The 68,138-nt window shown below is 39.2% G+C and overlaps 2 protein-coding genes across 5 annotated transcripts in view; one reads left to right on the forward strand and one right to left on the reverse strand.

The window, feature by feature from the left end:
• The first annotated feature begins 17,152 nt into the window (after positions 1-17,152).
• On the forward strand, positions 17,153-44,055 carry fkbp5 (FKBP prolyl isomerase 5). Of its 3 annotated transcripts, none has more exons than XM_010897963.4 (11): positions 17,153-17,443; positions 31,003-31,162; positions 32,109-32,253; positions 33,301-33,443; positions 34,323-34,437; positions 34,689-34,845; positions 34,998-35,088; positions 35,301-35,384; positions 36,099-36,281; positions 36,904-37,143; positions 39,751-39,790. In XM_010897963.4, the coding sequence occupies exons 2-11, from the start codon at positions 31,031-31,033 to the stop codon at positions 39,760-39,762; spliced, it is 1,302 nt and encodes a 433-aa protein (XP_010896265.1). In that variant the 5' UTR covers positions 17,153-17,443; positions 31,003-31,030; the 3' UTR covers positions 39,763-39,790. The 3 variants fall into 3 exon arrangements, with proteins under 3 accessions (XP_010896265.1, XP_010896263.1, XP_010896264.1); XM_010897961.5 differs by lacking the exon at positions 39,751-39,790 and adding an exon at positions 40,949-44,055 and having other exon boundaries at positions 17,156-17,443; XM_010897962.5 differs by lacking the exon at positions 39,751-39,790 and adding an exon at positions 40,949-44,055 and having other exon boundaries at positions 17,162-17,443; positions 31,003-31,129.
• A 5,814-nt stretch (positions 44,056-49,869) lies between these two features.
• The window catches only part of LOC105026478 (sodium- and chloride-dependent GABA transporter 2), a 24,495-nt gene continuing 6,226 nt past the window's right edge, over positions 49,870-68,138 (reverse strand). The window contains exons 2-15 of one of the 2 annotated variants that reach the window (XM_010897959.4): positions 66,508-66,716; positions 62,150-62,284; positions 59,786-59,926; positions 59,369-59,459; positions 58,325-58,457; positions 58,078-58,212; positions 56,912-57,015; positions 56,578-56,702; positions 56,251-56,363; positions 55,645-55,782; positions 54,489-54,591; positions 53,994-54,094; positions 53,734-53,904; positions 49,870-53,320 (exon numbers count right to left, since the gene is read on the reverse strand). In XM_010897959.4, the coding sequence (XP_010896261.2) occupies positions 53,165-53,320; positions 53,734-53,904; positions 53,994-54,094; positions 54,489-54,591; positions 55,645-55,782; positions 56,251-56,363; positions 56,578-56,702; positions 56,912-57,015; positions 58,078-58,212; positions 58,325-58,457; positions 59,369-59,459; positions 59,786-59,926; positions 62,150-62,284; positions 66,508-66,712 (1,851 nt within the window). In that variant the 5' untranslated portion in view covers positions 66,713-66,716 and the 3' untranslated portion in view covers positions 49,870-53,164. Of the gene's footprint in view, positions 53,321-53,733; positions 53,905-53,993; positions 54,095-54,488; positions 54,592-55,644; positions 55,783-56,250; positions 56,364-56,577; positions 56,703-56,911; positions 57,016-58,077; positions 58,213-58,324; positions 58,458-59,368; positions 59,460-59,785; positions 59,927-62,149; positions 62,285-66,507; positions 66,717-68,138 lie in introns of those variants that run through there. The other variant, XM_020055809.3, reaches the window with a different exon arrangement.

Consider the following 68,138-nt stretch of genomic DNA (forward strand, 5'->3'; position numbering starts at 1 on the left):
TAGGTGTGACAGAGCAGGGAGACATCTAAGAGACATCTAAAACATGCAGGGTTGAGAAACACTGCAAGAACAAGATTCAGCACCCCTCAGATTTTCCTCAGTTTGTTCCGGCACCTATTTTTTCCCAGATCCGGTCTGCTGCATTTGACTTGTCTTTTTCCATCACTGTGTTCGCTTTGCACTGTGAACATTCTACTACAAGAAATCAGAGTTTGTAAAGTTGCCTATTCCTGCAGCTCCTTGTAACCTCAGCGCTGCCTGACAAGATTGTGAAAGTTTTAGCTTTTTGTTGTCCGACTCCTCTATGTGCGGAAGCAAACTCGATACAGAGTTCACTAACTAGGTACACACAGATCACAAGGAGTCTGACCAATTAGGTCTTAGTCAGACACCCAAAAAAATATTGTGTTGATTAAATGTGACTCTTGGAGGCCACCGGTGTAGACACGTGCAAGTGAGGATAAATGTTCGCTCGTCCTCTCAAGCTAAATCAAGGGCTGAGGGGCAGCGTTTAAAAAGAAACTGGACTTGCACTTAAGATGGCAATCAAAACATCCGGTTTCAGTGGGGATTCCCTTGAGGGAATGTGGCAAGGCCGAGTGCTTATAGGGGCCGCCAACCTGCAATTGAAGTCCAGCCAGAACGTTTCCCCTTAATCCCCTCGCACCTTTAGACTGAATCCCAAGTGAAACTCTTTCCCCCTTCACCCTGAGACAATATGTGCATTCACGTGTGCCTCTGCCACTTTGCCCAATTGTCCTAACGCTGAAGGAGTGGCTGTAGTTCATTTCCATGTAAATCCCCATTGATACTGGAGGCAGTTTGCTTCCCATTTTTAGTGCCGGTTTAATTCACAAAAGCAGCCCCCCTCGGCCCCTTCTTTTACCTTGAGTAGATGAGTGAATAACTTTCCTCACAGGGTTTGATATCACCCACAATTTAATGCAAACTGTGTCTAAAACCAATGGCTGAAAAGTGTCAGATTTAATCAGCATGACTACATTTTGTGTAAGACTCTTAACTAATTTGTCAGACTCTTCATAAGGTGCATAGCTAATTAACAAACGTCATAGTGAGTTTACCAACTCACTCCGATCATCACAAGTACACTCATTTGTGAGGATTTCAAACAGCATTCAAGTGCTGAGGCCCAAGGTGATGTATACCTTGTGTTTGTCCAGTTTGCAAACAGCGGCCTCATCACAACAACGTTCTGCTATTTACAGTGGTCACCTGACCAGGAACATTTCTCTACCAACCACAAGGAGATGCTAAAGCACAACGAGACATTGCAGCCCTTTCCAATATCCAGTCAACCGTCCCGAAGAGGCCTGAGACAATTTGGCGGCCTTCTTTTGGATCCCCTGTAAGGTCTGCATACTGCGACCAGGATTTGAACACCTACAATGCCATAGCTGATCTAGCTAAGACTTAGACCACAGCTCCACTCAGGGGTCCGGGATCTCAGTCATAAGGAATACTATTGTTGCATTCCAAGTCTTCCTGTTTCACCAGAATAAAAATTAGTTAACATGCATGTGAAAGAAGAACCCAAGGGCCACAGTTGCAGAGTTTACCACCTTTGTTTAAATCTTCTGGTCACCGACTTTATCAATATACAAATAGATGCCACCTGCATGCCAATAACCTAATTGGAAGCACTGTAAGATAAAAGGCTCTATTGAGAACAACAAAGAAATGTACAGACTTGCAGTTTGCTAAACGTTACTGGCTCTTGGATTAGAACTGCGTGCTATGGACAAATTAAATTACATAGTGCTCTATGGCCAGGCATACTAGAGGTGGGTTTGGCGTCATAAGAAGGATGCATATGGAGAAAATAACCTTATAACTACTGTAAAATACAGTGTCCTCTTTAATGTTACAGGGGTGGTTTGCCTGCACTGGCCCTTGGGCCCTTGTTCAGGCTTAAAGTATCATCAACTCCACCAGTTAACAGAATATTTTTGCCAAATGACTGGTTGCCTCATCCAAGAAGTTGAACATTGTCACAGATTGATCTTCCAGCAAGATGATGACCTCAAGCAGACAGTTAATTCCAGTAAAAAATAGTTGATTGACCAAAACATCAACTTTGCAATGGCTATCTCAGTCTTCTATTCCATCTAAAACCTGTGGTTTGAATCAAAGAGGGCAGCCCAAAAGCACAGACACACATCTCTTAAGGTTCTAGAAAGAATCTGTACAAAGGAATGCTATATCTTACTTTCCCCAGAGTATGGTTTATTCATTTAGTTTACATTTTTTAATGGGTTGAATAAGTTATGTGTGAGCTAAGCCACTTCTTGAATTATATTATCACTAATCACAGACATTTCTGAATGACAGATTGTTGGAAGATAAGATTACAAATGTAAAACAACATTTTGATTGTACAAATGTTTTGGCATAGTCTAGGTGTTTGAAGAGAAATGTTTGCCCCTATGAGAAGTGAAGAATCAGAGGGTGGAATGAGTGAACTAATAGTAGCAGGCAGCCATGCATTAATTATTTGCAGCCATGTGTATTTCCCATTGGCACTGTAGGTTTATAACAAATAAACAATGAGTGAAGGAACATCAGTCAAACTGATAAGTGACAGTGCAGTAATGCACGGTTGAAGGATAACTTTAAAAAGCATTCAAAGCTTATTTAAAGTGCACTTCTGGGTTTTCCAAACACGAGTACACCTGATTACGAGTTCAACCTGTGACAAACAGATATAAATACAGATATGAGTACTGTATGACAAGATCGATACACTTATATTTATATGTTTAACTGTTACTGAAGTTTATTTATTCGCTAAGAACAGGAGTGATTTGATCATTTGAATGCCATGCTTATTTTATTATTTAAAAGTGGAACATTTATTGCATTATTCAAGCTACGAGTGTGTCCTAAATTGATGGGTTTATTGATTGGTTTGGGATTCATGGTCTGAGTTTGTCAGCAACATGTGACAACAGAGGGCATTGCAATCAGGTTGCGGGTGGAATAGTTAGCATAGTCATTGCTTGTATTTCCTAGGTGGACAGTGAAATGATGATTGATACTTGGCTGTTGATGACATTATCTCCCTGGCCTGAGCAGAGGATAAACAAAAAGGCTTTCATTTAAAAAATGTTTTATTTGAAGCCACAAAATAAACAGTTACAATGGAAACACAATGGGTGTTTGATTCCATCATAATTACTTCAGTGCTCGCTCAGCCATTTTTTCATGTAGTACACAGGTATTGAACCAATAACCATGATTGAGATTACTGATGTCACTGACGAATAACATTAAATATGATACAATTAATTCAAGTTAATACATTTCTTGAAGTAATTGTTGCACTGTTCCTCCATAAAAACTATTCTCTCATTTAGAGAAGGGTCAAGCTAGCGTGAGTGCAGTGTAGTTTGGTTACATCGGTCTCCCCCCAATAATGTGATTTGATAGAACTTAAAGAAATTACGATTTTCTAAATAAAAAATGTTCTGTCACAACAACAGTACAACATTGAGAATCCTCAACTGATTGCGGTACATACAATTCACATTTTATGTGTAGGGTGCCTGAAGGGACATACGGCCCTGGAAGCATTAAGTTTGGTGAGTGCCCAATGCCAGAGACAGGGATGACAAGGGATGACCTCTTGGTGTTAGAGTTTCTTAGTTACATTACACCCCTGGTCGTGGTCTCGAACACAACACCGTCACACACACTGTGCTTGGCTTTGCCCAATTCATAAAAAGAATTGGACTTATCAGTTAACTCTGGCCCACAACTCAGAGCAGTAATCTCTGAGACAGAATCTAACCGAATTAATTAGAACCCCGCATAGATCAGCACAATCACTTCCATGTTCGTCAAGTACCGTATCTGACCCCAGAGGCCAAAAGTCCACAACTAAAAAGGATTATGACAGGATATTAAAGTGATGGGGTTATGTAACGAAGACACCTCCCCAACAAAGAGCATTATGTTGCTCAGCTTTATTAGTGTGCATGTACGTGTGCATTTCTAGGCAACTTTTCTCACACCCATTGACTAACACTGTGGTTCAACAGTTTTTGCCATGGTTTTTTTGCCGTACAGTTTTTGCCATGGTTGTATCCTCTCTTCTTCTGTGACACCGTATTCTCTTTTTGCCTGCCAACATGTTTTCAACCACTCAAGGCCCAGTGTTTTTCAATCAGATTAATACAGCACATTCTGTTCTGTTTCACTTCCTGATGACTCTGTGTCCTTGTGTGAACCCACCCTTACCACACACAAACACATCACATTATGTTCCCTGCAAGATTACGCGCACACACTTTTCTATTCTAGTGACATTGAATTCTGTAGAGACTAGAGGAGAATGCTTGTCATTTAGTATTTCTGTGCTAAATTAAATTTTTTAACAAAATACAGCAAATATGACAAAAAATCCTAAATGCCAACAGAAATAGATTGACTGCGCTAAATAAAAGACAAATCGGCCTACAGTAATTTATATATATAAAATAATTTACTGTAGGTCAATTTATCTTTTATTTAATATATATAAATGTATGTATATATATATATATATATATATATATATATATATATATATATATATATATATATATATATATATATATATACATATATACATATTATATTAATTTTAGCTTTTTTGCAACAATATACAGTATTGTGCAAAACTCTTGGGCACCTGAAAGTAATTTATTTGGATAGTTAGTGGTAAATAGTAATATATGTTAATGTATTTATATGTATATATATTATATTTAAAAAAAATAATTACAACATATACTACCTTAGTTCAACTTTCAGGTACTTTTGTACAGTACTGTATATCTTTACCCAAACACTCCAAAACTAAGTGTACATCAGTTCTTTTGAAATAATTCTGTGTAGCATTGTGCAATGTACACATTTGTGCATAGTCACACTGTACTACAATTTCAAATTGGCATCCCAACCAACAATAGGAACAGGACATGAGCAATAAGGCACTTACTTTTATTGACTGACAGCTTAATGACCTGACTCCTTTCACCGGAGGGGTGTAATATGCATCAATTACACAACAGGTTGTGTGCCTCATGGATCATAATTGGTTGATATGACAAGGTTTTAAGCCACAATCTCTGGGTAGTGCCTGTTAACATATTGTACGTACTATTACATTTTAATTATATATACACATATTCTCCATACAGTACCCTTTTCAATACATACTGTCTCAAAACCCAGGAGAGACATTCCTAAACCCAGATCAATAAACATACATCGTCCATGTCCTCCTTTGATTAACTGTACATGTGGTTGCTGTTGACATTATTTGATAGACTAATCCAAATGTCTTCTAATAAGTAGTGATATTTTATGATAGTATTGTTTTTTAGGACCCTAGTCCCCCAAATTAATTATTTTGACAACAAACTGAGAGGCCAAAAAAAAAACAGGCAAGCAGAGTTTTCTGATATGTTACCATTCTCTTAGTCTGAAAATCTAAAAAAAAATGTATGCATGCAATCAAAACCAACACAAACATATCAGTATTCATTAGACAATCCAGAGCAACTAGTTTTTACTTAGCCAGATCAGGGAACTAGCAACCTTGTAGTTGAGGTCCACCCTAGAACCAACCTTATGTCTCTAGTGTGGATTTGTGGCTGCAATTTACATAATACTTTTCCAAACAGTATATACAGAAAGGTTTTACAAAAATGTGCAGTGCTGGGTCAATATGTCAGCCCTTCACATTTCAAACGGAGTAGACAAGAAACTGACTCAAATAATAGTTAACTCTAAATGTAATTGCTGAATATTAGCAGCAGTAGTTCATTGGTTGAAGCCCAGATGATAAACAGTTCCTACATGAGACAATAACCACAACGTCAAAATGGTCTCTAATGTAAAATTCACAAAAAGAAACAATTCAATTTTGGGGCATGATAACCATAGGTGAACATTGTAATTAACATTGACAATGTTCTGGCTGGCTGCATTATACATATTGATTAGCTTGTAAGTGTCAGACAGATTATGTTAAGCTATTGGTTGAAAAGGTGAAAAGTTCAGTGGTGAAAAAAAAAGTAACAAAGAAACTAGCTTTGTTTACAGACACTGTAAAAACAAAAGCACTTTGAAACCAAAAATATTAAATTGTCACCAACTTTAAAGAGACAAAACATAATTCTGAGATGTTTTGAAACATTGTGTAATGCCACTGAATTAAGAACTGGGAAGTACTGTAAAAGCTTTTTATTTTACAGTTTAACATTATAATTTGTAGTATTATTATTGCACAAAATGTTGTTTAGCTTGATTACTATGAAAATTAAGTTATCTTCTTTCTTAAAAAAATGTCAGAACATTGTGTAAAACAATTAGAAAAATGTGCATTACCCATAATCCTCTAAAAACAGAGCCATGTGGCAAGAGCAAAGAGATTTAAATCAGACCTGTTGAATTAACTCAATTTTCTCAATCTTTGGTTATCCTTATAAAGTAAGTTGAATACATTTGTAATTTTCGGGGGCAATATGAGGTTAAAAAATATAGTAAACAACTTGCAATCATATATATTCATTACATGTGGATTTGAATTCAGAAGAGAATCCTTATTACTGTTCTGCTGTGTGTGAACATTTCTGATGCATGTCCAATGATATGCACCAGTCATACTGCTCCAGAAGTCAGGGGTTGAATTCTTGCTTCTGCTGGTCCAACTCACACTTCTTTTCTGTCTCCTCTTCTTGTCTGTCAAAAATGAAGAACTGAAAAAAGCAAGACAGAATTCCACACAGTCAATATAGCTATAAACCATTTGATTGTAGGAAAGTGTACATTAAAAATGTACACTTTCTGTGTATCATTTAGGATGACATGGGGCAGATATAGGCACATAAAGGGAATAATACATCATTTTCAGGGACACCTCTTAGCTTAACAGCACCAGTTTTACAACTTGTGGCCCAAAATCCTGGAATGCATCTTAGGCAAACACCTAGGTATCATATGTCTGGGCAATTGTTTTGTTCTCATGATTAATGGTTTGTCATTGTTAGTTTGACAACTGACAAATCAATTGCACCTGTCATTTCAAAGGCTGGAAGCAATGATTTCTATAACATGATCACGGGCAGGAATTACATACACAGTTCTGGAGTGTTGTGCTCCAACTAACTCCAGCTATGTGTTTCATGAGCACAAATAAATCCGCAGGCAGTTTTTTTAAACCAGAAAAACTGGTTTAAAAGGGGTGATTGGATGTAGGTTGCTGCAATAAATGCAATATAATGAGTAATTAAATATATGCTTATTTTTCTTTCAAGTACGCATTTGCCGCAAAAACAGCCCTAACCCATTGCGGCATGGACTCTGAAGGTGTGCTGTGGTATCTGGCACCAAGACGTTAGCAGCAGATCCTTTAAGTCCTGCATTGCGAGGTGGGGGGCTTCCATGGATCGGACTTGTTTGTCCAGCACATCCCATAGATGCTTGATTGGATTGAGATCTGGGGAATTTGGAGACCAAGTAATTACCTTGAACTCGTTGTTGTGTTCCTCAAACTATTCCTGAACCATATTTTCTTTGTGGAAGGGCACATTATCCTGCTGAAATAGGCAAATGCCATCAGGGAATACCGTTGCCATGAAAGGGTGCACATGGTCTGCAACAATGCTCAGGTAGGTGGTACATGTCAAAATAACATCCACATGAATGGCATGATACAAGGTTCCCAGCAGAACATTGCCCAAAGCATCACACTGCCTCCGCCAGCTTGACTCCTTCCCATAGTGCTTCCTGGTGAAATGTGTTCTCCAGGTAAGCGACACACATGCACCCGGCCATCCACGTGATGTAAATGGAAACGTGATTCATCAAACCAGGCCACCTGCTTCCTTTGCTCCATGGTCCAGTTCTTATGCTCACGTGCCCATTGTAGGAGGTTTTGTCACAGGGGTCATCATGGGCACCCTGACTGGTCTGCGGCTACACAGACCAATACGCAACAAACTGCGATGCACTGTGTGTTCTGACACCTTTCTATCAGTACCAGCATTACGTTTTTCAGCAATTGATCTGTTGGATCAGACCACACGGGCCAGCCTTCGCTCCCAATGTGCATCAATGAGCTTTGGCCGCCCATAATCCTGTCGCCGGTTCACTGATTTTCCTTCCTTGGACTACTTTTGATAGGTACTGACCACTGCAGACTGGGAACACCCCACAAGGGCTGCAGTTCTGGAAATGCTCTGACCCAGGCATCTAGCCATCACAATTTGGCCCAAGTCAAAATCTCTCAGATCCTTATGCTTGCCCTGTTTTCCTGCTTCTAACACAACAACTTTGAGGACAGAATGTTCACTTGCTGCCTAATATATCCCACCCACTGACAGGTGCAATGATATTGAGATTATCAGTGTTATTCACTTCACCTGGTCATAATGTTAATGCTGATCGGTGTATAAGAGCTTGCTGGACATCACATTCAACAAACATGTGCATTAATATGGAACTGCCCCCTCTCCCTTTGCAGCTATAACAGCCACCACACTTCTGGGAAGGCTTTCCACAAGATTTTGGAGTGTTTCTGTGGAAATTTGTACCCATTCAGACAAAACAGGATTTGTGAGGTCAGGCACTGATGTTGGACGTGAATGCCTGGGTTGCAATCGCTGTTCCAATTAATCCCTAAGGCATTCAATGGGTTTGAGGTAAAGGGCTTGGCTTTATGCACAGGGACACAGTCATGCTGGAACAGTAAAGGACCTTCCCAAACTGCTGCCACAACATTAAGATGACCATTCACCGCCCCAAAGGTCAAAACACAGCCCCAGACCATTATACCTCCTCCACCAAACTTTACAGTAAGCACAATGCATTCCGGTAAGTAGCGTTCCAGAGACCAGTGGCAGCATGCTCTACACCACTCCAATGTTGAGGTGAAGCTTGCATACCGCTGCTTGGCCATGGAAACCCATTTTGTGAAGCTCCTGATGCACAGTTCTTGTGCTGATATTGGCAGTTTGGAGTGATGCAACAGATGATAAGTGATTTTTATGTACTACGCGCTTCAGCACTTGGTGGAGTTTGTGTGGTCTGCCACTTTGTGGCTGCGCTGTTGTTGTTCATAGACACTCCACTTCACAATTATCGCACTTACAGTTGACAGGGCAGATCTAGTAGGGCAGAAATTTCACTGACTTGTGGCAAAGGTGGCATCCTATGACAGAGCCACGTTAAAAGTCACTGAGCTCTTGAGTATGACCCTTTGTACTGCCAATGTTTGTCTGTGGACATGGCTGTAATGAATATGACTCAGGAGAGGCAGAAGTGCGGTCCCAATTGCAGAGCAGGTAGAATTTATTTTCAACTCAGCACCCAGGAGCAGGAAAATAATGTGGTCAGATGAATACAGGCAGAAGTCAATACATAGGAAATCCAGAAGAACTGCGGTAGCACAAAAGCAGCAGGCTGAAGTTCTTCTGGATTTCTTCTGAATTTCCTATGTATTGACTTCTGCCTGCTCCTTTTGTGCTTCTGCAGTTCTTCTGGATTTCCTATGTATTGACTTGGTGTGATAGCACACTAAGACTGTGTACCTAACAAAATGGTGATCAGATAATACGATAGAAATACTATTTAGAAGAAGACATTTGAAATCAATAGTTATGTTTGAAAAACACTGTTAGTCATGACTGTAATTTTCTGTTCCTGTCAGTAGTAATGAAATGGACTAACGCTATTTCCTATATAGAGTTTATGAAAGCATTTGTTCAAGGCAAAATAGATGATCAAGTCGTCGAATAATCTTTCCAATATATGAAAGGTATTTAAACATAAAACAAAAACCCCTGAAATAAAAAACGACAAGCCATGCATCGTTAAATAGCTCCTTTGAAACTTGAGTGCATCACAGAGAAAACACATCAGTGTTCCTAAAAACCCACTGAGTGTAACTGAGGTAGTTATTAGTATGTACCCTAATGGTGCAGTTGTGATTGTCAGTTTATTAGCTTTCATATAAAAACAATGAAGTTATAAGTATAGGTAAATGAAGCAAAACATACCTTCTGAGCTTCTTATAATATGAATAAATAAATTTGACAACTAAATTCTGCTCATGGTGTTAGTCCATTATGTAGACTGAACCTATTTACTGATATGTTGTAGCATGAATGTTGAATATAGTAGAAAATATACTGATTGTATGAGGCATGATATGTGTAACATATCACAACAACTTCTCTTCTCAATAAAGAATATTTAATTATCTCTTCATGCAGTATATATTAGGACTGGCATTGCCCAGCCTATTACATGAGTGCTGTATATCTTAGAGTTGCAAAGAAAAAGCAATTTCTCAGAGTGGCCAATAAAAAAAAAGATTAAGATAGGCAAAAGAACAGACACTGGACAGAAAAACTCTGCGTAGAAGGCCAGAATCCTGGAGTCGTTTCTTCACTGTTGATGTTGAGACTGGTGTTTTGCTTGTACTATTTCATGAAGCTGCCAGTTGAGGACCTGTGACTGGTGTCTGTTTCTCAAACTAAACACTCTAATGTATTTGTCCTCTTGCTCAGCTGTGCACCGGGGCCTCCCACTCCTCTTTGCACTGTTCTGTGAAGGGTGTAGCACACATCGTTTTACGAGATCTTCAGTTATCAATTTCTTATATAGAATAGCCTTAATTTCTCACAAGAATAGACTGATGAATTTCTGAAAAAAAGTTATTTGTTTCTTACCATTTTGTGTCTGCAGTTGAACCCACAAATGTTGATGTTGAAGATACTGAACTAGTCTAAAGAAGGCAATTTTTATTGCTTCTTTAATCGGAACAGTTTTCAGCGATACTAACATAATTGCAAAAGGATTTTCTAATGATCAGTTAGCCTTTTAAAATTATAAACTTGGATTAGCAAACACAATGTGCCATTGGAAAACAGGAGTAGACGATTATGGTTGCTGATAATGGGCCTTGGTACGCCTATATACATAATCCGTTGAAAATCAGCTTTTTCTACCTACAATAGTATTTACAACATTAACTATCTACACCGTTTTAATGCAACTCAATGCCACCTATCGGCAGTGAGTTGTACATCGGTTCTATAACTCCATTATGATCTGACATATTAGTCGTTACAAATAAGAGCATACTGACCGGTATGAAGCAGTGTCACCTCCAACCGTCGATGCTGGAACAATGAAAACAAACTTTTGTTTTAAATGGGCTAAATGTTGATGAGCCCATTCCATAACTACGGAACACAGTGTGAACAGCTAAACCAATCAAAACGCCATCTGGGCTATCTATTGCGTAAGATGCATTGTCATATTTCAGAGATTCGTTGATGGCTATCTAGCAAATATGAAACCATAATCGTGCTAGCTACCGTTAGCTGGAAAAATAATGTGCTTACTTTGACCAGTTTTCACACGGCTAAATCAAACTAAAAGGTAATATAATTGCTTCTTCGATTCGCTTAATATGCAAAAGGTTTAGTCAAACAACCACAATACATGTTTGTTTTTCTTAACATTTTGCAGAGAACACCAGGTTGTAACACTATTTTCCAGGAGGAAATGGAATAAAGCGTGTCTGCTCAGACATAATGCTAGCTAACGTGGGCTCATCGTCTGCTCGGACACAACTTAGCTTATTGTCTCGGTCGTAGACTTTAGAGAAACCTTCCAAAATGGATATGCGCTCATACAAATAGAATAAACAAGAATATTGAATTATTATCTACATAGATGATGACAGAGAAACAATTATACTATCTAGTAACCTACACACAGATTTCCTTGTCTATCTAGCCAACTAGCTAAATGAAGTGATGTATCCTACTTGTCAAGTAGAAAGCTATAAGTTGTAATTTCTGCAAACCTCTGACTTTTAATAAATGCCAAGGGCATTGGCTGTTGAAAAAGAGGTAAAGCTCATCACCTGGCTAATACCATCCCTATGGTGTAGCTTGTCTGTGAAGATCTTTGAGGGCCCAGGCAAATCCTGGATTTGAAACCCATTGAACATGTGAGTAGACTTTAAGATTGCGTTTCACCGACGCTCCCCATCCTATTTGACAACGCTCGAGAGGATCTCTAAGGAACAATCCAGCCAAAATCCAGGTGTTCTGTCACGGCTGGGTGTAGTGGAGTGTGTCGAAGAACTTGGAGCCAAACGCAGGGAGGCGATAAACAAAACTGTATTCTCAAAAATAATAATAATACAACAAAGGCACGCTATACACGGCGATAAAACGCTCAACGAACGTGCCTCTCTCCACAATATAAAGACATAGAACAATACCACACAAAGACACCCAGAAACACAGGAACTAATATAGGCAACCTAATGAGGGAATGGACACCAGGTGTGTGCAATAACGAGACATGACAGTGCCGTGGGAGGAGGAGCGGCGTGGCTAGAGGACCGGCGACGACGCGCGCCGAATACCACGTCGGGGGGGATGGCGCGCGTCCTCCACGCGCGTCCTCGTTACAGTACCCCCCCCTCGACGCGCGGCTCCCGCAGCGCGCCCCCGCCGGCCCCGAGGCCGACCCGGAGGACGCCGCGCAGGACGATCAGGGCGCCGACGATGGAAGTCAGTGAGGAGCTCAGGATCAAGAATGTCCACCGCCGGCACCCAGCAACGCTCCTCCGGGCCGTACCCCTCCCACTCCACCAGGTACTGCAGGCCCCTCCCCCGGCGCCTCGAGTCGAGGATGGAACGGACAGAGTACGCCGGGCCCCCCTCGATGTCCAGAGGGGGCGGAGGGACCTCCCGCACCTCAGACTGCTGGAGGGGACCAGCCACCACCGGCCTGAGGAGAGACACATGGAACGAGGCATTAATCCTGTAATCAGGGGGAAGTTGTAATTTATAAGTTACCTCGTTCACTCTCCCCAGGACTTTGAACGGCCCTACAAACCGCGGGCCCAGCTTCCGGCAGGGCAGGCGGAGAGGGAGGTTCCGGGTCGAGAGCCAGACCCGGTCGCCCACAGCGTAGACCGGGGTGTCGTTACCCCGGCGCGCCGGATGTGTCGATGGGCCACGGAACAGGTGTCCTCGGCGCGCCGGAACCAGTCGTCCACCGCCGGAACCCCAGACTCGGGCTGGCTCTGCCAGGGTACCAAGACCGGCTGGTACCCCAGGACACACTGAAAGGGAGTCAAGGACGTGGAGGAGTGGCGGAGTGAATTCTGAGCATACTCTGCCCAGGGCAGGAACTCCGCCCACTCCCCCGGCCGGTCCTGGCAATAGGACCGCAGGAACCTCCCCAGGTCTTGGTTCACACGCTCCACCTGCCCATTAGCTTTGGGGTGGAACCCGGAGGTGAGGCTGACCGAGACCCCCAACCGGCCCATAAAGGCCTTCCAGACCCGAGACGTGAACTGAGGGCCCCGGTCAGAAACAATGTCCTCCGGCACCCCGTAGTGCCGGAAGACATGGGTGAATAGAGCCTCTGCGGTCTGCAGAGCCGTAGGGAGACCAGGGAGGGGAAGGAACCGGCAGGCCTTTGAAAACCGATCCACAACAACTAAGCCATGGCGACGACGCGCGCCGAATACCACGTCGGGGGGGATGGCGCGCGTCCTCCACGCGCGTCCTCGTTACATGTTCAAAGCTGGTAGAGGCATAAAAAGAACACTCAAAGCTACGAGATCAACCAAAAGTACTGGATTAAGGGTCTGAATACTTTAAAGGTTTTAATTTTCAATTTACAATTTACGTGTGTAGATTTATGACAAAAAATGTAATCATGTAATCATCAATGCTATAAAATCAATAACACAACAAAATGTGGATAGGGTGACATGGTCTGAATACTATCTCTAGGCATTGTAAATGTCAACCATCTACACAGCATGCATGCTGGTTAGGCTGGCATCCTGATTAAGTGTGACAAGAAGCAGTACGTTTTGGCGAGTCATGTAAAAAACGGGTACATTGTATTTTAAAAGGGAATAAATCAATGTCTTTATCATTTGGGAAAGATTTAGTCCATTTGTAATTCTTCTACATAATAATTATATAAGTTTATTCAAGGTTAGCGCATAGCAAAAGGTTTTGAATGAATTGTAAATTCAAGTATGAATACATGTACATAATCACAAGAACTGAGGGGAACTTACCCAACACAGAGAACAGTGACATCTACTGATCCAAATTCCAACTTGGGATGAATGCGGTACATGATGTAATATATCATAAACCAATATAATACAGTTGTCATGCTCATTGAGAACTCCAGAAACTGGAGAGTTTGGTAAGAAGGTATGTGGGTCAATGTTGTGATGTGAATCTTTGTGGCTCAGTATTGGAGAAATTATATATACATATTACAACACAGTTTCCAAAAAAGCTGTGTAAAATGCTAATAAAAACGGAATGCAATTACGTGCAAATCATTTATCCCTATATTTAATTGAAAATAGTACAAAGACAGCATATCAAATGATAAAACTGAGAGATTGAATAGTTTTTGGATACAATACATGCACATTTAAAATTTGATGCCAGCAACACATTTAAAGAAAACTGGGACAGGACATGTTTTCCACTGTGTGGCATCATGTCTTTTTTTAACAATACTCTGTAAGCGTTTCGGACCCGAGTTGACCAATTGCTGTAGTTTTGAAAATTAAATGTTTTCCTATTCTTGCTTGATATAGGATTTCAGCTGCTCAGCAGTTCAGGGTCTGCTTTGTCATATTTTCTGTTTCATAACGTGCCAAACGTTTTCAATGGGTGACAGCCCTGGACTGCAGGCATGCCAGTTTAGCATCCAGACTCTTTTACTACGGAGCCTTGCTGTTGTAAAACATGCAGAATATGGTTTGGCATTGTCTTGTTGAAATAAGCAAGGTATTCCCATAAAATATGTTGTCTGGATGGCAGACCTGTATATATTGTTCGGGGTTAATGGTACCTTCACAGATGTTGCAACCTGGTCTCATTGTAATACGTAAACTATTTTATGAAAATCTTTGACTGATGAATTCATAAGGTATATTACATTAAGTGAAGTAATGTCATAGTAATAATCCTGAAAAATAGTGATTGGCAGGTTGTGTTTTGAACCCACATCCTCCAACTCCACAGGTGGGTGCACTACCCACTGCACCAAATTGGGACGTCCTGCTGGGGGTGGTGAATAGTGGTATTACCAAGGTTGCTACAATATGTTACAAGTGACGTTTCTTTCTAACCCTAACCTTTACCCTAACCTTAGTCCCAGTGCTGTGATACCTAACCTTAACCCAAACCCAACCTTAACCCCAGTGCTGTGATACCTAACCCTAAGCAAACCTTAACCTAACCTTTTTCATTTTATAACCTTACCTTAAACCTTAAATACCATAAATTCATAATATATGATACATTTTTGTAGCATTCATAACATATGATATTTTTGTCTAGGATTCGTAACATATGTTATGTTTTAGCCTATGTATTATAGGTTTTGGTAGCGCATTGCAATGTAACCTAACGTAATGTAGATTTACATATAATTGTTTACGTATTCCAATGAGACCAGGTCACCCCACTAATGCACCTCCAGACCATTTTAGGTGTTGGCTTTTGAACTGTGCACTGATAACAAGCCAGATGGTCCCTCTCCTCTTTAGCCCGGGGGATGAGGTGTCCATGATTCCCAAAAATAATTTCTAATTTTGATTCGTCAGACCACAGGACAGTTTTCCACGTTGTCTCAGTCCATCTTAAATGAGCTTGGGCCCAGAGAAGGTGTTTTCTGGATCTTGTTTATATATAGTTTCTTTGCATGCTAGTTTTAATTTGCATTTGTGGATGCAACAACAAACAGTGTTCACAGACAATGGTTTTCGGAAGTGTTCCTGAGCCCCAGCAGTGATGTCCACTACAGAATCGTGTCTGTTTGGAGCCCTGTTGGTGGTTGCTGATATTGTTTTTTATATTACAATCTATAGCACTTCCCTTTGTGTTGTACACAAGGACTGATACAGATTCTGCAATGGGGAGTGGGTTGATTGGGCTTTTCGCAGTCTCCAGGCAGGTTTCTGAATGGAGGAAGTGTTTCTTGCAATGTTTTCTCCAATAAAATATTTGTAAATGTGGAACTTGCAGCTTTGGCTTTTGTTGAGACAAAATAGTATAATATACAAGTCTGTGAATATCCTTGATTGACCCAGCCAAATCCTGTAGTTGAACACCAGTGAACATCTGTGGGGAGACCTGACAATTACTGATTACAGACAGTTCCAATCCAATCAGATAGTTTGAGAACATCTACAAGGAAGAATGGGTGAAACTTCACAAATCCAAGTTTGCAAAGCTAGTTGAGGCACACCAAGAAGATTCAGTGCAGTGATCTCTGCTAGAGGCACTTCTATAAAGTACTGAGTGAAAGGTTTGAATACTTATGTATATAAGATATTCAGTTTATTTTCAACAAATAAGTCTATAAAGTATATAACACAACAACATGAGGAAAATGCAAGGGCTCTGAATACCTTCAGAATATTGTATTCAGACTACAAGTTTTTCCCTTGTTAACTTAACTCACAGTTACTCAATTAGCCCGTGTCAGCTAAATGTTTTTACATAATTAAGTTAGTATTCAAGTAACTGTTTAAACCTTATAAAAGATACCTCCCATATCCAAATAGCCTTTTTGTTACAATATTGATTTACCCAACATAAATCTAATGATATTTCATTCAATTTCATTATAGACATTTAAATAAAAATCACTATTCAATTATCAATAATAATCTGAAAGACAATACCACAATGTTACTAACTACATTTCATAGACAATAGGAAACCAGCAACCTTTGTCACTTGCGAAATTAGGCCTATTATTCTAGATGGTGCACCTATTCTGTCTGTCCTCCAGTCAAGCACTGAATCCTTCTAAAAAAGCGATGTTCATCTGTGAACTGCTCCATTGAGCTTAGCTGTACTCGAGGACAGAACGTAACTACGCTGCTGTACAGGCTGTTCCCCGGTAGTTGCGCTACGCGAGCTGCGGCGGCGCTCGGCACAGAACGGGTTACAGGGTCAGGGTGTCTGCTAGAACACTGTGTCCTCATCAGAGCGCTGCTACAGTACAGCCGGAACATTGTGTTACTTTGTGGCTACTTTCCAAGACCTGCCCTTAATTTTACACTAAGTCGCCCTCCCACTTGCAGTTCCCTTCACCTTGTTACCAGTGTCATTTCAATTCTCCTCTCCATGTGGCGAAAAATCCCGTGTTGATCGTCACCAGTGTCGGGGGTTTTGAGTGTAGAAAACAGCCGGCAGAACATTTAGTACCAGGTTGTTTATGAGAGGGCGGGTTTGAAATCAGCGGCATAGCGTGCTTACGTGTGTTACTGAGCCAGTGGTGATAGTGTATACCGGCTGAAGTTATCACGAAAGCCACACACGACCAAGGAGAAAGGGCAAAAGATAAACAGGTAAGTTACAGCTTTATTTTTTTACTTGTACGGAAATAATTGGTTTGCTGCCTTGTGAACAGCTTTATTGAGAATGTTTTAGCTTACAAGACTGTTGAGTTGGCTATCGAGTTGCATTGTACATCCAGTTGTACTCTAGATGTGCCTTAGAATGAAATCAATAAATAGATAATACGAAACTGCCTTTTATCATGTATTGTTTTTGACAGACCTATGTTTTAGAAAATGTGGCAAATATAGAATCAGTTTTCATTGGTACGTTTTGTTCTAGGGTTCTTTTTCCAAATATGATCTCATTATCATTTTCTATTATTTTACTTAGCGGGGTTCAGTGTTTTTAATTAGAGTGGAATTAATTTACATCGATTTAAGTTGGTATCAAATGATACTATAGCAGATATACTCTTTGGTATTTCTTTCGTCACACAGACACACACACACACACACACACACACAAACACACATACAGAAAAAGACACATGCTCACATACACAACACACAAAATAAAGTATTTAATGTTCACTCACAATGAACATTTTCAGTTGAATTCAAGGTATATATGTATATATATATATATATATATATATATATATATATATATATATATATATATATATATTACCTAGAATGTAGCTGTCATTTTATTGTACGTACGTAGATTGTTAAAGAATAGCAACTAATCTGATTTCAGGTATGTAGACAGTTTAATTTATTTAAGCTGTATGATACATTTATTCAACATTTTGTTTCAGAATTTGTGGGGTTGACGTAACACATTTCAATATATGAAAAGGGTTTTTAACTATTGCTTGTTTCAGTGTAAATACTCACTGGTAGAATAAGCAGAAAATATAGAAATTAGAACACCTATAACACACACACGCACACACACACACACACACACACACACACATTCTTTTACATCCCAATTTATCTTTAAAGTTGTAGATTTGAGGTTGATCCATCTCTGAGCACTTTTATCACATGTTCAAGGCTTCTTATGTGTGAAGATTTTAATGTTATTACAGTATAGTACATACTGTACTTACATACTATCATACCAAGGTTTTCTTCCAAGGTTTGTTTGGCCACACAGTGGTTTGTTTAGGGCATTTCAATCTCGCGATCTATATGCCAATGTTGTAGTGGTGGTTATGTTGGCATGGCATTGGACACGTGTCTTGAAATAAAGCAATAGTAGATGTGATGACGTGATGTTGTGACCCTGTAGAAATTAATCAGAGAGAGAGAGGGGGGGGGGGGAGAGACGGATTAAGAGAACATACAGAGAAGGGGTATGAGGAACAAAAAGAGCATTTCCAAGAAATTGCGTCCAGAGATAGCCATGAGTAAAATTATTCCGGACAGTATTGACTTAGCATCACAAATAACCCATTTCCAGTAATTATCAGACCCCATTCTGTATTTATAGTGGGTAAGGTATGTTGCTACTTGGCTTTCCTCCTAAGGTGCTTGAATAAATGTAGCAAATTTGAATAGTGCATTTTTTACAATTAACTGGCTGACAGAAGTCAAAAGTGCGTTTAATTAAAACCAACATGTCGTCCACCTTTTCTTCTTATAAATTAAGATTATTGCATATTCCAAAACATTGTGAAAAGCTTTCTAAACATTACCTTTGCTTTGTTTTCTTAATGAAAGACCAGAAAATGTCTTAAGAATATTAGTGGCAGCTGTATGTACACATGTTTGGGTTTGAACATTTTTATTGTGTTCTTCCATAGACATCTAGATGATCTTCTTTAAACCTTACAACCGACCGTGTTCTTCTTCCCAGGACAGACACAGTCTACTTACCCCATGTTACACATGCCCACTATGACAGAAAATGCCCCGTTGGTTTTTTTGACAATTTCCTGTTCTTTCCGATAATGCCCTGTTCTTTCCGACAATGCCCCGTTCTTTCCGACATTGTCCTAGTCTGTTACCATGTCAGTCTGTCAGCCATGACAGCCAGACACTGTCTCCAGTTTGGCTGCTGTTTTATATGTGGATTAGTGTGAAACATTGACTTGTGATAGAGAGCTTGGAGGCACAGTGTTTATCTGTGGAGTGACTGTGCTAGTGCTTTCAGGACTGAATGTTCTCTGCTTTGTTGTGTTCCGTCCCTGTATTTCTCCACAGGGTTTCTGAGTTCCATGCTCTCTCTGACTTAGAAACACACTAACACCATTATAAAAATGTACCATGGTACAACTGTGGTACTTCCACTTGTACAATGGTATTTTCCTTGGAAGTATGATGGCACTTCCATTGTTCTACCATTGTACCCAAATATAGCCATGGCATTGCATAATTCATACCATGGTATAGATCTTAATCATGTACCATTGTTTTAGCTGTGAAATGGGATTGCACTGCCAAGCACCTAAATAACACCATCCCTCACAAGCATTTTCCATTGTTCTCCTATGGTACTTTAATTTATACCATGGTACTACTAAGGGAGTTAAATTAGCGGGTACTGTACAAAAATAGGAGAAATGTCCAGTGGCTTTAAGATCAGGCTGTTTACCAGACATGCCCTCCCACGTAAATCATTTGGTAGAGTATTGCACTTGTAAAGCCATGGTTGTCGGTCTGGATACCAGTGTCTGGTAAATTCAATAATAATAATAATGATATATGAACAGACTCCATCACCCTCATTTACCATCCACTGACTGCCACTCAAGCTCAACCGCACCTCTCAGGAATTACTTTCATATGGAACGGAGGTATTTTGTAAACCGCAATAACGTTCAGTATGAACTTAAATCGCTGTCAACGTATCCCCTGTGCTATTGGTCCTTAAGGACTAGTTATTGTTACTCCTTAATGTTTTGTTGTTATGTTGTTCCTTAACGTAATCGATTCAATATGAAAATCGCCTTGTTACGAATAACATTTATGGTTTATGGTTAAGATTAACTTTGGGTTTAGGTTAATCACAGTACTGAGGTTAGGGTTAGGGTGAAGGTTCCAAAAACCGAAAAACGCCTGTCTAAACAACAAAATTCCCCAACAACAAAATTTCTCGCCTCTCGCTGGAATCAAACTCGCAACGATCAGATTGAAAGTCAGTTGGGGAAATGTGCACCCACCATCCCCGACCACAACACCCTATCAAAAAGCCACTCTATGTAACTACGATCACATTCATAACTGCCCCTAGTGTCCGGTTTCCGATGATAGGTAAACAGAACTTCTCATATGTTGACACTGAAAGTTAGTGTATTAAGGACCAAAAGCACTGAGATAGTTAGATATTGAATGTAATAGCACCGCCGATATGTTTTCTGAAATAGTTACATATTTATGTAAATCGTGCTATGCTGCATTGCTCAAGCAATGACCTGACCCACTCTATTTTTGGAGGATGCAGAAATTGCTTGGTCTAAATTACCCTACGGTTCAAAAAATATTGCTTGAATGGATTATGAGATTCTATAAAAAACTCTACAATTTTTATAAAATTATTATTACTTATTCCATGGTGTATAACAAGAAACCTTTGTGGTTGTCTCTAAGCTTAACAATATTTCTCCAAAATGATAATCAAAATCAGCAATGGCAATACATTTAAAATGTTACTTTTGCTTCCAGAAACATATGAAAGAATGCACTTCCTTGCCATTTAGCTCTACTAAAAGAAAATGTTAGCTGATATATTGAACCTTATAGAGCAATAATGCACACTCTAGAAAGCACCTACCATCCAATAATAAACGAGTAATTAACATTACCATGGTATATTTCAGGAAATATAAACCGTTTACTAATCTAATTTAAAGAGTACAAATATTTTTGATGTGATGGCCAGTGAATCTGCACACAGGGTTCAAACCGCACAGCCTAGTCTCTTTGTGTTGATGGAAGCTTATTAGGGCATTGCCATCTGAAACAGATGCTGTGTTGCGACTGAGTGGGTTTCAGATTGGTGAACATCATCAGATTGTGCCAGGAACTTGAAACAGAAAGGACTTAGTGTTCCCCCACACATACTCCACCTAAACACACAGACAACGTGTTGTCAGATGGTTCCTCACCCTGAAAGAACTTACCAAGCAAAATTGTAATCCGTAATTATTTTCTTTAAACAGCCTGTACAAACTTCACCACCGCTAGCCAAAAATCTGATGGGGATATGTAAGCATGTATTTATTTAAATGGCCAAATCACTCTTTACGAATCATCAAACCAAATATAAACTAGCAGTCAGCTGATTTGATTTTTGATGTTAATGCTCACATGCCCCTATCAGTGGTAATTATACTGTCATATTCAGGGGGGGGGGGGGGGGGGGGTGTCACAATTTTCAACATGGGCCTATTAAAGACATGTGCCGTGCCTTTGGAAAGTATTCAGAACCCTTCACTTTGTTTTCTTGGTTGTGTGCTTTGGGTCAGTGTGGTGCTGAAAGATGAATCTTCGGATCAGGTTTCCTTCAACAATTTCTCAGAATCTTGCTCCGTTCCAGCCTGACCAGTCTCCCTGTCCTTGCGCTTAGAGGCATCCCCATCGCATTAAGCTCCCACCACCATGTTTCATCATAGGGTTGGTATAAGCCAGATCTTGTTTTTGCCAGGTGTAGAGCTTGGCTTCCAGATTAAATAATATTTTTCCTCATGCTGTCAAATGATTGTCTGATCTCTGCAGAGGAACATTGAACTTCTAGCCAACGGTCCTCTGCAGACATGGCCATTGGGTCCTTGGTCGCCTCTGAACAGCTCTAGAAAGAGTTGCACCTTTTTCTTTTTGTGTTCAATTTGCAGTGCTCTTTTAATTTTAACCCTTCGGTTCCTCACTCAAAAACCTCCTTTAGACTTTTTTGGAAAGGAAAGAAAAAGGTGCAGTGGTCTCTTAATTTCTTTACGGAGCTGTATTTATAAATAATTTCAAGGATTATGAAGGGGGCAGGGTGCAGCAGAGATGTCAAGAGCGTCATGGCAAAGGGTCTGAATACCTATGTATGAGATTTTTTTCATTTTTAATACATTGGTACAAATGGATCTAAACAGAGGGGTTTCTGTTGTTCTCATTATCTAGGCACATTCACTTCCAATGAAATGTACATTCATATTGTAATTGTTAATGCTCAGATTCCACAATGGTAAATGAAAGTTAACAATTATAAATTACGTCAATAACACAAATAATGTGGAAAATTGAAAGGGTATAAATACTATCCAAAGACACTGTATTTTAATGATAAAAATGTAAAATCCTGTTTCCAAAGAAGTTGGGACGCTGCGTAAAATGCAAATAAAACAGAATGCAATGTGCAAATCATGTATTCTTATGTTAAATTGAAAATAGTATAAAGACAAAATGTCAAATGTGGAAACTGAGAAATGTTATTGGTTTTGGAGAAATACATGCCCATTTTGAATTTGATGCCAGCAACATGTTTCAAAAAAGTTTGGACAGAGGCAACAAAAACTGGAAAAGTTGTTCTCATGCTTAAAACTAAACCTGGCAGAATATCACACAACTATTAGGTCAATTCTCAACAGGTCAGTAACATGATTGGGTATTCAAATATCATTCCAGAGAGGATGGGTCTGTCAGAAGTGAGGATGGGGAGGGGTTCACCACTCTGTGAAAGACTGCACGCGCAAATATTGCAACAATTTAAGAATAACATTTCTTAACGTAAAAGTTCGGGGATCTCATCATCTACGGTACATAATATCATTAAAAGATTCAGAGAATCCGGAGAAATCTCTGTATGCAAGGGACAATATTGGATGGCCGTAGCCTTCTGGCCCTCAGGCGGAAACGGGTTTGTGTAATATAAAGACGAATGTCCCCATCTCAACAGAAACAGCACACTGTGTACTCAGTAGTTAAGAGAACACATGCCTGTTCCCAGACTACAAACCAGAATAGTGACTCATTTTGTAAATGGAGTCATGTGTTTTTAAACTATTATTTTCACTGCCTGTGCTCATACAAGAAAAAATATAACTGATCATTCATTAATCCAATAAATTTTTTATTGATTGTTATTAATGGACATTGCTTAGTTGATGGAGAATATAGCAACAAAGCCTCTGCTCGGGACTTGGGGCTGCTGCTCATCTCTTCGCATGTACCCCATTTGTAATTGGCAGCTTCTCCCATTAATCCTGTTGAAACATCGCATGAGTTTCTAAAGTCTCAACCACCATTATTGTGTCCAGCTCTGTCATTTTTTCATCATGTTTTTCTTTTATTTGTATTCTGTCACATCAAACCCCCAGGTTGGGAACCTCTCTACTTTTATTCTGCAGTTGCTTACTAGATCATTAAAACAATTTATTCTTAAATGCTAGTGCTGTGTGCGTTTCTCTCCATGTATGTTTGTGCAATTGGCCCTGTCAATGGGGAAAGCTATAGCGTTACAGCTCAGAGAACATGATGTTCTGTTCTAACGTTTCTTAGAAGAGATTTCCATATGAAGAAGGGCAGACTCCCAGGATATTGTAATATTTAAGCTTTAATACTTTTTATTTTACCATGACAATGGTGAATGTATATGATTACATGGTCCTAATATCATTCTGATGTATGTGACAACAGATGTGAGATTTCTACATAATATAAATTTAGCACCAAATGTCCATTTGTGAGTATGTGTATGAGAACGCAAATGTGTGTGTGTGTGTGTGCGCGCGCTGTGTGCACACACCCACAGGCACACTCTGTACATTATGTACTGTATCACCGGTACTGGAAAATGTACTTTCCATCAGAAAAAGAGGAAGCTGAATAAAAAGTGAATATTGAGAGAGGGGTAAAGAAAGAGGCAGAGAAGACGGCGAGGGGGTGAAAGAGGTGGATGGAGGAGAGCAGGGCGCAATGATTAGTAGTAAACCAATTAACTAAGTTAATCATGCCTGGAATGGGTTGTTTAGACCCACAATAAAAAAGGTCACTTGGAATCTAGAAGGCGAACTTATTAACTCTGTCATCTGATACCAATTCACTTGCTTTCTCTTGATGTTAACACTTGGGTTTTTGCAGATTTGTAAGGTACGGGCAATACATTAGGTGTGCAGACTCATTAGATCCAACACTAAATGGTTAGGGCCAATGAGAATGTGTAGGGACTGAACTGAATCTGGTGTTACCACTCAGAAACATTTGTTGGAGACAGACAGATGGGTCAGAGAATGGAAAATGCCCTCATTCTGTATAAAAGTGTCACTCTCTGGCTCTTTGCCATTTAGGGCTGTAAATAAATCATCAACCAAGAGTCGACTGTTCTTCCGACCAATCAAAATTTAGAAACACTGTGTGGTTTAGAGGATGGATGACACATTTCTGGTAATTGCAGCAAATATATTTATATATACTGTGAAACGTGAAAAGATATGTAATAGTCAGTTGACATAGCATTCACCTGCATTTTCAATATGCAACACAATTGCAACACCAATGTGTTAGGCCTGAGACAAACACACATCAGACCAGTGTCTAATGCACTATGAAACATATTTCCATTAGTCATTGCTTGTCTACAAAATATCTTAGGTCTCATTCTAATTGCATACAGGGTTGTCGATTGTCAAAGTATCCCTTAGCTTTTAGGACTTGGTTCACTGGCAGGCGGAAGCTAACAGCAGATAAAGATATTCCAAAATCAACTTGACATGTTAATGTGCCAAATATGACAACAAGACAACCTAATAAAGGATACATTTCCAAACTTTTAATACCATATTGTGGCATTATTTAATTAAATTGTAGACACATAGTGTAGTGTTGTACTAAGTCTAGATTTAAGACAATGAATTTTGCTCATTATGACTATGATTGTGTCTATGTTATATTTTTATTAGCTGTTTATTCTTACAGTTGTACCTTAACTTCAGGATGAACATTTGTGGAATCGGATGAACTTAGTACTGTGAATTGCTTTGAATACAAAAATCTAGAGAAATAATTTTTACATAAAGAGCAGTTGGTCGGGTTCAAATCAAAGCTGCAGTCGTTTATGTGCCCTGGAAACGTCGCTAAGACTTCTGGACCACTCTAGGCCACAGTTTGGCAGTATTTCAAGAGAACGTTGGTGCAATGCCATTATTTACCATTTCTTGCCTGTGTGCACACACTAAAAAGCCTTTTTTGCTCACTTTTACCATGGGGTCCACTAAAACTGGAAGGCAATGTATCTAATCTTATCTTATATTCAAAATCCTTATACATACCTTTTGGAAGAAACCTCCCCAGGCTTCTCCAAAATGTAGACAGACAGGCCATCATGGAAACCTACAGACCGGATGGTCTTTCGTCACCCATGGGAGTCACAAATTATGGATAATTTTACTTGCCCCACCTCAAGTGCAGAAAGGTTTTGATTCTGTAATGCAGAACCTACAAAAGAAAGGCCAAGCTGAAAGTAAACCCTGCCAATGAAAAGTTGCTGTTTAAATCCCCAGATGAGGCACAGAAATTCCTTGACAGGCTGCATTTAGCTGAGTGGGTGAGCCTTGACATTCTTCACATTTAGGCGTAGTTCTACACAATTACCTGCTCATGTGATCTGCCAGTAGAATCTTGACCCAACTCTCCTCATCTGTCCTCTTCTAACTTAAATATGGTTTGCGTAAAATATGCTTTTCCCTCAAATATGCTTTTTGTGATTGCAGGCCTAGCGGGGCAGACCCCCCCCCCTTATACACCCACCCATACACCCACCCATCCACCCTTGTGGACTATGAGCTGTGTGACCTTTCATTTATTTGTCTCCTCTATTCCTCACGTGCACACTGCCTTAAACCATTCAAAATGGACTGTGGGTCCCCTCGCATAGCTGACTTTGGACTTCAGTACAGAAAAACGATGCCCCGTCCAACACCTGCCACTTAGGAACGTTTTGTTTGTAGGGTATTTATGTTTATATGAATTTATGTTTTAACCCAAATAAATAAAAGTTTTCAGCAATCCCAGATGTTTCAGCCATAGTTATAGTGAAAGATAAGAATGTACAAGAATAAAGAAAATGTTTGCCTTCACATTGTTTGTTTGGTATTGGGGAAAAAAGCACTGGGAGAAGCATGTACAAATATTATCCATTTATCCATTTTGTGGATGTGCATGTGTACCATCACATACTTGGAATTATAGTGAAACAAATCAAAAGTAATATATTTTGGTACTGTAGTAGTAAGTCGAGCAATTATTTCGCCCCTAATGGTTCTACTTCACTATGGACAGGACATAGAAAAGATGCTGGTACCTCCTGGCACAAATTTATTTATTTGTCTCTGTAGCACCCAAAACATGTTACCCACAAAATTAATAACAAATTCCCCCTATCCACAACTTTTGCTTTGTATCCATTTGTTTGATCATAAAGGGGTGATGCTAACACCCACTGAGATGTATGCTTTAACCACATTGACATACTGTTTAGGTTTCTCCTTCATAAGGAATCACAATATTTTTACCTGACTGCACAATGAATGGGAAGACACTTTTGTTAAGTAAGGATTTACCAGTAAAGGAAAGCATGATGTAAGTTACTAAGTGAACAACATTGTCAGTGAGGTATACTGTACAACTTCCAGGTCAGTGGTCTGGACAAAGTGACACATACACATACCTTATGGTGAATTCAGAGTTACTTGTTGCTAGTGTGAACCGAAAATTGTAATTCTGTTTCATGTTAATGTTAGTTAAATAAAATTCTGTTCATGGCAATTTTTTGTGCTTTGAAAGTCTCTAAAAGCAAGGCCCACTTTTTCTAATATTATTTACACATTTCTTCTGGCTCTGTCACTCTGTTGGTTGTTTTGGCAATTTTCAAGTCTAGTCATACATTCAAAAACAGATTAAAAGGAATCTTTTAGTTAGAAATAGTTAGAACTTTTGCATTGTAATATAAGGAAATGCCCATTATGTATCAGCAGTATTTGTGGAATGATAGTGTTATACAACACATTATTTTCGGTGAATACAGTACAAAGCAGAGATGGGGACAAGTCACACATGGTCAAGTCCAAGCAAGTCTCAAGTCTTAACCATCAAGTCTGGAGTCAAGTCTCAAGTCACAGTTCAGATAAATCAAGCAAGTCAAGTCAAGTCCTTATAAGTTTCAAGTCAAGTCAAGTCACAGTACTAAAGAGATGAACACACACACACTGTCCTCTGTTTCTGACGTGCGCTCGGTGCGAAGCTCGATTTCAAAATCAAATACCGTTCCGTCTCTGGTTAGAATCCTGCTGCGTCCATAGCAACGCGCTGTTTTTCATGGCAACGGTCTGTTATCAAGAAATAACACGCATTCTGCACTGGAATTCAGCCAATCCATGTAATAAGGGCTAATAACAACCTTATAAACTAATTATTGTGACTGAAAAACTGCCTAATATGTAATTACGCTGTAATTATTCTTGTCTGTATGAGTAAAAAAATAAAACTCTTCGAAATGTTTAGGTGCTAGTAATCACATCGGCGCCTCCATGTTAGCCTTTCATGCAGTAAAGTTAACTGTTATGGTGTAAGCACAATGCTTTTTAGTTTCAACGCGCAGTCCACAAACACTTGAAAATGCGCACATTTAATACAGACATTATAGCCTACGTGTAATAATATACATGCCCGCTCATTTTAAGATGCCCATCAACATTAAAATTCAGGCTATGCCACTGTTATAGTCAAATTCCCTTACATCTATTTACCAGACGTATTCAGTAATGAAAATGGTCACATTTCTAACAAGAAAAAAACTAACAATGTGGAACCAAGGCCAAATTATGACAAACAAAATATTAATTTATTACATTAGTAACTTAATCGTTATAGATCTTAGTGAAACTGAATATAAAGAGATTACTTTCTTACCTTTCCTTGTGGTTCTTAAAATGACGAATGAAATTTGACTTTTTTGCATATTTAGCATCTGGCAAATCTTTTTTTATTCACACGGTCCAGTTCAAAGTCCTTGTATACAAACGATACTATTTGTGGAGCTCGACTAACGTTACTGTCTGCCATGTTTGGCGCGGTTTGAATTGTGCAGCGTTAAAGGCACATACGCTGATTAGTGGTGCTTATGTCACAACATATAAAATCATTTTATTGCTGTTTGTTTATTATAAGTTCAATTCATTGTCGAGTCTTCCACTTCAAGTCAAGTCAAGTCTCAAGTAACTTGTTCTCAAGTCAAAGTCAAGTCAAGTCATTTTGATACTTTAATCAAGCAAGTCACAAGTCCTGAAAATTGTGACTCCAGTCAGACTCGAGTCAAGTCATGTAACTCGAGTCCCCCACCTCTGGTACAAAGCTCATGCAGAATTTCTGTTGTCATATGGATGAATGGCAACCTCCCTCTCTTTCATTGATCCCACTGAGACATGGGATCATCTCTCATCAGTAGAGCAATGGCAGACTGGGGACATACAAAACCCACTGGTTATGTTTGGATTGCTAAAATTGTAGGTGGTTCAATCAATTGCTGTTTCTAGGGACATTTCACCCTGGGGGACCCTTAATTGGTTTGTATTAAGTGTGAGAGATTTCTAGGTCAGCAAGATTTGTTTCATGGAATTGGTCAGAAGGGATCCATACAATTTATTATGTCAGAACATGTATTGAAATGTGAGCGAGGTCTGCTTAATAAATGTTCTCGTATTTTCTTTCATTTCTCAAAGCCTCCATGTTATGTTGTTCGGGTCGTTTCTATGTGAAATGCATTGGCAGAAACAAGAAATAACATTGAATTTGTTTGCTGACTACAAAAAACTACTTTTCATGATGATATTGAAGCAGGTTTTCCTCTTGGATTCCTCTTGTGTTTATCTGCATCCTCTTTCTTTGTATCTTAAAAACTCCTCAGTCATTGCTGATGTCATTCATATTGATACCATCCAGGATTGCGAATCAGATATTTGTTTTTGGATTTGTTTCAAACTGCATTTAAGCCAAAAGTATTACATTTTGGTTAATAAGTATATTCTTTAAACATTTGCTTTGTTGCAGGAGAATGTTAGTGATTTGGAATAAATTTATTCTGTATATTTGAATTGTTTTCATTGTGTTATTTAGGTCCATCCTCAGTTTTCAACTTTTATTGAACTCTGCTGTTTTCAAGTCACCAATCGCCTCATGTGACATCCTTGAGCAGTTTCCTTCCTGAAGTGCAACTAAATTCAGAAAGCACCTTTGATGTGTCGGGCTGTTTAATTCATAATTCACTGCATAATTGTTTTACTGGACCGTGCTTAAAGAGATAATCCTTTGCTGTTACCACCAAAAATGCTTTCAATACTTTTGAAATCTGTTGCGCAAAAATAATCACACTACTTAATAAAATGTTTTGTGTTTGCGAAATTGTATTGTCATCAATGTATACAGCTCCCCCTTATGTTCGAGGACAAAATATGACTCATTGTTTGTTTTTTGTGTTTTTGCATTAACTTTTGCCCAATTTCATGAAGGGAGCCAATACTTCTTGAGTTTACTGTAACTGTCAGGGTTAATGGTACCAAGTTCTGCCTCTCCCTGCATTAAAGCATTTTTTAATTAATGTTGGATGGTTTGTCACTCACTGAATGAAGTCCTAGTCAGTCAAGTGCCTTGCAACATTAAAACAAGTTCAAGTTAAACCCTCTGCTGGTGAAGTTGACCTTTGCAAGATATACAATTGGATGGTGGCAAATGCGATTGGATACAGTTTAATGTGCCTGATTGAGTTAATTACCGGATATAATTATCTCAGTGCCAGCATTGAGTAGCTTTACATGCACACAGATAATTCAATATTGAACTAATTATGGCAGTTGGCTGACAACAAAAGCTATGTAAATAGTTTACTCTTGGTTAAATAATTGGCATTAGGTGAAAATCGGTATAAGCATCCACTGATGAGAACACTTTTGAGCCATCTTATATTTAGCTGGCCATCATGAGGTCGAAATTACAAAGATTACGTACATATTCTCAACTTTTATCTTTGGGTATTTGCGCAAGTGTTTTTACCATTTAGAAATGGACAATGCTTCAATACAAAGTCCTCCTATTTGAAGACACCTAACCTTCTGAGAAAGAGTGATAGAAATGTGAATTTAGAGTGAAGTGTCAGGGCAGAATGGGACAGGAAATACAGTGTGCACAGGAATGGGCAGTTCAGAACAAATGACATTTCTATACAGTACCCTCCAGAATAATTGGCACCGTAGGTAAATATGAACAAAAAAGGCTGTGACAATTATTTAGAAAAACTAAATTAAATTAAACTAAATTAATGTAATGTTAGCGTTACATTAAATTAAAGGATGCATTTGTATGATTTGGAGGAGCAAGTTGTGTATAGGGTAGGCATAAAGGTGGATGAGGGAGCTACCGGCAGGAGGCACAATGTCATTGATATACATGGAGAACAGAACTGGCCCCAGAATCAAATCTTGAGGAATGGCCACAAATATGGCACATTTAAGTTGCTCCTTTCGGCTGAGTGTCTTGGTGCTTTTTTTAATTGTGAGTTTATTTTTTTTTGCATTTGTGCATATCCCAGTTTTAACAATGCCTCTTTGTGTGTTTGTGTTTGTGCGTGTGACTCTTTTGCACAGGATTAGAGTGGCATGCACAGGTGCAGATATGACCCGAGATAAGGAGCAGTCCATGGACGACCAATCACCTGCTGTGGTCAGAAAGGGCATTGATGTCACTCCTAACAAAGATGGGGGAGTTTGCAAGGTAGAAGCTTCAACCTCTTCCTCTATGTCCTCGGTAAGGGACACTTACTTGACATGAAAGGAGTGAAGTTCAGATTTGTACATGAAGAAATTGGCTATACACTCCATACACATGTCATGAAGCTGTTGGTTATGAAAGATATCTTAGTGTGGACATGTTCTACTTGTGCATCCTCTTTTAAGCAAGGCCTTACAAAACCACATTTTCCCCTAAGCAGTTTTTTCTGAGACTTAAGAGAAACCCTTCTTTCAACTTTTTTCTCTTCACCTAATTTTATGAAGTCATATGTGTTTTATGGTCTTGCTCATCACAGCAACTCCCAGCAAGCTCGGGAGAGTGTCAAAAATTGAGACGTGTCCTCCATTTTGTATCATACCGTTTGATAAATCATGACGGTCGTGCCAGTCCCTGTTGTGCTTGGATGAGAATGCCTTCTCTGGCAAACAACCAAGATTCAGCACAGGCACTCAACCTACCACATGGAGTCACTAGAGTGTGCTCAATCAATCACATTTATTTTGTAAAGTCCTTTGTACATCAGCCGTTGTCACAATGTGCGTTTACAGATACCCAGCCTGGAACCCCAAAGAGTAAGCAACAACTGAGTTGATGCACAGTGGCTATGAAAAACTCCCTAGTAGTAGAAACCTAGAGAGGAACCAGACTCTGAGGGGTGGCTAGTCCTTTTCTGGTGGTACTGGGTAAAAACTGTAAGAGTAATAATATGAGTGTGATAAGCCAAAGCAACCTGTGTCCAGCACCAATTCTCCATAGCCCAAACTGTGCTAGTCACTTTGCATTAAGAGGCTGTTTTGATCACCTCCTCCTTCAGGACTAGGTTAATGTTCCTTTAAATTCCAGTCAATCAAAAAGTAAACAAAAATCCACTTTCAGATATTGTGGGAATCATTTTTACAAGCAGAAATCCTCACTTGATGGAGAAACAAGTTCTTAGGTCTTACCCAGATTCTTTCTGTAGGTGGTGAAGAAATGGGGAGAGGATGGTGACCGACCCATGATAGGGGACAAAGTAACCGTGCACTATACTGGGAAACTACTCAATGGAAAGAAGTTCGACTCCAGTATGGACCGCAAGAAAGCTTTCACCTTCAGTCTGGGAAAAGGTATGTTAGAGTCTGAGTCTGTCTGAATATCCTGCAGTACTCATCTGTACATTTCAGATGCATGTTTTCTGTAGATAAACTGTTATTAGGATTAACAAACAATGAAATCTATATTGATTAGGACATTAACCAATGTTGGATGGACTTTGGATTAGAAATTAAATAATGGCTATAGAGTTGAAGTTAATTTTAAGTTATCCATATTGGATGAGCCATTTAGAAATTCTACAATGTTTTATAGATAGTCTCCCTATTTAAGGTTACAAAGAGTATTTGGAGAAGCTGGTACCTGACAGCATGAGGACAAAAGACATGATAAGGCTGGCCATCATCAGGCAGATAAATCTGAATCAGATTTATAAATCGATCAGAGACAAAGCCATAACATTAGGTGTGCCCAAAAAAACTGTTTGCTACATTGAGAAGAAGAAAAAACATTGATGTGCTCAGCAACGGCCTAAAAAAGCATGTAGAGCTATGGTCTTGTGGACAGATGAGACAAAGATTAACATTTCCCAGTGATGGCAAGAGGAAACTGTGCAGAAAAATGGGACGTTGCATACCACCCCATCTGTGAAATATGTTGGAAGGGTTGTTATGTTTTGGGATGTATGGCTGCCACTGGAATTTGCTCACTTTTCTCAATTATTGATTAACTGCTGACAACAGCAGAAGGACGTATTCTAAAGTACAGCTTAGAAAAAACCAAATACCTCTAAACTAATTGGACATCAGGCAGAAGGACAATGACCCCAGCACAGTTCCAAAGTGCTAGAACACAAAATGTGTAAAAAATAAATTAAAAAAATAACAAAAAGAAAAGAAGACAAAGAATACACAAGTTACTTCCCAAATCACTTCGGAATTAACTGAAATACATAAAGGTTCTCAAAATGCTTTATTCATCATATTTACAATCTGTGTTAAAAATCTGTGTGTGTTTTGGTGGTAGTGGTTATGAAAGATGTGTGTATTGAAACTGCTTATGCAATTCCCTCTCTAGCCTACATTTGCTCACCATTGGTCTTCTTTTATATCACCCTACAGGTCAGGTGATAAAGGGCTTGGATATAGGTGTGTCCTCTATGCAGAGAGGAGAGAGGTGCATACTTCTCTGTAAACCGGAATATGCCTATGGGCCGGCCGGATGTCCCCCCAAAATACCTCCCAATGCCATGCTACAGTTTGAGGTAGGAGAAGTATACAGTGTGTAGGCCTTCATCTGCATTCAACAACATGTTGTCGGGGTCCACTGATCTTGGATCGGTGTAATTATACGTGAAGCAGCTCTGGAGGTGACTAAATGTAATTGTACCAGCATACAGACATGACCCCTAGACATTTATAAACCTACATTTGTGCACAGGCCCGGTAACGCATGTTCAAGCAATAGCTCATTCAACATCTAAATAAATCAAAAATAAAAGAGAATGAGGTCATTTTTGGGAGCGAATTGCTGTACATTCTTACCACACAGACACCCCTTTTCTTCTTGTCGGAACATATTACAATACTGAGCTGCAGACTGTATACCATGGACTACACTCAACAATCTGTAATAGAAAACGCATGTGAAATATTCATGTTCACTGCCTGACCAGTTAAAGCAATTCAGTGGGCTGGTGAGGCATTTTCTGACTGTCTGATAAATATCCAGCACAATTTAGATCCAATCATCCATCATCACTGAGATAAATCTGATTGGAAATAGCCAACCTCGGATCCCGCTAGAATTGGGTATTGATTCTACAAAAACTGACAAAGAAAACCTCCAGCCTTTGGTGGTTGGGGTAAAATCTTAGCTTGCCGATAATTCTGAAAGTATAACAAATTGTCAGCGAGAACGTCTGGACTGCATGGAAGACCAAAGTGGTAAAATTAGCCCTGGCCAATATTCTTCTTTGGCAATGTGAACAGAATACATTGTGTTTCTGTCCTCATTCTTATCCCTATGGAATCTTACAGTTACCACTCAAGATGTGGGCCACTGCTGCTGGTGTTGCTATAGCAACATATGGACAAGACACAACCTTTTTTCTTCTCTTGAAGTTTCTCTTCACTTCCTGTAGGTGGAGCTGCTAAGCTTCAAAGGAGAGTTACTCACAGATGACGGTGGCATCACAAGGAGGATAAAGGTCAAAGGGGAGGGCTATAATAACCCCAACGATGGATCAACAGTTCACGGTTAGCGGGATATGCTCTCTCTATCACATTCACTGTGAATTTAGTGATTCATATGTTTATTGATTTTGGCACAAATACTTTGTCATACATTAAGTGCAATAACAGTTTTGTACATTGTCAAATACGAACAAAACATATTGAACAATCAAACTGTTCATGTAACAGTCAAAACAACAACATTATGTGAATATCCCATTCCCTTGGTATAAAATAATATTTTCCATATTTCTATTGACGCCTCTATTCAATAGTACACCTGGAGGGTTACTGTGGAGAGCGTCTTTTTGACTCCAGGGATGTGCACTTTGTGGTGGGCGAATCAGAAGACATGGGTGTTCCTCTGGGGGTAGACCGTGCCATGGAGAAGATGCAAAAAGGAGAATGCTGCATGCTTTATTTAAAACCCAAGTAAGGGCGTCTACTCTCTGTTGCTAAGGTCAGAAACACCTTAAACAAGGACTGCAATAGACACAACAATAATGTATGCCTCTAAGAAAGGGCAAGGAAAAGCTCTCTGTCAGAAGAAAATTTACCATACAATCTCTCTCATTTTTTTTTAGATATGGTTTTGGGAAAGAGGGTAGAGCACAGTATAAGATTGGACCAAACTCAGACTTGGTGTATGAAGTGACTCTAATCAACTTTGAGAAGGTGAGATTTACTTGCTGAATTAGCATCACAGGAATTTGACTATTAGCTAGTGTCCCTGGAAGATGCCAACAGATTGCTTTTCTTAAAGCTGGTAGTTTAGACAATAAGAGTCTCAGAAAATTATTGCATGAAGACACAGTGGCCTTGGAGAAATCTTCTCAAAAGTCTGTGTGACTCTGAAACTGAAAACAGTATGTTTTTTTTTTATCAAGGCAAAAGAATCCTGGGAGTTGGGCCTGAAGGAGAAACTGGATTTTTCTGCTGGGGCCAAACAGAAAGGGACCCAATATTTCAAGGTATATTGTGCCATCTTTGTCTTTAATACAAAAGACACAAGGTCATGGCCATTGGGCACATTTTTGTATAAATATTTTAATAAACTAAAGCATTATTAATTTTTTTAGAATGTCAATTTTGTATAGAAAAAGCATTCTGCAAAATGTAAAAAATACAATTTGGGTTTGATTCGAAAATGTTTCTCAACAATGTACATTTAGAAGAGGAGACTATGTTTTTCCTCAGATATCCTACAGTAAATTGAGTTAGGAAATGACTCCAGGACCATCCATCTGAAGTCTTCTTTCAGTAAAAAATAAGTCCCACCTTGCAAACCAGTCATTGATTTAGAAAACAAAAAACAATTATCTTCTATTAAAACAAACTGATCAGTGTGTCCGCCTCCCACCACATACCTGCTTTATTCCTTCAATTTGGTTGGGATTGGTGGTAATATGCCTGAGACAGGGTGAGGGGACTTTTACAAAAGCGTTTAGACTATTTGAGAATAGTGTGTTGTTGGAAAATCTTGGCAATTTCAGTGGCGTCAACACGTGACTTGAAAACACATTTAAAGAATCCCCTTTTCACATCATTAAATTAAATCAAACAGAAAGATTGTATTTATGTATTTTTAATTGGACTTTGAACTTTGCTTTTGCACTACGACAATGTAGCCTAAAATGTAATACTTTGCATGAGAGACCTAGCCCATGTGTTGTCTGTGTTTGTAGGCGGGGTGTTATCTGCAGGCAGTAGTCCAGTACCAGCGCATTGTGTCCTGGCTGGAGATGGAGTTTGTGGGGAAGGAGCAGCAGCAAACAGTCCAGAACTTCCTGCTGGTTGCCCAGCTCAACATGGCAATGTGCTATCTGAGGTTGAAAGAGTATGCATTGGTTGTGGAGAACTGCAACAAGGTACACTTTCACTTTATTGCTTGCTGGATGCCAATAAATCCCACACACATGCATATGCCTCTTTATGTGTACAACAGGTGTACTGTCTTAGGCACCTGGAAGTCAAACTAAGGCAATTTTTTTGAGTAGTAAGTGTTTTAATAAATAAAATTAAAAAAAAATATATATATATATATATATATATATTTTTTTTTTTCAAATCAACATTTTATATTACTTTACAAATAAATGACTAGTTTGACTTTCAGGTGCCTAGGACTATTGCATAGTACTGTAAAAGCTCCTCCTTAATGTTGGATGTGTTAAGTTACAAATTTGGTATTTAGAATATAGTGTTAATAATACTTCAGAGCAAACAGCACTGAACGATTCAGAACACGAAAAATCACATTTTTCCTGGTAATGTTTTATTTATTTTTTACTTAAGGAACAGTTGCTGATCAGATGCTTTTATTACGTATTTGACTACCAAGCAATATATTTATGAATTATTTTTAGTCATTCACTGAACTGCACCAGTCATAATGGAATTTCATGTATTATGATCCAGTCAGTTCCGCTGTAATGTAATATTACCAATATAGTGCGATATATTGTGATTATATGTGAGTCTATCTCGCAGGTCTTAGAGCTGGATGAGAAGAATGAGAAAGCTCTGTATCGGCGCGGGGAGGCTCGTCTGTTCCGTAACGAGTTCAACCTGGCCATGTCGGACTTTAAACTGGTGCTGCAGGTCAACCCGTCCAACCGAGCCGCACGCAGTCAGGTTTCCATCTGTCAACGCAAGATCCGGGAGCATCATGAAATGGACAAGAAGACCTATGCCAACATGTTCCAGAAGTTTGCTGAACATGATGTCAAGGTATGGAACAACATTTTACAGCCTGAATGGACTGCTTTCAAAATTGCAATCTGCTCCCTATTAGGGATGTGCATTGGACCATATTTTACTATCCGAATAGTATGTGTTGTTATTCGAATAGTATTCCGTTAACGGAAATACATTTTTTTAAACTACCGTTACCACACGAGGAGCTATTTCAGAACGCGCGGAAAGACAGGGTGTTGTTCTCATGTACATCGGCTCAATGGCCGTTCGTGTGACAAAAAAGCGACTGCATGTATGGAGGAAGCCGTGTGGTTGACAAGACAAACTACAGAACTAGAAGACAATATGAATCAACACACAACATTGAGATTATTGGGTGGAAGAGTCTAGAGAAGCTAGTTAGCTAAGTAAGCCAGCTATGCTATTTGCATAACTCACCGTTTTCTGCACTCTCAACCGCCTTTCGATTCCACAGCGGAACTTTACGTAGTGTTTTGTGGCCAAATATTTGTTCCGGAGGTAACACTAATTCAGTCAATGTATTCCATCTTCCCTTGAATTAGTTGACTTTCATCCACTTGCTAACAGTAGGATAAGAAGTATATATTGCGTGATTCTGACTGACTGGGCCCAACGTACTACTACCGGAACAGGGCACCATTTAGGACGCAGCTGGATGTGTAATCAGTCAGTACCATCTGACCTGGTTCATTCTTCTGTTTGAGGATTTGTATACTGTACATGTGATAGGACACTGCTGTGTTGCTGACCAATTGTGAGCAGTCATTCATCATTCATGTCTGGCAACCATTTATTTTTCTCTGGAGGCACATTTAATCCAGTTGCCTCACTCATTAGCAGGGGCGTAGCACAAGATCCTGGGCCCTATGCGTAGACAGTCCTGATGGGTCCCCCCATTATTTTTTTAATAATAATAATAATCAGGCCTCTGTACACATGCTCCCCTAAAATACATGAAGATTAGTGTTACTTAACACATTTCAGTCAAAATGGCTAACCATGGTTTGTTTTAATATTGATATAAGCTCACCTTGTATCAAATCCAAACAGGAGGCTGAGGGGTCTGTTGCTACTCCAGTCCCTGCTGTGACAGTTTCTGAAACTGAGGGCCATGTGTTTCACAATGTTAACATCTGCTTCTACTGAATCTGACATAACTATAATGTTGACATGATATGTACGTACTGATTAGCCTATTATTGCTAATTATAGACATTATAGCCTATTAATTTAAAATTAAACATGTTTCAAATTAGGCTATTATAATGGTGTGTTGTATGCAAACATCATTGTTAGTGTAGTTTATTTATTTAGCCTTTACCTCAGATTACACGTATAACCAAATTATCATTTGAAAGTGTATGTTCTGCTCTTCATATGGGTTGTCTCAGTCCGTTTTTAGCACTAACGGTCGCGGAGATATTCAAGTAGTTTAGCACCATTTCGTTTAGTTTGTGCTCACCTTTCTTTGAAAAGAAGTCAGTCAGCAATTGCTTTCACTCATTTAGTTTTCTCTATTTTATCCTGCCTTTCCTTTCTTTTCTGGCAGCCTGATTTGGCTTTCTTTGAGAAAGACATTTCTATACTAGAAGTTTGCGCTCCACGTCTCCACCAGATGCTCAACTGAACTAAACAAAATGCATGCATGTGGACTAAACCATTTGGCGCATTAGCAAGGGGTGGGTGAGACCTTAGATAGTCTTTTTTGTATACAAAATGTAGTCAGTCAATCAGCCAAGTTATTCAGCCAATACACTTTACATTTCATCTGACATGCATTATGAAATGTTATTAGGAAATGAAAATATTCAGGTGAAATAAAATATATTCCAGACTTTTTAAGGGCCCTCTCTCGCCTGTGGCCCTGGTAATCAGTATCGGTTTTACCCCCAGTCAGACGCCCCTGCTCATTAGGAAATATAAACATGAAGGAAACTTGAAGGTTATTTTTGTTTTATGGAGCCATTATGTTTGTATAAAACCATGCTTGTATAAAATCATACATTTTAAAGTATTTGCTACTTATCTAGGCAAGCCCACTGTTTAATTACAGGTCAATTAAAATGTCTACTTATATTTGATTGCAGAGGCTTGAGTAGTCTACTATGTCATAAAAACAAAACAATTCTGATCAGGATCTAAATTTTAATATTATGATAGCATAACGGTGTGACATATTTAGTGGTAGTAGACTGACATCTATTGGCAATACTGAGTAGCAACTTGATTGAACTTCTATTATTATTATGTTACATACATTTGTGCCATTGCCCTGTAGCAGAGATTTTTTTACAAATGACTCATGTATGTATGTTTTTGTATAAAAATGAGTTTACTTCAATATGATGGTTAACAGTATTTCCACTCAACAGCGTTTCAAATGCTACAGTGGGGAGAACATGTATTTGATATACTGCCGATTTTGCAGGATTTCCCTCTTACAAAGCATGTATACGTCTATAATTTTTATCAAAGGTACTCTTCTACTGTGAGTGACGGAATCCAAAACAAAAATCCAGAAAATCACATTGTATGATTTTTAAGTAATTAATTTGCATTTTATTGCATGACATAAGTATTTGATCACCTACCAATCAGTAAGAATTCCGTCTCTCACAGATAAAATTGTAGACCTGCACAAGGCTGGGATGGGCTACAGGACAACAGGCAATCAGCTTGGTGAGAAGGCAACAACTGTTGGAATGCAACAACACACAGTTGAAGTGTACCTATGATAAAAATGACAGACCTCTACATACTTTGTAAGTAGGAAAACCTGCAAAATCGGCAGTGTATCAAATACTTGTTCTCCCCACTGTATTTCCAACAAAATTAAATTCACAGACACGGGAAGAACCCACAATATATGTCAATATTTCTGTATAAAATCAATTTCTGTCAGCCTTGTCATGACTTTGTTAATGCGTCTGTCTGGTAATTCATCTGAATGAAATGTTTGCGTAGAAACCCGGTTACTCGTCTACTGCACTATCGATTATACACTTCATATTAGGGATGGTTAGTTGAATATTCGAATACCATATAACGATTTTACATATGATGACATACCATGACATTTAAAAAATGTATAATGTTTAAAGTTGTTTTTATAACATGCGCTCCTTCACATATGTTTGTTGTTTACATTCCTCAATCAAAGGGGTATTAGTGTGGTCGGTCCCAGTCAGTCAGAATAACGCAATATGTACTTCTTAGCCTATTGTTAGCAAGTGGATGAAAGTTAACTAATTAAAGGGAAGAAGAAATATATTAACTGAATTAATGTTACCTCCGGAAAAAATATTTGGCTTCAAAACACTAAGCAAAGTTCAGCTGTGGAATCGAAAGGCGGTTGAGAGTGCAGAAAACGGTGAGTTATGCAAATAGCATATAGCTGGCTAGCTTAGCTAATTAGCTTCTCTAGACTCTTCCACCCAATAATCTCTATGTTGTGTGTTAATTCATATTGTCTTCTAGTTCTGTAGTTTTGTGTGTCAACCACACGGCTTCCTCCATACACGCAGTCGCTTTTTTGTCACACGAACGGTCATTGAGCCGATTTAACATGAGAGCAACACCCTGTATTTTGCGTGTAGTAGCGCTCATGTGGTATCGGTAGTTTTTAAAAACATGTATTTTGGTTAACCGAAAACTATTCGAAAAACAACACATACTATTCGGATAGTAAAATACGGTCCAATGCACATCCCTACTTAATATACACACATTTTGTAATGCAAATCCGATGAAAAACTGATAGAGCAATGGAATAAATATGCACCTGGTGTTATAATAGGTGTATCTGTATGCTCAATAGACAGGGAAAGGGAAGAGGAGGGGCGGGGACTGTGGAGTGATGAACCAGAACCATCCAGTGGGCATTAAGAGACAACGCTGCAGTCAGGACCATGGCCAGGACCGTCCCTGATGCCCCAGGGGGGGGCGGGGGCACCAGTTCACCCCCAGCTACCCACACAGAGACCACGGATCTGAGGCAGGGAGCAGTTGGACCACACTCCTCCACCCTGACCACATCATCCCCTGCCTACGGCCCCACCGTGTGTTCTATTTCCCTGTATAGCAGACGGAGGTGTGAGTGAGTGGGGAAGGCTACAGGCCGAACAGCATTCCTTCCTTCTTGAAATACAGTCGAGGTACAACCCTGAATCTCTTGCATTGCGCCATGCCTTCAAATGCATACCTCAACTCATACCCAAAGTCATGTTGATGCTCAAATCAAAATGAATCCTAAAATGACATATTACGATGTAATATAATTTTGCTTTGGAATTGAGATTTCTAGTTTTGTGCCAATGCACAATGGGGATAATGTGGAACAATGGTATGCTTCTGTGCAACTACAGTGTCTTTGGAAAGTATTCAGATCCCTTCACTTTCTCCACATTTTGTTTGTTTTATAGACTTATTAATAATTTATTTTTTTAAAATATAGTTCCGTCATTCTACACACAATATCTGATAATGACAAAGTGACTTCTAAAATGTGTGCCAATTTATTGAAAACTAAAAGGTCTCATGTACATAAGTATTCATACCCTTTGCCATGACACTCCCAATAGAGCCAACTTGGAGTCCACCTGTGTGGAAAATTCAATCGATTGAACATTATTTAGGAAGGCACACTCACGTCTATTTAAGGTCCTGCACTTCACAGTGCATTTCAGAGCAACATTTTTATCAATGATCATGAGGATAAAAATACAAATTGCTAAAGCATTGACAGCTCCCAGGAGCAAAGTGTGCTCCATTATTGCGATATGTAAGAATTATGGAAACACCAACACTCGTCCTAAAGCTGCCCACAATATGGCCACTATTACAGAGCTTAAAGGTTTCTTGCAGACATTGTAGAACCTGCCCAAAAGACAATGATCTAGGCAGCAATCCATCAATCAGGGTGGCTAGATTGAGGACACTGCATAGGGCATGCAGCCTCAAGGACTCTGTGATCATGAGGAAAAACATTCTCTTGTCAGTTTAGAACAAAATGTAACTATTAGGGCTCAATGCCATGCTACATTGGGCAAAAACAAGGTAGCACTCATCACCTTTCTAAAACTATCCCTGCAGTAAAGCATGGTGGTAGGAGCAGCATGTTATGGGGATGCTTCTCAGCACCAGAGACTGGGAGATTGTTCAAGATGGAGGCAAGGATGAATGGTGCAAAATACAGGGAGGTCCTTGAATTAAACCTGATACAGAGCGCACATGACCTCAAACTGGAACAAGTATGTATCTTTCAGCACAACAACCCGAAGCATACAGCTTAGACAACGCTGGTGTAGTTTCGGGACAAGTCTGTGAATGTCCTTGAGTGGCCCAGCACAGCCAGATCCTTGGCCCCACTGAAAATCTGTTTTTAGACCTGAAGGTCGCAGTTCACCCATGCTTCCCATCATCACCATCATCTGACAGAGTTTGAAAAATGGGACAAACTGCCCCAATCTAGGGGTGCCAAACAAGTAGAAGCATACCCAAGAAGACAAAGCTTTGATCTATGCCAAGGTTACTTCTACAAAGTACTGAGTAAAGGGTCTCAATACATATTTACATGAGATATGATATTTTCTGAGGTTAGCTAAAGAACCCGTCATGCAGATTGATCGTTACTCTTGAACATGGACATTAAACCAGGACAAACTCATCCCAGATGGACACTTTGCATGTTGCAGATTGTATTTTTCTGTTTGCTTCTCCTTGACTGCCTTGGGGACTACACAAATCCAAGAAAGCCCAATAATGAAGCTTTATTTGAATTTTGCCTTGCATTCTCTCTGGGTGAAATAATTCCCCCCCCCACCCCTTCTAAGCAGACAAATTTGGATTATGTGATTGATTATAATTGAGGCAGGTTCATTTTGTCACTCAGTGTTTTGGGTGTTTTAATTATATTATTGTGAAATAATGGCAGGTTTAGAAAACAAGTAAAGGCTTATGCTCTCAATATAAAAACTGGTTGACTCCTTGTGCATGCTTTTTTATTTTATTGAAAGTTGTATCTGTTTAATTTAAAATGTCTGTACCCAACACTATTTACTGGAGGGTAGTTACCTACACCTACAGGAATACCAGAAGGTTGTATGTTATTTGTATTGTCTGCATTTAAATATCAGAGCACAGAAAACATATCAAGTTTCAATGCTAATAATAACATCCATAATATTTCTTCACCAATGCTCTGAATGCAAATGACCTGTTTCTGTTTGTACTGTTTTTTTCTATGGGAGCCAACTACAAAGGTTATTGGACTACAATGAGCGTTAAACATAACAGGATCATGCACTGTTAGATTGTTATAAACCACATACTAAACAGAGACTGCTGTATATTGTTATAGTGTTATTACCATAACTCAAATAATATTGAAACAGTTTATCACCCACCTTTCTTTGGAATATTGAATGCATTAGATGTTTGATTTCCACTGGCCTGTCCTACCCCAACTGTTTTGTTTGTGAGTTAATTTCATTAGTAAAAACAAGTGGCTGGATTTCCATGGTGATTTTTAGCAAAGTAATCAACGTGCGTGTAAGATGACATGAAAGACCTGTAAAAAAGACCTGTTCCATATTTGTAAGTAAACATTTCACTGTTTACACATGCTGCTAACAAAGCATGCGATAAATAACTTTTGATTAGATTTTAACCTGACAAGGAACAAAGCAAACCTTAGTCATAAAGCCTCCATACGAAGTTGTTGTAAACAGAAATTGAAATTGTATTTTTGTACCCTGTTTTAAAAAGCTGTATAAAGTAATATCATGATTGTATAGTGTTGATCTAGTAATATGTTTTTGTGGAACACAAACCTATGTTACTTGAGGTGTCAAAAAAGGGGGACGTACTATAGGTAGTAAACAACATGTACCTATGGAAATAAAAGACAATTCTGACACCATTTCAGTTGATGAGACTTGTGTCGTTGTAGGCTTTGTTTTATTTACTTTTGTTTTTGTATTGTAGCTATTATTTTATTTTTACTGGCAAACCCACAACTCATCCAATGAAATAACTGGTAAGTATCTACCGCATAATTTGGGTTGAACTGTTATATTCTGGTAAGTGTTCAGGTCTATTCTTGTTTCAAATGTCACATACCGAAATGGGGCAAATGTCATGTTTTGGTATTTGACATAGAGGCAGTAGTTCAAGTTGACTCAACAGGGAAAGTCACCAAAAATCTCAACAAAAGAAATTGTATCACCCACAAAGGCTTTTTCATTTTTCTTTTTTACAATATATTATTAACAGGCACTTTTTTATTGGTGTGTTACTGTAAAAAGCTGCCCAGCTTCATTTGTTTTGAATTGAAAGGATTGTATAATATTAGACCTCTTCGGGTTACGTTCTGTTCCTGTTTACTTACTGTAATGCTATGTCATATCAGGACATTAATGGACCCTTTCAAATCTTTTTTTTACGGTAAGGTGGCTTCGACATCATTTCTTGTCACATTGTCTTTAGTCAGCCCTGTCAGCATCGCCTGCCATGGCTCCTGAACACATTTCTATGTAACAAATGATGCCATCTGACATGATGCAATGGGCTGCTAAATGACTAAAATGTGAAATACATTGTCAGGCTCACCCCTCTTTCAAGTGTTTCATCAGTATGAAAAGGGTATGACATAATAGGGTAGTTTCCCAGACTCTGAGGCATTCTCCACGCAGTATGTGGTAAACTGAAAATAGGTTTGTGAATTCAAATGTTACCATTACACATGTCCATTGCTATCTAGTAGATGACCATATGCACTAGTAGTTCTAGAGAAAAATACACAATGTATGGGGAAAAAACATTAACTCTGCAACTCTTTCTGTTACAGACTTTGTCCCACAACCGAGACCAGTTTAACACCAAAAAATATACATGTCCACACATACATGTCCACACACGTGGACATGTTCTATGGCAATGTATTCTTTAGATTTAACTATCTGCAAAGCAAGCAGTGATTGGTTTTAGATTAATTTAGTAAATATGGGAGAAATCAGAGAACTTCAAAGCTAATGTCAAACAACTTCTTGAGGCAATACTGGAGTCTAGGAAAACTGCCTATTGTCTTCTATCCCATTCTGTCTATTTGGTCATAACTGACATTTTGTTGTTTGTGTTCTCTACATGTTGGGCTTGGAAACTACTGTAGATATAGTTACTTGGCCTTTGTGGATAACTGGAATAGACTAGAGCTATGATGGGTTCCATCCAAATGAAAGAGGAGCCTGTCTTCTATCCATCAACATAAGATCCCTATAAGAGATGTCACGTTGACAGTCCCAATCAATCATGTGCATGCAAGGTATCCCTCAGTTACACGTCTTATTCCATAGCCTTACCGCTGGCAAAGGTCCAATGGTGCACTTGTATGCAATCATATATTGATACCAATTATAGATACCCCCTGTGGTATCTTTAAAATAGAGCTCAGCCTCTAACATGGCAACAGTCTAATTTGCCTCACATAACACATTTTATTTAAAGAATAGCTGGAAATGGTTAAACAGATGCCTGCAATCGACGTACCGGGATATTTCAAGAGTACAGGTACATTATTAAAAAATCTACACAAAAAAAAAAAATTACATCTGCCTGCCAACTCGTACCACATGACATATAACACAATCCAATTTAAATTGTATTTAAATTGCACTGAATGCATTTAGATGGAGTCAGGCAGCTCTTCTGTTGTTTAACTCTGAAACCCAAAAATGTAACAATAGAAAGGAAAACTGAAGGGTACATTTTGATCTGTTTGCTTGCCTCTAATACCACCAGCCAGATGCATCTCACAGGCGCCAACGGTCCCTGACTCAGACTGTTGAATTAGTCAAATAAGACAACAGATAAGCACTGTGGACATTCCCTCAGCATTTTCAATTAAAGCTTCTGTAGTGTACATTGACCTACTATTCAGTGTCGGCTCTAGCCTTCTGGAGGCCCTAGGCATAATTTTATGTTGGGGCCCCTCTCCCCTATAAGTCGGGGGGCTCCCTAGCAGTTGGAGGCCCCCTAGCGGTCGGAAGCCCTAGGCGACCGCTTATGTTGCTTATGCCTAGAGCCGGCCCTACTACTATGTAATGTTGAATGTCTCCAGGGAATTCGATTTTACTGGCAAAAAAATCCCTGAAGTCTACTACTGCTTCGCACCTCTTACTCATGATTTGTACAGTAATATTACCATAGCGAGAGCTGTCTGGCTGCAAAATTGCAAATGGATGAAAATTATGAGAGAACAAAAGCAAGCTGAGTTACCCAGCATTTGATAACAATTCAGAGAACATTCAACAAGCTTGCCCTCAATATGTGCTGGAATTTAGATACTATACTAATATACTAATCTGGGCTACAACGCTATCAGGGAGTTGCAGTCGGGTTGGTTATGAGACCTTAGGTACGCTACGGCATCAAGTTAATTCAAGCTGCTATGTGACATTAGGCTATCTAATTATATAAAAAAAAAATTGCATCTGAGTAGGGATTCGCCTGTGATTATCACTAGAACTAGGAATTTAGTGTGTGTGAAAATGCTACTGACGGGACGCCCGAAGCCAACGCATCGAGGCTGGCTCCGAAATTCCCAGCCTGCTTGAAGTGAAAGGGCCAAAGCTTGCATCTGAGCAACAACATCACGCCATTGATGAGGTTTGATGCTTCGGACCTCACACAACCATCCAATATGTTTTTTAGAGAAATGGCGCTATACAACCACGCTTTAAGAAGTACGAAACTAAATAACTCTACAGCCTAATTATCAAGAACTAATGAAATTCACAAATTAACTGGTAAATGTCAAATTGTTTCTCCTACACATAATGAATTTTCAATAACAAGCAGATATCCACAATAAACATTGTGGACTATTGTTAGAATTGCCTTACAATATTGATAGAGACATCAGCTGGCTGATAGCTCAGTGTGGAGGTGTGGATGGACATCCCAATGATTATTCAAAATGTATCTTTTTGCTGAAAACACTGGCAACACTGCATTTGCAATTTCTACATGAGGAATATTTGCTAGGCAGTATTTAATATCACATCTTAAATCAAGCGTATTTTATGATATCATGCATTTTGTCTTCCGCCCTCTCAAAAATAGCAAGGAAGCAAAGGTTTTTCAGTTATTGTTGATTAGGAGAATGAAGTAAATTCTCAGATAGAGGCTTGCTTTGAAATTTCAAACCATTCTAATCCAGGAGAAAGGGCCGAGGCTTGCATTTTTATAATATCACGTGATTGAGGACGTCCGAAGCCTCGTTTGATCACGTACTTTTTCCAAAGCCCCTTGTTAAATGCAGGCTTCTATGTTCGGTGCCTGAGACCTTCAAACACTGAACTCTACAGGTCACCTTATTTAGTCATTTGTTTTCAAAAGCAGGTAGTGTCACCGACTCTGTCATATTGTTGTGGTGTGAGACTGAATCCAGCGCATGTTTAACATTGAGTGCAAATGATAACTTTTATTGTTGATTAAATAATTTGTTTTGTTTAATGTATCTTATGACACTCTTGCCTTAATAATGCAATATGGATATACAGTTGAAAAATGCTAGCTGGAAAGGCAAGAAGAATGTGGGATATGTTCCTCACATTCAAGTTCCCCTTCACAAAGCGCACATCTAACCACTGCACCAAGAACTCTTGTAGGTTATTGTGGAAAATGCATTTTTATAAACATTAAACATGTGACATTTATTCCTGACCAGCAGGTGTCACCACTGTGCAGTGAGTTCAAAATACTTGAGACAATGAACCATTTATCAGTCCAGTTTGACAAAAGCCTTGAATGCTTCAGAAAGCCTTGATTTCCCCATTTAACTAGTAAATGCTGTTTACATACATTTTTATTTGTGACATTGCGTTTTCTCACCTTTTCATTTAGTTAACTATTGTTTGGAATCTTGAATCAAGTGTGCTTGTCATGTTTGCCTGTGCATGCTGTATTGCCTTTCAAGCAATGCATTTATTATCCCTTTACCATAAACCCCACCAACCCGCGTGCATGCCACAGACTGACGTTAAAAGGAGAGTTTGTCCTAAATTCATATTTTGGCAAAATAACACTGTTCTTGATCGCCCATGGAATCATTTTTCACAACAAACCAATAGCTATTCAACTCAGACACTGCCTTGAATTAGCAATAATGCCATTATCCAAATTCTTGAATTGAAACTGTGCGTCGCATGTAACAAAGGCTGCATTGCAAGCGAAAACCTATTCCATCCATCCATCATCTTCCGCTTATCCGGGGCCGGGTCGCGGGGTCAGCAGTCTAAGCAGAGATGCCCAGACTTCCCTATTCCAAAACACCTCAAACTATCCCTTTAATCAAACTACCTCAGCCCACACCGAGATTCATTCAAAAACTCAGTCCCAAACCTGCACAGCCTGGTGACAAATTCAAGATGCCACAGACAAGGAACTTTTTAAAGCGTCCATTAACTGCTATAAAAAGTATTATAAGGGGACTACTTAGTCTAAGGACTACTTAGTGGACTACCTAGCCTAAGGCCTTCATACTGACATTTCAAAAATCAGTTTAGAGGTCTAACTTCATCACTTCACATGACAATTCCTTCTAAATGACATAAAAAGAAGATAAGTTGAGATGACTCAACAACATTTTCTAGATGTACAAGATTAGAGGCCACCAAAGAATGTGTGGAAATAAAATTAGCTGTCTTTTGGTGGTTTGGTGGAGGATTACAGGAGAGGGACGTTTAACCCAGGGAGGAGTTTAACCCCAAGCCTACCTGTATTTAGGCAGATGTTAATCCATCTGCCTCGACTGTACAGCACTTTGGATCAACTCCTGTTGTTTTTAAATGTACTAAATGAATAAAAGTGACTTTCCACCAAGTGGGATATTGATTACATTTCTCTCACACATACATACACATCTTGTGCGCACAGAGTGGGTAGGTCTTCTGCAGATTTGTGTATCTGGGTGAACCAATAGACCGTAAAAAAATATTTGTAGTTTTTGCTTTAATGGCTAGTTTACTGAGCATATATTAACATAGTATGTCCTATAGTATAATATACATTTGGCACTGATATTGAATGAATTGCTCAACATTTCTGATTTGATGTTTTGAACTCATATTTTCGCACGGTTAACAAAACATTTAAAAATAGTCATCAAACGTTATTTGAATCTGTAATAAATGTTAAACATAGCTTTTTGCCTCTGGGTATTGGAATGTGCAATACCAAGGTTAAAATTGGTTTTATTAGGTCAATTAAATACTGCTATCAAGATTGAGTTATTTTCAATGGTATGAATTACACTGATAGAATGTAATCCATTCTATCCAGGGGGCATTTTACCCCATAGGGAGGGGCATTTTGCCATGATAGTGGGGTGAAAACGCCCCATTTACATAGTTAGGCATTTCATTAAGTTGCAATAAATAAAACTTTTCTGTCCAATAATTGTTTTCTGAATGTATTTGTTTGACTATAGTCAATACTTTCATATATACCAAACCTTGCTTTTTATGTCAGAAAATACAGATTTCCCATAAGGGGTGGTTCCCCCAAGTTTCCCTATACATGCAGGCTCTAGAACAAACATGTTGGACGGGCTTTTGATTTCCATGGACGGGCGTGTTTATGCAACTTAACCAACATAGAATAGTTACTTCACAAGGGATGGAAAGCAAATCATTTTTTCATGCATGGCTTGCTGAAGCTATATATTAGCAAAATACACAGTTGTCAATCAAATTCAAAAGTTTTTAGTGACTACATGTACAGTAGTTACACATTCTTTGTAGCTTAGTGATCACATCACTTAAAGCACATCTTTGATTGCATTTGCAGATGAAGGCAAAAGAGCTAGCCTACATTCCCAACAGTGATTAGTGAAATACAGTAGTGGGAAGCATCCAACCCAAACCCTTTTTTGGGCGCCCTTTGCTGCCGGGTCTGTAGACGTGATTAAAGGACTTGTACATAAAAGGCAACAAAACAAAATATAATACAATAGTACATATAATACAGAGGGCAAGACTAAAAGGGAGAACACTTCAGACAACTAAAATGATTAAATCAAATCAAACTAAAACAATAAGAAGTTAACAGAAATGGAATAAAACCAAAAACAGATTAAAACACAATAAGATAACATTAAAAGTAAGTGAAGAGTGGACTTGACAAAAATCAAAGAACAACCTCAGACTGAACTAAAAGCAAGGGAAAAATGGTGGGTCTTTAAATTTGATTTAAAATTGTCAGTGGTGGAACGGGACTTAATGTGGGATGGGAGACTATTCCAGAGCATGGGAGCAGCTACAGAAAAACCTCGACTACCCCACCCTTCCTGGGGAGTGGTTCTTGCTTCTTCCAAATATACCAAATACTTTATATTGAAAGACCAAACTTCTTGCCCATGTCTATGATCTGATGTTTTAAACCTTAATATAATTAATGTAACTGTTCTTTACTCCTATTGACTCTATTTCCATAACATTCATGTTGAGAGTAGCAGAGAACTTTGAAATGTATGCATAAAAAGCAAAAATTGTTGCATAAAAATTCACCAGGATGCAGAAAATTAAATGTCTGACATTCAAAATCTCATTGGGGAGGACTCCCCTGGGCTTGGGGCTGCTGGCAAGGTGTCCCTTATTTTTCCACATTGAAGGTGGCAACCCTAATAACCAAACACAGACCGACAGGATACATTGGGGACTCAGGAACTTCAATAGGGTCCATGATGAAGTAAAACAGATGCGGGCAATAATCAATGAAAACAGTGATGAGGTGAGGGAGAGAGGGTGTTGGACTCAATGGCATCACAAGCCTAGTGTGCCAGGACGTGACAGACAGAGGAAGAACTCTGCCTAGAAGGCCAGCATCCTGGAGTCACCTCTTCACTCTTCACGTTGAGACTGGTTTACTGGAGCTGCTAATTAAAACCTGTGAGGCATCTGTTTCTCAAACGAGAAACTCTAAAGTTTTTGTCCTCAGTTTAAATAGAACTAAAACATGCAGAACGGAACATCAACCGTTTTCAGCCACAACAGTCCTTTACAACATTAACAATGTCTACCCAGTATTTCTCATCAATGTTATGTTATTTTATCTGAGAAAAAAATTGGCTTTTCTTTCAAACACAAGGAAATGTATTGCTGTGCATAACAGCAATTTTCAGTATCCTCCTCAACGGTCAAAAAAGTCTAATTAAACCAAATCTGCCTGCCGCCGAACCTGGAACCCTGTAGAAACAAGAAAAGCCAGCCCCCAAAGACGACACAGGAAGGGCTGACGGAGACGCTGCCCCCGGAACTGATGAATGACCAGTGGTTCAGGACAGGACCTGGGTGGCTGGGAGAGGGACCCTATTAAAGCTGCACTATGTAGGATTTCAGTAGAAAACAAATGTTTTGTCCTGTAAGCTAATTAGGCCCTTTAATGTCAATTAGTAATTTTTGGAGCATTCCACTACTTTCCAGCCAATCCTGTTCCAGCCAGTCATCTACGGTGAAGTGGGCCTTCCTGCCAATCACCTTTTATGAGGCGAGCCCTTATCCTTGGCTTATTTTTAGACAGCACATTTGGTCTGGAAGATATTTATAGCAGAAGTACACCATAGGGAGTGAAGTTTGCTCACTGTAAGAAACTATGATGGCAGCTAGAGTCCAGGACGACAAATCCAAATTCTATTTTTCATATTATTATAATGTAGACACAAACTTCATTCTCCATCGGGCATTGGTGTGGAAGTGCTTTCTTACTGGCAAGTAATTGCAAAATGCTGTAATTGTTTTTTTACTGAAAATCCTACCTAGTGCATCTTTAAGGTGACTGAACTCCTGGGAACCTCATAGGGCCCATTTCCCGCTGGAAACTCTTGTGTTTAGAATAACTGCTGGGGCAGAGCCTGTCTTATTCTCGGATTCGCCTTCACAGGGATCCCACGCCAGAGCAGGAAAGCAGTTGCATCCAAAAGCCGCTGGCACTCCCCTGTGACAGTCTAACCCTCCCGCTGGTTTCTGCACCCCCGGCTCCCCCCCGAAATATTGGGGGGAGCTATTGACCAGTCGCCTGCCCACTCTCCAAAGTTCTCCGTTCAACCTCTGTGTCGTTTGTTGGTGGTGGGTCATTCTGTCTTGTCTGAAGGCGACAGTAGGAACCAGGTTCAGGGAGAACGGGACTAAATATTAAACTAGGAGAAATGTTACAGCCGGAAACGAAATCCAAACGCAATGACCAACAACACACACGAGGAAAGAAGGAAATGAAATAGGGGCAGTGAGCAGGAACACAGGTGAGGATGATAACAATACTGAACGGTGCAGAGGGCACTACAACGTGACAACGATACTTAACATGAACATTAACAAACCCTTAGAGTGCTCATCCCTTTATGAGACACAAATTAGAAGACCAAACCACAACCCAATTAATCCATGAATGCCATTTGACTTGTTTGTTGTTTTGTCCAAGTGTGGGGAGCTACCTCCACCCTCTATGTCTGCTCCTCTGAGGAAGCACACAGGCTCATTGGTGTGAGATTAGAATGTCCCACTGAATTGAGATGCCAAACAACACTGCACCTTCACAGATTTCATATCACTACAAAGTTCCTTCTTCCTTCAACATTTGAAAAAAGGGATGCCTTTATGAATTTACTACGACCCTGAGCAAGTCCTGGCTACAACAGAAAATGCATGTGAATTTTTTAATAATTAGCCAGGCTTACATGGCACTTATACATTCATGTTCAGTATTTCAGATAAACATGGGTCTGATACATGTTCATACTGACTTACATCCACGTTTGGACTCCTTTTGGACTGGTTCCAGTCTAGTCTGGTTTTGATTTTGCCACAAAAAAAATGTGGATTCTGTCTATTCAGAAGGGAGATTCAAAGGCACATGTTGGCTTGGATATCAGTACCGGGATCAAAAAAGACCTCTTCACTGGATTGTTCAGCTCAGGAACTTTAGGAGAGTGAATGATTGGCTGTCTCCAGGCCTGTAGCGATGGTGGTTGAGAGAGACTTTACAGAGGGCCAGTATCTCTGTGTTTGTTGTCCGAGGTTGGCATCTCCATTTCCTCCATGGACTTGTCTTGATCTGACTGCCTGGCCTGGAGTTCCTTCTTCTGGGCCTTGCTCATGGGAAGTTTATCTGATGGGGTGGTGAGGATGGACAGTCTCTGAAGAAGTAGAGGACAAAAAATAACTATTCAAAGAGGATGTAAACAGAGACCGCCAAAGAAATCACACAAACATAATACTGGTGACAGTTAGAACAATCAGAACCCAGAGGTGGTTGCACGAAGCACTCGGTTTATGTTGGGTTTTAGCATAGCCGGAATGAAGAGGACTGAATTGGATGCAATTATAGTGAGTGGATGAGCAGAGTGACCTGGAAGAATTCAGGAAGTTATATATCGTGGCGGAAACTTGCTGTTTAAGTGAGGGGTGCGATCAGAAGCAGAAGTGCCTGGCAGGGAACTCTCCCAAGTGTGCTGGGAGTTGACGCCATGAGGCACGGCCACCGTCACAAACTGAGAATCCCAAAATAGGAATGGGGGGAAAACGTGTGAAACAGAATTCACGAGTGTACCTGTCGTAGCGTGCCAGGGGTGACGCTCACAATGTAGATCATCCACAGAGGCACCATGAGTGTGGAGGAGAGAGTAAACCACCAGCCAATGACATAACACCACCATGGATACTCAACTTTGTTGTTGAACTTCAGAGGGGTGAACTTAACCAACGAGAAGATAAATGTAGCCTAGAAAAACAGACATGGAGGGTGGTTGTATAATAACCATGTTTGGTGTAAATACATTTGGAAACAAATGTTTGTGGAATAACTCTTACCGTGCAGATGACTGGAGTGACATACTTCAAACAGTACTTAATTAGGGGTAATGGTTGATAGCCGATCATGTCTTCTATATTTTCATACATACGGTCAGCACCTGTGGAGTAAACATCATTTAACAACAGGGATTCAAAACCCTTTTCCGAACAAGGAGACCAATTGGTTGGTCAAATAAGCTCCAAGCAAACATTAAAATAATTGCAGAATAGAAAATCCAACTCAAACGGTTTTAAATTGACATTCAAAGGGACCGTGTCTACAAGAAGGGTAACTGGGATGACATCCTTAATGTAGAACCATCCTAAATAAACCTAACCTGCATTGAGGATTTCTGATTGATTATCTGTAATTCATGAAATCTTTGATCCTGCAATTAGAATATGAATGTAAACACACAAAAATGCCATAGTAGAAAATATATGTTTCTATATGCTTGTAAATAGCTTGAAATACAAAGCTACTGGGAATAAAAGTGAGCAGGCAGGACTCACCATAAACCCAACTGATACACACTGACTGTAGTGTAGCAAAGAGAAGGAGAGTCATTCCACTGCAGGTATAGTAGTCAAATAACTGGAATATATACAGGCCTCCCTACAAATAGCAGAGGATAGGGAGTGTATGAAAAACATTCATATTGAGAACAGGACAATTAGATATCCACATTCATACTTAAAACAATATTCTAAGTGAAACATTATCTTTCGTCTTGCTTTTCTGCAATGCCTTCATTTTATAATGTCCACTGTCCTACAGTGGCCTTGACTGATCGCAGTATATCCCATCAGGTTTTGGGAAAGTCAAAGTGTCTCCTCCAATGCACATCTGCTTGACCACATCTGCTTGCCAAGAGAGCACACTCTCTGGCCAACAACCACGACAGGAATATCGCTAAATCATGAGGAGGCTGTCTAACATCTACCCATCAACCTTGCACAGTGCTGAGCACTGATAGAATGCCCTGACCAAGATATGAACTCCTTTCTGCAAGGATTCAGCTAAACTTTGAGGCAGTGACGTTACTGTTGCGCCATTCAAAAGCTGCTGAACTCTTATTTCTTTATTCAACTTTTTGGTGAATGTCAGTAAATGAATCTCAACAATGAATGACCGTAGAAGATAGACCTACATTGTTTAACTTACCTACCAGTTCTGGCAGTTTCAGGTATATACTAGCAAAATAACACAGTTCACTCCTCACCAGATTATTCTTTCACTCAATTTTAATTCTGTTAATATCTATTAAGAGAGGAAAAGTAGATGCATGAAATAATACATTAACTATGTGGACACAGTGCAGAGTGTCAGCTTTTATTTCTAACCATGTAAGAACTTCCTACATAGTCCTGCAACTGTTTTGACTGAGTAACATTATGCACAATAAAGTAGTCATGTTCGGTACTTGCGGGCATATTCTTTTTATGTAATGCCTGAAATGGGTGTAATATGCACAAGCCTTGCTATCATCTCTAAATGGTTGCACTTTAACCCCATAGTCATTGTATTGTTTTAAGTCCAAAACACTGGAATCCATAGCCAAAGATCAAAATGTGTCAAAATCCAAATACTATCGTGTTTGGTGCTTACTGTCATGGTTGGTCAAATGATGATGGCCTTATATAATGCTGACTTCAGGTGACCTTTTACCTCTGTGACCATGACAAGGCCAATGAAGAAGCAACCCACACTGATGAGGAGGAGGAGGAGTTTACGTCTATGGCCTACCAGGAAGAAGGAGGGATACATGTCTGAGATGGCTGTCATCAGAGCCTCCAGACCTACAAACTTAAGCAGAGATGTTGGGAAAGGTCTCAGTGGAATGTTTGTCCTTACCTAATATTTCACATGATATTTCACATTGAATTTAGTGTCTTCTCTGATTGTTACCTCTATTGTTATTTCCACCTGTACCAGCACAACTATTTATCTCACTAGTAAATACACTATACTTAACCATTTTCTGCCCTCCTCTACTTGCTTCCACTACACATTTAGAATTGCCATATGTAATGCATTTGCACTAACTGCACACATATACATTCCACTTGTATACACATATACATAATACTTACACATTTTCTTCCCTCCTCTATTTGAAATTCTGGTTAGACGCAAACTGCATTTTGTTGTACTGTACTTGTACTTGTTCAAAGACAATAAAGTTGAATCTAATGTATTCTAATATTGGTTTGTAATTATTATTAACCTTTATTACACAAATCATTTCTTAGGTCTTCAGGGACACTACTTTACCTCACTGTCTAGTCCCAGTAGGATGATCATAATGAAGAAGCAGATGGCCCAGAACTGGGGTACTGGCATCATGGCCACAGCACGAGGGTAGGCGATGAATGCCAGGCCCGGACCTAAATTAAGAACCACAAGTAAACCTTTTACTGAACCCTCAGGGGTGGGCCAAAGGGAACAGTTAGTCCCTTGATAGGCTCAGATAAATGTCTATCTACAAAGCACTACCTGATAGGATTTGCTCATTTGTTTGTGCATTTGTTAAACCTTTTTAATTAATGTATTTAATCCTACATTCAGTGTGTATTATGTCACGGCTGCTCTTCTACTTACCCGAATCGGCAACTGTTGAGATATCTGTCCCTTGTTCATAGGCCATGAACCCAAGTACAGAGAAGATAGCGAAACCAGCAATGAAGCTGGTTCCACTGTTCAGTAAGCAGAGGTACATACAGTCCCTAAAAATATAGCCACTTCCCTGTTAGTCACAACGCAGTCACATTGTAATGATTTCTAACACAGAGTTCATACTTTCACAACCTTTAAAGAGTGCGAACAAGGAGTGTTTTTGCAGGCAACAGAGAACATTCTGCCTGCATGTTATTTATAGCTTAGTACTTGGGTACATTTGTACACTTACAATTATTTAACACATTTTTCTACTCACTTGTAACAGTTGTTGTCATACTTGTTGTAGCTGCCAAGAGCGATTAGACAGCCAATGCAAATAGCATAGGAGTAGAATATTTGTGTCCCGGCGTCCATCCACACCTATGAGACACACCAGAAATACACAATACATGTCACAGTTTCACAGTTCCTATACACTATAGTCTTATCCCAGACATTACTATTTGGATCTATAATAAGTCAGCAGGGAAGGCACTCGCTTTGAAATTATGGGTGTTTCTTTTTTATATGGTATTGTACATACCTACAAAGTCCTGAATCATAAAGCCCCCCAAAAGAGTAGACAGCTCAAGTATTTTTGCGAAAAAACGAAATCAAATATGAGATTATGCTACACTAAATTCAAGAATAACACTTCATGAAATACTCTACATTGGGATTAGTTTATAAAGGTAACTGAGCCTTGACAAGGTGACTGCAGTGATTTACTCCAAAATGTTAAGGCTTCTTTTAATATTTTTAATTCACAGGTAAATAGACAAACACTTGGCCTTAGCCTTTATCAATGTCATCAGTGTCTGTTCTGATCTTGTGTGTCTTGCGGAATAAGGTTAAGGAACGGCAAGGGGGCTCACTCCTGAAACAGACAGGCTACTAATTTCAATACTGCATTCTACAAATATACATATATAATCTTATATCTAATCATTATGCATATACAGTGCGTTTTATATTTTTAATGGAATCTTTTTGTTGCCCTTTTTGCCCTTTGTTTCCCGTAATTAATTTTCAAGGTAAATATACATTAAAGCCCTTTGTGTAATTTAATTTGGGGTACTTACGTATATCCTTAACTTCAACATAAAATTACTTTTACTGTATGGCATTTTCATCTGAAACAAGTACATATAATAACCCAAAATAAATCCCAATTTAAGGTTATAAGGTTTTTTTAAGATGAGTAAACTAATGTGACTTACGAATGGGTGAATAACTAACCTACACACAAAGTTTAAGTGAGCGAGGTTGGACTATGTAGAAGGCATCATTGATCAGAACAAATTGAATGCTTCATGCCAACCAGAAAATCAGTGACAGTTCTCCAAACAGCAGAAAATCAGCCAGACAAAACGCATGTTAAATAACAAGTTAGCAAAATAATGCATGGCCCATTTCACATGATTTTGTATTCTTTATTCTTGCCTGTGGGTCCGCGAGGCGGGCTGGATCTGGATAGAGGTAGAATTTAATGCCATCTATGGCCCCCGGCAGTGTGAGTCCGCGAACAAGCAACACCCCCAGCATCACATAAGGGAAGGTGGCAGTGAAGTAAACCACCTAAGGAGGGAGGGGGCCAGACCAACATTACATTACCTAAGTATATGGGTTATATTACATCTCTACAGCATTCCTGGGGTCATTAGGGTTAATGGTGGAGAACCAACATTACCTTCCCAGTAGACTTGACTCCTTTCCAGACACAGAAGTAACAGATAATCCAGGACAGAAGAAGACATAGCGCTAGCTCCCAGCGAACATTACCAAGGTTGGAGACACTGTCTGTGAGATTCAAAACTCTTCTCCTGCAAATAATATTTGTAGTTAGAATACTGTACCACTGTTTTCACTCTGCACCTTCCAAGGCATATAAATCATGTCCATCTGTAAGTATATACAGTCATACCTATATATAGATTGGAAATGGGAGACTTGGACACTAAAATGCGGTGAGTGTACATTGACATCCTATAGACAACGTCAGAGCTCAGGCTTTCTACTTCAGTCCCGTATGGGTTTTGATTAACAGCTGTCTTAAACCTGAGCTCTGCACGCAACTATATGTTGCCTCCAGCCCTCCCGCTATTGGGCAAGTTTTGCTAATATTTTGTTCTCTAAGTAAGAGACAGACTGTAGGAGGAAAAATTCAGATTATAATAAACACAGTGGGCACAGTGAGGATGAGTGTCATGCAAGAAAGCCAACACCCTTGAGTTTCAATGAGCAGGTCACATATCATAACAGTAATGTAGTGTCCTGGTCGTGGTGCCCTGGCTTTGCCTGAGGGTCTCACATAGAGCAGTGGACACTGTCTCAGAGGACGCAAATAAACCTTCAAGTCTTCAAACATACAGGGGAGATATTGTAATGAGACGGGGCCCACATTATTACATAGCAATATACCCTGGGTTGTTCTAAACTGAATTAGCATAATGTTTGTCCGTATCTACCATGAGAGTGGGTGAGGTAGCGATACCTGATTGAGAGTCATATAAGTTGGTATTAAGCATTGTGCAAAGAATTGTGTTCCTTATCTACTTTGAATAACTGAACTACTGGCCAGCTAGCTACTAGCCTGGTTGAGGGGACCACAGACAGAGATAAAGTTACATAGTAGACTGATCTCTGAAACATACATTGCTCATGGGAGATTATTTGCTAACTGCTGTTGAAAGTAGATGGGAGTTGATAAATGCCGATTATTTGGTATACTCACTCCCAGAACTCTTTCTCTGGTGATGTTATATTTCCTACTACAGTCCTGTTCAGATTTCCTCCTACTGTCCTGTCAAACTCCAGGCAGGTAGCTGTTCAGGAGAAAATGACACAACAGCAAGCCTGGATAAAGATCCCTTGTTTAAAACAATGAAATTACATTGAAATTAAAACAGTAATAACCCAGTGATGTCAGTAAGTGTAGGAAACTCATGTGAGCTCAGTAACAAATACACATGTCCATTCCCAAACATACTGAAGTGAACCGGATATTGTGCTGTTGGCAATGGCAAGTCAATTGCTTCCCTTGTTAATCCAAATAGGTGTGGCATAACAAGCAGTATAGAAATACAGTACATAAAATATATACATACGCACACATATACACATACACACATGCACACAGACACACACATACCTGTGTTCCAGCTGTTTCTACAACTGGCCCAGGGGAGCTCCGAGCTAAATGAAGAGAAGAGGTAGAAGAAAGCCCAGGCAAGGATGATGATGTAATAGATGCTGGAATATAGGACCACCACCTGACTCCCATAACCCAGACCTGAGGAGGATTGACAAGGATGACAGTAATAAAAGTATAATCAAGAAGAATAACAACGTTACCAGTTCACAGACTCGTAACGACGTAAATGCTCATGAAATATATTGTTTTAAAATGTCTGTTTTATACGTTTCTGCGTTTTTTTTTATTGTATAGGAAACTAGGATCTGTAACAAAATCATGTTTCAAACCATAAAAATGAGCATGAAAATATATGCACATTCTACATACAGTAGAAATCAGAAGTTTACATACGCTTAGGTTGTCATTAAAACTACTGGTTAGGACATCTACTTTATGACAGAAGTCATTTTTCCAAAAATTGTTCACAGACAGATTGTTTCACCCATAATTTTGCATATCACAATTCCAGTGGGTCAGACGTTTACATAAACTAAGTTCACTTTGGAAGCTTGGAAAACTCTTGGTGGGCCCTCAGCCTTGGTGAGTGAAAGCTATCATACTGCCTTTGTGGTGCTGGTTCGTGCATTGGTCATATTTTTGTGTTGGATCAATTGATATAGATGGTGACGAGTGTCAGTGTGTCCATGCTTATATATTAAGGATGTTGTCATAGAATGGATCTGTATCCCTAAAACGTTATCTTTCCGCTTCGTTGTGGCCTTCAGTGGTGTTGAGCTCATTGCTGTTTGCGAATGGCCCTGTAGGCACATTGGTTCTGATAATTTTTGTGTGAGAGAGAAGTTGAGCAATTACACAAGAAGATCTCTCTCTCTCTCTCTCTCTCTCTCTCTCTCCAGTATGTGTACTACAACACCTGGTAGAAGCAAACCGCTCTGTCGTTAAAAAGTGTTTTGTGGAGCCACGCTGTTTGTTGATGTGTTAAATAAACACATCAGTATCAAGAGGGAGTTTTGTAGCTTTACTGGTAAGTATCCTACATTTTGAAATGGTTTGTGCCTCACCAATTTTTCACATATAAAAATGCCACATGATGTGGTGTCAACTCTAGACTGGCCAGAAAAATGCATATGAAAGAAAATACTTATTTTAAATGATAAAAAAAAATCAGGTCACAATATCATCCATCTGATATCTCATTCCAGCTAAAAGGTCCTACCTCACAAAACAATCATTGCTTCTCAATAAAAAACATGAAATAAGTGACAACCAATGTTATCCTGTTGCAGTGCAATCTCTTAAGATCTGCGTTCCATATGAACGCAAATGCATGCTACCTAGATTTAAATACGTGAACACGTAAGTCAACACATTTCTTACGCTGCTAGCATGGACCTGGAGTGGGTGCGGCTGGCGTGGACCTGAGTGAGAGACTTGACCAAAGCTTTTTACAAATTTTTCCTCGACCCGACCAAAACAAAATATTCACCCTCTTGTTTATGTGATATGTTGTGTTTGAAAAATAGAACTTCCGTATTAAGGTTACTATAGCAACATACATCTACTGTGTTCTACACTTCCGTATTAAGGTTACTATAGCAACATACATCTACTGTGTTCTAAGTTGTTTATCCACACTAGGATATGTTTCAAGAATGGCTGAATAATAATAAATAATTGCGTTGAATAATGTTGTAAGCCTTTATAATTAAGTGGAGGAATACCTAGTTTTGTCAGAATAACTATGAAAAGGTCCACCAAACGGAATTAAATTGATTGACTTGGGCATCGGATAACTGACACAATACCCACACGCCATTGCGTCACAATACGACATAACTATGAGATCATCTATTGAAAAAGAGTAATGCATCTGCCTCCCCAAAAGACCTGCTACAAACCTAATCTTGACTGGAATTTAAAACAGGATGAGCTCCCTTTGTGAGAACAGAATGTTTTTTGGCAGAGCTTGGCAATCTATTTAGGATGATCAGATGACTGGAGAGCATAGTTAAGCCAGCAAGATGGGACAAACACACAACCCAGCATAGTAAGTACAATTTAAGTGCAACAGAAACTCTAAAATTCTAACTTTAAAATCCATTAAAAAGTACAACATAAACTTTTAATTTCTAACGTGAATGCTGTACATCAAGACCCCTGAAGGAAAAGGTATAAAAGTAAAAATCCATATACTCACTGTAAATCAATCTGGATTAATCTGTCTGCAAAATCACTTAAGTGTTACGGTCAAATATAGAATCCGATTAGCCTTTTAGATCATTATGTCTATGACAGAGGGAACGCAATTTTAGGTAAGCATTCCAAATGCTGCATCATGAATACTGTTCTGATTTTTACCTTCAAACAGAGGGCATATGTTCCTCCAACAGGTGATGCTGCCTTGCGTGGTGTACTGGCCCATGGAAGTCTCCAGGAGAAAGATGGGAATGCCACAGGTGAACAGGAAGAGCACATAAGGGATGAAGAACACCCCTTAAAAACAAAACAAGTTAAAACGCAAGTAGCAACAATTTGCTAAACGAATGCTTTCACTAATGTGGTATGTCACTTTGGATAAGAGTTTCAGCTTAAGTTCTAAAATAAACTCGAAATTTCCCAAGAGGCCTAAACCCCTAAGTTATCATATTCCCTGTCAGTCATTGACTTGGCACCGCACTCTATGGGTTCATACACTGATCAGCCATAACATTATGACCACCTGTCTAATATTGTGCAGGTCCCTTTTGCCACCAAAAGAGCCCTGACCCTTCGTGGCATGGACTCCACTAGACCTCTGAAGGTGTGCTGTGCTATCTGGCACCAAGACGTTAGCAGCAGATCCTTTAAGTCATGTAAGTTGCGAGGTGGAGCCTCCATGGATCGGACTTGATTGTCCAGCACATCCCTGATAATTGGAATCATCCAATTATGATTTGCTAGCTTGCATGTTAAGTTTGATATCTATTTAACAAATTGAAGGTTCCTAAACTGTTGGAGTGGCGGAGGTCTCTCTTTTAATGACTCCAGGAATGCTTGGAACAGCATTTTTCATTTAATTCATCACTTTACTACTTCAAATTATTGAGCGGTTCTTAACTTACTTCCAAACCAAGTGGTTGCTTGAAAATAGTAGATTGAGTGTTAGTTAAAAATATGTTTTTAAACAAAGTCAAATATAGAGCTGCTAAATGCTAAATAGCTTCCTAAAATATTGGATATTAAAAAAAACTACTATATGTACCATAAGACCATGTGTTCTCTAGGTTTCTTCCTAAAATTCGGCCTTCTTAGGGAGTTTTGCTCCTTGTTGTTTGCTCCTTGGGGTTTAAGGCCGGGTGTCTCTGTAAAGCACTTTGTGACAACTGCTGTTGTAAAAAGGGCTTTATAAATTCATTTGATTGATTGATTGATTGATTAAGCTTTAAAACATGTAAACCAATATGAGCTAAAAGGGAGTGAGTTCGCTCTGCTTTTGTAGACTCACCCTGTTATTATTCTATAACTGCACAGCTGCCTTCCTCTCCTCCCTTTGACATTCCCATATCATAGACTGCTGTTAGGAATCAGCCGTTTGGTATAGTGGTTGAAATAATGATCGCGTACCAGGTCGTCAAGGTAGAGAGTAATTCAGTTATTTATTGCAGCATTTGATAGACTATTGTTCATGAGATTCCAAAACACGTCTTGCACGCTCACCTAAAGGATTGTTAGGAACACCATACTAATACTGTGTTTGACCCCCTTTCACCTTCAGAACTGCCTTAATTCTATGTGGCATTGATTCAACAAGGTGCTGAAAGCATTCTTTAGAAATGTTGGCCCATATTGATAGGATAGCATCTTGCAGTTGATGGAGATTTGTGGGATGCACATCCAGGGCACGAAGCTCCTGTTCCACCAAATCCCAAAGATGCTCTATTGTGTTGAGATCTGGTGACTGTGGGGGCCATTTCAGTACAGTGAACTCATTGTCATGTTCAAGAAACCAATTTGAAATGATTCGAGGTTTGTGACATGGTGCATTATCCTGCTGGAAGTAGCCATCAGAGGATGGGTACATGGTGGTCATAAAGGGATGAACATGGTCAGAAACAATGCTCAGGTAGGCCGTGGCATTTAAACCATGCCCAATTGGCACTAAGGGGCCTAAAGTGTGCCAAGAAAACATCCCCCACACCATTACACCACCACCACCAGCCTGCACAGTGGTAACAAGGCATGATGGATCCATGTTCTCATTCTGTTTACGCCAAATTCTGACTCTACCATCTGAATGTCTCAACAGAAATCGAGACTCATCAGACCAGGCAACATTCTTCCAGTCTTCAACTGTCCAATTTTGGTGAGCTTGTGCAAATTGTAGCCTCTTTTTCCTATTTGTATTGGAGATGAGTGGTACCCGGTGGGGTCTTCTGCTGTTGTAGCCCATCCGCCTCAAGGTTGTGCGTGTTGTGGCTTCACAAATGCTTAACGAGTGGTTATTTCAGTCAAAGTTGCTCTTCTATCAGCTTGAATCAGTCGGCCCATTCTCCTCTGACCTCTAGCATCAACAAGGCATTTTCGCCCACAGGACTGCTGCATACTGGATGTTTTTCCCTTTTTCACACCATTCTTTGTAAACCCTAGAAATGGTTGTGCGTGAAAATCCCAGTAACTGAGCAGATTGTGAAATACTCAGACCGGCCCGTCTGGCAGCAACAACCATGCCACGCTCAAAATTGCTTAAATCACCTTTCTTCCCATTCTGACATTCAGTTTTGAGTTCAGGAGATTGTTTGACCAGGACCACACCCCTAAATGCATTGAAGCAACTGCCATGTGATTGGTTGATTAGATAATTGCATTAATGAGAAATTTAACAGGTGTTCCTAATAATCCTTTAGGTGAGTGTATATCATGAAACTTCCAGTTGTCCTGTACTTATAGACATCCCAACCAGAATACGCATCCCAGTACTGTAAGCCCATTGGCTAATTGCTGTTGCGCTTTGACTGAACGTACAAATATTATTTTGTTATCTAAACATAACAAGCATATATTCATACACTTCAACACTATCAGGAAAGTTATAGCCCAGGCTAGTTAAAATAAGGTAGAAAAAGGTGCCATATTATTAAAAAAAGTATTAAATAAACATTATATATATTTGCTAAAGTACAGACAACTTGAACTTAGTGTCCTGCTGGCTCATCCAATGAATATACATGCTGGTGAGCTATTCAAACCGTTACAGGCTACTATACTCACCATTAAGCTCAGCGATTGCCGATGTGCTTCAAGCTGTTGCTGCTGGAATAGTAGAGACTTTATTTAAACTTTATTGCCTAATATCCATAATTGGACAGCCTATGAACTTGAACCTATTTTATAGCTTGCTAAAAGCTCATGAAGTTTAACCTTCGTTGTCCGGTTTGTGCATGTTGCTGTCAATATTTCTATCCACGCCTTACAACATTTAAATAGCCTTTTAAAATGCCAAAAAGGTGGGGGTCTTCGTGGTCTGGCCATTATTTTATCATCTGTAGTTTTCTCACAAACAAGGCCTAGGCCACTGATGTATTGCATGTACTCAATCCATGCTATTTCATGAATATACCAAGAAAAAAAATACTCACATAGATACTGTTCTGGCAATCTACTTTTTACTATTGTCTTGCCTGTTTAGCCTGACTAACTAGTAACTAACATAATGGTTGGCGTTTGTTATTTCCAGAACTTTTGTCATTCATTTGTGTTATTTGTTACTCATTGTTTAAGTACTGTGATTTATTTCTCAGTATCGGTCTGGATTTGTTTTTCTTTCTCTTACTTATTTTAATGCTGCCTTGTTGAAAAATGGGCTTTCACTCTCATTCTAAACCTGTTGTTTACGAAGCATGTGATTTTTTTTTAACTTTTGTTTATATTAACACACCGGATCTCTTCTGCTTCTCTTGCCCTCTTCATGTTGATACAGAAGGTTGGGGTAGCTATTAGAGTAGATATTATAAATAGTAAACAGAAGCAGCAATCCTATTCTTTTTCCATCTGTTAAATCCTTCTCCCGTTCTCACTCCCTGCTTCTGACACCAAGGACCACCAGAGACCATGTGATTCCTTATTCAACAGGTGCAAATCAGAAACATTTAGAAAAAAGTTTCTCACTGACAGGAGGTGCTCACATGTACTCCACTATACACACCTAATCAATTCTCACTGGAGTTAATCCAAAATGGGTTACAACGTTGTGGATTTGTGTCTGTGTTATACAATTTCATGTGACATCTGAAGACAGTACTGAGTGGCCCAGATTGGCCCAGTGGTCTAAACCAGCAGTGCACATTCACTGCTGCATCATGGGGTGGAATCTGACTCACTGTTCTTCCAGCAAAACTTAATTTACCTGTCTCCACATTTCTGTTAAATAAAGTAGACAGAATACCAGAAATAAATACTCTGCTGTTTGTAAAATAAGGATATTTTGTGTGTTTTGAGAGCCTTTGTTTCTGTTTTTGCATAACCTGGAGTAAAGCTGAGGAACTAAATCGCTGCTCGTAAAACCAAGTGGAACTGCGAGAAAGAAGTATATGGACCATCCTATAACATGCCATTTAACAGTAGGTGCTAAATCATTACTAGCTCTTTTGCATTGACAATGTTAATGACATAATCTCATTTTTTCATACATCAAATTTTTGTTAAATGACTGATTAAGTGAAATATTGTGTAGGACTTACCTCCCCCATTTTTGTAGCACAGATATGGGAACCTCCATATATTCCCTAGGCCAATGATCTGTCCAGCCACAGCCAGGAGGAACTCCAGTTTGCTAGACCACTGTCCCCTAACGTTGGTGCTGGGCACAAGGACACGTTGGACTAAACCCATCTCCTGCTGGGCCAGCTTGGAGAATCTCTTATTTGCATCATTATGTTTCTCCATTACACTAAGGAAGACAAAACTGGTTTAACTCACTGAACACCTCCATACATAGTGGCATGTAAGAGACTGTAAAAGGACACAGAAGTTATTTTTTATAGTGAACTTTTGACACAAGGCAAACAGCTACATTTGGCCATAGCCAAAGTAGGGGGGGAGTCTGATCAGCACCCCGATCAGATTCCGAAATGCACTTTTACAGTTTAACTGTTACCTATGCGTTAACACTGTTTGCCTGTGTGTGGACGATACTTCCTCCGACAAATACTGTCCCACACTCAACCATTATCAGCACCCCCTGATAAAATACAGTGTTGGGAAGGCCGGCTCATTTTCCCCAAGGTTACTCAGTCCCTACAGGATGCTGCACTTCAATTATAGCATAATGTATGAATCAACACATGTATGTAAAATGTATAAATCAACACATTAGCTTGCAATTTTAAACCAATTTCTGCACTTGCAATGCATTAAAAGGGTTTCAGATGGGGTTTGCAATATTTTATGTTTCAAATATACATGGGAAATACATGGGATACACACAATACACACAATTCAGTCAGAGCTGGAAGACACTGAAATCAGGGAGAACAATAGTTTCATGAATTAATATATATGTATATGTACACAGCTAAAAATAATTAAGGGAACACTTAAATCACATATCTTAATCACTTAAATCACATATCCTAATCACTTAAATCAAAAATCTTAATCACTTAAATCACACATCTTTTTCTCTAATTATTGTTGAATAGGTTTAATTTTCTCATTTGTATTAAAATGTTATTTTAAATAAGGAGGTCTACCAAGGTAGAGCAATGCCTAATAAGGTATAATAAAGAGCCTTTTAACACTTGCCATCTTTTTTAAATATACATTTTCAAAATATTCTTGAGCCAATAGACTATTTTGTATTATAAACCAAGTAGTTTCAGTCTTGAATGCTGATTGACTGAGGGATAAATGAGACCATATAGCATGGGAATTGAGGAAGACAGAAAAAACATAGAGGAATATGTGAGTTATTACATTAAACATGGATTTGAAATGTTCAGCTGAGTTGGCCATATTTCTCTTTGAAAGGTAAAAGAGTAACTTGAAAGTGAGCTATCATTGTATAACATTGGCTAGATTGCCAATTTAAACAATTAGATTGGCAATCTAGATCAAGTTAGCTGCTAAGGCTTAACCTAGCAAGCAACAGATTGATCTCTCTGTCCAGTGCCACTAGCCTCGAAGAAGTTCACAAAAAGCATGTATTTTCAAGCTTATACTCTAGCTTTAGTTGCATACAAGAAAGCATGCATACATGACAATTTCAAACCCCATGTTCAACAGATTGCCAAGCAAGCTAACTGTTGTCTAGTTAGCTGCTAAGGCTATCTAGAGTTGTAAAAACAAGTTTTACTATCCCCCTTGTAAACTC

Source organism: Esox lucius, chromosome 17, assembly GCF_011004845.1.
Source record: "Esox lucius isolate fEsoLuc1 chromosome 17, fEsoLuc1.pri, whole genome shotgun sequence".
NCBI classification, from domain to species: Eukaryota; Metazoa; Chordata; class Actinopteri; order Esociformes; family Esocidae; genus Esox; species Esox lucius.

Bases quoted from the DNA above. Each gene is read 5' to 3' on its own strand.
- fkbp5 (XM_010897961.5), top strand. From the start codon at position 31,031: ATGACCCGAGATAAGGAGCAGTCCATGGACGACCAATCACCTGCTGTG. The intron at 35,089-35,300 runs GTGAGATTTACT...TTTTTTATCAAG, and splicing joins CTCTAATCAACTTTGAGAAG to GCAAAAGAATCCTGGGAGTT. The intron at 37,144-40,948 runs GTATGGAACAAC...TATGCTCAATAG, and splicing joins TTGCTGAACATGATGTCAAG to ACAGGGAAAGGGAAGAGGAG.